The sequence below is a fragment of the Ictidomys tridecemlineatus genome, chromosome 14, assembly GCF_052094955.1.
Source record: "Ictidomys tridecemlineatus isolate mIctTri1 chromosome 14, mIctTri1.hap1, whole genome shotgun sequence".
Classification (NCBI taxonomy): Eukaryota; Metazoa; Chordata; class Mammalia; order Rodentia; family Sciuridae; genus Ictidomys; species Ictidomys tridecemlineatus.
The window spans coordinates 58,279,671-58,351,759 of record NC_135490.1 but is presented as its reverse complement, the minus strand read 5'-3'; the positions used below and the strand labels follow the sequence as shown (position 1 = coordinate 58,351,759).

Below are 72,089 nucleotides of genomic sequence, written 5' to 3'. Positions count from 1 at the left end.
AGATATATAGCCTAACAGTCTTTGGAAGAGTATATTTTAATATTATGTCCAATAGGCTTACTAGGCATTACACAATTTCTTAAATATCACATGAAATACCAAAATTATCTTAGGTAATGTATAAATGAGTGAGTTTTGAAATATGAATAGAAAAATGTATAGGAGTCTTAACTGATGGATAGATATCAGTTCAGTGTTCATCTCTCAATAGAATATCCTGTCTGTTTCGGTCAGCTTTTTCACTGCTGTGAACCAAATACCTGACGATAACAATTGTAGAGGAAGAGAAGCTTATTTGGGGCTCACATGTTTCGGAGGACTAATTCATAGACAGTCAACTCCATAGCTCTGGTCCCCAGATGAGGCAGAAATACATCATGGCAGAAGGATGTGGAGGAGGAAAGCAGTCGAGGACATGAAATATATACCTGAAGGCACGCTCCCAGCAACCCACCTCCTGCAGCCACTGCTTGCCTGCCTACCGTTATTACCCAGTTAATCCATTCAAGTACTGCACTGATCAGGTTAAAGCGCTCATGACCCAATCGTTTCACCTCTAAACTTTCTTGCATTGTCTCTCACACGAGCCTTTGGGGGACAGCTGATATCGAAACCATCACACTCTCCCTCACTCCCTGAGTTTCTCTGGATGCTTCTGCCATTCAACTCAGTAGGTTCTCCTTTCCCCTCTATACACTTGGATCTGGGTGCACAGTACTGAATGGCCCAATCAGCATTCTTGGTATCTCTGGCTATGAGAATTGGTTCGTGGTAGGACAGTTTTTTGGGTTTTATGTCTCTGCCAAGAATGACTTTGAACTCTGGGTAAATTTTGAGGTTAGGCTTTACTCAATGAGGGAGGGTGAACCATACAAAAAAGCATCCAGGCCAAGAGCTGCTGGAGTGGTACCTCTTCCCTCCTAAAGATCTATTTCTAGAAACCACTTCCCATTCCATAGAGTGCTTCACTGGGTCCATCTGTATGTGGAAGATTCTGGGCACACCTGCAGCCTTGTGCTTCCTATCCTTTTCCCTTTCCACCCTAATTCTGGGAATTCTGAATAAGTGAGCCATAGAAAAAGTAGAAGGAAAAAAAAACCTCTCTTTTTGGATAATACTCAGATTCCAACCATTTTATGCTCTAATAGATGGAATTAAATGTGGACACAACTGGGTCCCGGAGGAGATAGTTTATTAACCCTCAGGCACTTCGAGTTCATCAGATGGCACCACAGGTATCATCCCTTCTGGAAATCCCATTTCACTAAGAAACATGTGCTCTGTCTTGAATGAGATAATCAGCCTTGTATTCACTTGAAAGATAAAAGAACAAAACCACGACTTTTCCTGGAAAAGAAAAAAAAAAAGACTAAATGAGAAGAGTTATTTATACTTCTGGCTGTCACCTCCAGCAGGCAGTTAAGATTGCCCTATTGAGTGGCCTCTGCTTATTAATAGAAGGAGTGAAGGCAGAAAAATGGAGTTAATGTTGCACTGAGACATGACAGAGCCTCTGGTTTCCAGGATTGGCCTGAAATGAATTAAAGCCAAATTATACCAACAAATCTGTCATGCTGCCCTAAAAACAGGAAGTCTAGGCTGGGCCAGCATTCGTCACGGCACACACTGGCAAACCCTACCAGATCAGGGAATGAAAAATGTGCTTCATCTGCAAAAATTAACTTTTGGAATTTGTACAGTGTTTTCCATTACCCATTTTCTTCTCTCCAAAGGCCAGTCATCAAATATGCTTGGCTCACTCTGGCTTCTGCTGCACCATTAAGTGTATGAATTTGTATGAGAAATGGAATCCCAACTAGCTGTGTGCCCTTGGATGAATGACCTCATCTTTCTAGGCCTGAGTTCCTCCTGGAAAGTGAGGAGCTTGGCATCTCACGATCCTGGAACTTTAGCTTTGTTGGGGATTAGGAAACAGTATATCAGGCATTCATTGCACACCCGCAAAATGCTCAGTACTGAACTAAGAAATGGAGATAGAAAATGAAGAAGATATATTCCTTTAAAGAGTTTCCAGCATCTGCAAGGAGACACATACTTAGAGATCTATATTATAAAAACAATGATAAAGCCAACAGGAATCTCTATGTCTATAATCTAAGGCACTTTACAGTGTGTTTTCCCCTCATCTATAATTGCTAAAACCCAGAGGTGAAGAACAAAGGCCCAACATACTCCATATTCTAACAAAGCTCTTCAGCAGATGATTCCAGTATCACTGCCTGGGGTTTATTGGGGATCCGGATCATGACAGATTTGCTGCTATCACATGGCTCTTTGCTAGCCCTACTTCCACCACTACTCTGCCACCCTCCTGTCTTTCAGGACAGGGAAACACTTGGCTGAGCGAGCAGTGCCATGCTACCCAAACACAGAGAGTTCAAAGAGACTTTCTTATGAAGACTGGAGGCTACTTCAGGACTTTTCCCTTGACTATTTGCTGAGCTGAGAGCAAACTCCCAGAGTTGTTCTGATGCTCGGAGTAGTGAGTGTTTTAAGGCCATTGGAGGAACATGCTGGAATGAATCCTAGGGCAGTGCCTACATGGCTCTCTTTCGCTTCACAGTCTTATATGTGTTCTCTGAGGAGATATACTTAAACCCAAAGAGCTAAGATCGAAAGACTTATGAGGATAAAGGCCCGCTGGCATGGGCTTGAAATAGATTGTAGCCTAAAGTGTTTGGGAAAAGATGTATCTCATCCCAGTCCTGCAGAGGCCATAGGTAGAAGGCACAAGAGAGTTCCCACAATACCAGCAGTTCCCTGTGAAGAGCCCCGGGTTTACCAGAGAAGCAGCAGCTCTGGGTCTGCCTAATGCACTGCACTAAACAGTACACTGCTCAATCTGAAGGTAAATGTGGTGTGTGCACATGGTGCAGGCCTTTGGGAGAGGGTCTCAGTTATGGAGGGTGCTGGGTTAAAGCCAATCTTTCCCCAGACACTACATTGTTAATTGGAAGCCATCTGCATTTGATGGAACTAGATGAAACAGAGTGAATTCAAGAGAGCCTGCTATAGTTTGGATGTGGTTTGTCTCCCAAGTTTCATGTGTTGGAAGCTGGGTCCTCAGTGTGGGGGTACTGAAGCTTGGTCCTTAAGAGGTAGGGCCTAGTGAGAGGTAATTAGGTAATTGGAGGGTTGCCCTGGGAATGGATTAATGTAGTTCATGTTGTATCCTGGTTAGTTCCTGTGAAAGTAGGTGGCTATAAAAAGAGCAACACTGGCTTTTTCCTGTTCGCTGGCTTCCTCTCTCACCATGTGATCTCTTTTTCACGTACACTCTTTCCTTGATGCCATCTGCAAAATTGTGATGCAGCCAGTCTGGGCCCTAACCAGAGATGGAGTTGATGAAGGCTTGTGATCTTGGACTTTCCGAGTTCGTAACTGATAGTAAATAACCTCTTTTCTTTTAAAATTAACCTGTCTCATGTATTTTGTTTGAGCAATGGAAAACCATGCAAAGAAATCCTGCCTTCATTATCCTTTTCCTTCCTCTTCACATTTGAGGAAAGTTAAGTTGGAAAAGGAAGAAGGAGCAGGCGTCTGATACTTAGATCATGAGACGTTCTGGTATCTAATAGATACCATCAATTTGTTAGATCTGCTATGGTATTGTTAAGAGAATTACTGCTCAGTGGGAAGGAGGGAATTGACATAGCTCGTTTAATGGTAATTACTGGGTAAAAATAAGAGTTAAATAATAAACCCAGGGGCACCTAACCACTGAGACACATCCCCAGCTCTTTTTATTTTTTATTTAGAGACAGGGTCTTGCTAAGTTGCTCAGGCTGGCTTTGAATTTGCAATCCTCTTGTCTCAGCTTCCAGAACCACTGGAGGGGATTACAAGTGTGTGCTACCAAACTGGGCTATCCCCAACCATTTTAAAAATTTTATTTTGAGATAGGGTCTTACTAAGTTGTCCAGGCTGGCCTTGAACTTACAATTCTTCTGTCTCAGCCCCATCCAGTAGCCCAAGCCCCACTGTCCAAGCCCCACTCCAACATGCAGTAAGTGAGCCTGGAGTGAAACCTCCCACCACATGCAGCAGGGACAAGCTCACTGCTTACTTCAAGACACCTGACTTGCATATGCTCTACACTGCACAACACATCAGGGTTCCCTTTCTCTGCAGGTGTAGCACCAAGTGAAGGTTAATCAGCACATAATGTTGATGTGTGGAAGGCAGACTTTATTACACTTTGTGAGGGCTACCTGATATTGACTGAAGCATCGTGGAAGAAAAAAGCTTACTATGCCATGCATATTTGCAATGCAGTGTACTGTCATTACTGTGAAGAATGTATGGGAATTTTGGTTGAAAATGAAGCACTTTTCCAATCGAATTTTGCACAGGAATATTTTAATGGAATTTGCAGACATGAAGCACACTGTCCAAATCATCAAGACACATTTCAGATATTTTCTAGGATCAGCTGCTAAGTTATGATTCAGACACATGCCCTAATGCAAATTCAGTTCAATTTGTACCTGCCATGTTTAACTGTGTGTGTATGTGTGTGTGTCTGCTCTCCTGCAAGCAAGACAGCCAAAGAGATTGGACAGGGAAATGAAATGTCCCAAAATGTCATCAAGTTGACCTCACCCATTTGTAAAATTGGCATCCTGAGCACGATGATAAGCTTAGGTGGCAAATACTTAATTGTCGCTTAAAAAAAAAAAAGTCCCACATACGAGGTCTTACAAACAAGACTTCACCCAGAGCTTCCCCTCACCCAGCGTATCTGAGACAGCCAGTCTCGTAAATCTCACATCAACTCAGTTTGGCCTCCAAACCAAATCTACCTTAATGTTATTTGTGGATATAGATTGCTGTCTTTTTCATTACCATTATCAAATGATGCATTTGTGGCTCAGCTTGGAGCTCCTTGACCCATTAAGTGGATTAGATTGCTGGTTGCCTTTGTCCTTCCAGCTCTTGTTTTATCCTCAACGATCCTACCCTTTTATTCTATGTATGTAATTTACATGCATTATTATGTGTGGCATGCACATGCACGTGCCTGTAATGCCAATTAGCCCAACAACCCTAGTCCTTCTGTTTTATGAGGACTGTGTTCAAATCTCTTATCAGAGTCATCAATCCTTCCCTGTAGCAGCAGCAGTCTCTGAAATCCTCTGAGAAATGGCATGTCACAAACTCAGCTCAGGGCTCCTTGTAGAGCTATACTCAGCAAATTGAAGATCATGCTCCCTATTAAGCTCCTGGCTGGTGCATCATGGTAGATTCATTTTCAGGAGCAGCTTATGTCCCCTCCCCTTTTCTGTCTTATGCATGATAATCACTCTTTCAGCCCACAGGAGCTCATGCAGAAAAAATCAGTCCGGGATAAGACTTGATGATGTTATTAACAAAAAAAAAGTATTGCTGCTCTATGTTTGGGAAAAATAAATAAGAGGGATACAAAGTCCAAGGATGGAGACATGCCTTTGAAACTAAAGGATGCTCCAGCAAGGTTGGCAGCAGATATAATCAGTTTCCAGTTTTATTCCATTAAATATTAATTGAGGATCTATCATGTGCTGGGTACTATGCTAGGTATTGGAGATGCAGCAGATGCAGCAGTGAGCAAGACAGAGGCTCACAGCAGCACTTAGTCAAGTTAGACAAGTAGACAAAGTTAAACAAGTAATCTTAGTAATGAGAGTAGCCATTGTTCTGACATAAGTACTTATTATATGAATTAAAAGGGATATCTAAGCATTCTAGGGGAGTCAAGGAAAACTGCCTAAAGAGAAGTGACATTTCAGCTGCAATTTGGCGGAGATGAATTGTTTTCCTGGAAGAGCTCCATGTTCGTGGTAGGCAACAAGGAAAACTTAGTAATTTTTCTGCAAGATGGCTAACATGAATCCCTTTCCTCATCATACCAAGAAGTGGCTCTATTTCCTTCCCTTGCATCTGGGCTGTTTTTGGTGACCTGGCTTAATAAATGGCAGAAGTGATATTCTGGAACTTTCATTTTTGGACAAAGCCAGTGACCAAATAAGAGATTCAGGTATTCTGAGGCCACCCTGCTGTGAGACGCTGATGCAATGGAGGAAAGGAAAATGAGAGGAGAGAGTGAGCACCGGAGAGTGAGCGCAGCTTCAGATGTGAAAGGGAGGGAGCCTCTCTACCCATCACAGCTGCTCCTGCTGGTGCCCTGAAATGAGCTGTGTCTTCTCTGAATGCCTGATCTACAAAATATAATGCCGATTAGAAGCCACTCAACTCTAAGTGACTCGATAGGTACTCATAATTAATTAGAAGAGAATTGGTACCATTTGAACAAGTGCACCCGAGGGACTATATCTGAGGAGCCTCCTTACTGTCTAAACCTGGTTGAGACGATGAGACCCTACACTTTCAAAAACCCAAACCTAACACCATAACGGGAGGAGACTTGGAGCTATTAGGAGAAGTGAATGTATTTCGTATGTTGGAGACATATAAATCACTAGTGGCTAGAAGGTGGACTGCGGTAGCAACTCTCTAAAGATGGATTTCCAAAGAACCAAGCATCCCTATATTTGTGCCTTTATATAACCCTCTCCCTTTGAATCTGAACTGCCAGCAAGATACATCAGAAACAATAGTTTCTGAGGCCTGAAATCTACTACCTTTTGCTTGATTCTCTTATAATGTTTGTTTTTCTGATTTTTACCTGTTAAAACTGAGCTGCCATGAAGTCCAGCTACAAGGAGCCCAAACCTTATAGAGATCATGGGTAAGTACTTTTGTTTAAATCCCCACTTGATTCCTAATATTTAGTCAGCATCAACTCTCACCAATGAATGAGCCATCTTGGATGTTCAGCCCTGTCAAACTTTGGAGAGCTATGGTTCTGTCTGATATATGAGATACCAAGAGAGAAACATATATCTCGGTTCAATTACTGAGAGCTATGAAAGGTAATAATTCTTGATTTAAACCACTAAGTTTTGGGGTGATTTATTGTACAGCAATAGATAGCAAAGAGAGAAACCACAACAAGTATCTAATTAGGAAGTATTCATTAGACAACCAACTGAGCTAGAAAAACTTTGATGAGATCAACCAAAAAAGTTTTGCAAAATTAAAATGTAGCATTCTAGGTGCTGAAAGGCAAATGAACTCTTTTAGGGTAGTTGTAAATCATTTGCAAATTATCTCACTATCATTGATCATAATTTAATTTTGTTCTACTTTAACATTTGATTGTGTTCTTCCCTAATTCATTTTGAGAAGTGAAAAATGGAAAAAAAAATGTTTTTCAGGTATTCCTCTTCTGTATTTGTTAGCAAGTAAAGTATTAGTCAATCGACTAGCAAATGAAAGTTTAATGATCTCATATACTTGGAATAGTCTTTATTCTTAGGTACCTTAAGTGTTTGCCAGTATAGTAGTGCTAGTCAGTGATTGGGAAAACACAAAGCTCTGAGCAGGAGGAGGTAAAATCTATCATAATGACTGGCACATGGTAGATTCATGGTCATTTTCTATTGAATGAATCATGGGGGATGTCAGTGTCAAGTGGTGATCAAGTTCAGGTGCAGTTGTACTTTCTTCAGATCTTGATTATATATGCCTTAGGAGCTGGCCTGCAAATATGAAAACTCTTTAGTCAGTGTCAGGATCAGGGAAGTCAGGACTAATTATGTTTCGTGTGTGTGTGTGTGTGTGTGTGTGTGTGTGTGTGTGTGTATGTACAAAATCTTGCCTTCCTCTCATCCATCTTCCTTTTTTGTGTGCAAGGAAATGTATGGGAAATTGTAGAGTTTATATAAGTGTCTGTTCCAAGCTTGAGCTCTTAAGGATGTCTCAGATTCTGGATTACTCAATTCTTCCTCTTTAAAAGGCTGAGAGAAACAGTACACCGAGGAGCAGTTTAAACATTAGCAGGGGAGGTTCTCAATAAATACAAAAGAGGATGCAGTAAAATACGCCTAAGCACTTCATTGAATGGAATTCTTATGTGGCCAGAGACCTAGAGGCTGGTTCAAACATAAATAACAGGTTATTTATGCCTCTAATATCTAAAGATCCAACTCCCCAACTTCTGTAACACTTTGCCTGCAATTCCATAATTAAGGGCATTTCTTGGGAATTGGCATATTATTCCTGAGATGTTAGTTTGCAAACATATTACACGAAAGGTTTAATTAACCCTGGAGAAATCAATAGAGAACAAGATCATGAGAATATGGACCAATCGGAGGTGAGGACCAGGAATGGAGGAGTGAGGCTGGAATCGCCTGGGCCTCTGTTGGACAAATGAAGACTGGAAAAGAACTCGAATCTGGAACTCCATGTGCCGAGGGCAAGCAAGGGAGCAGGCAGCGGACGTGGAGCCCCTACTTCTCACCTTTGCTCCAAACTTGCCCTAAGATGAAGAATCAGAAGAGTTTTAATGAATCTGTCAAGATAGGAACATGGGACAATGGGAAGGAAATGGTGAAAATACGGGGAGAAGACAGGCACCACTTTGTGTCACTCTTCAGCATATTCACAAGCATGACTAAATTTTGTCTCTAAGAACTGTTTTCAAGACCCCCTGGGCCTTTCTGATTTTATTTTCACTTACTGACCTTAGCTCTGACCTCAGTAGTAGCCGTATCTCTCTGTGCTTGCCAAGGTTGGTTCAGAAGATAGAAACTGGTCTTGCACAGGGAATCCTAGGTCACTGTCTTGACCCCATGAGTCTCACCAGCACCATAGGAGGAGGAAGGCAGTTTTTAAAGCCTCCTTAATTGGATAACCACTCATATTCCTTTTATCTTCCTGATGACCCATATCCTGTAATAAAAAAAAAGACAGGAGATGCAGGACAAATAAGCCTGCCCTCCTCAGATCACTTCCCCGTTAGCCCTGGCTGTGCTTCCAGGTGGATAACAGGTGTGCTCGACATTTGGCAGCAATGATCATCTACCTCCCCACAACTAGACAGTATTGGAAAAATGCTAAGATTGCAGAAATCCCAGGCACTTCGTCTTTATCTAATTATAACATAAACGTGAGGAAAACATAGACATGACTCTCAAAGAAAAACAGAAGATGTCCTTGGATTTAAATGATCCACCCTAAAGACGGTATCAAAGGAAGGAAGGAATCAAGGAAACATATTAGTTATGAAAAACTTTTTTCAGTGACAGGCTCCTATTAGCTTAAAGTAAAAAGGGGAACTTGTTATTCAAATGCCAGGGAGTCTCATGAAATCCCAGCAGATGTGTTCCGGGGACAGCAGGAACAAGGGACAAAGCTCATCCCAATGACCTCTGTCTTCATTTTTCCTTTGCTACAACCAGTTTCTCTCTCACTTTTTTTCCCTCTGGATTGGTGTATTCTGTGTCCTGAAGACACGATAGGAAACAGTCATGGAGGGTTCTGAGCTTTCCAGAATGTGCAACAGAAAGATGCTGGAGGAAACTGGCCTGGGGTCTGAAAATTGTAGGAAGAGGCTCTGTGGGCTTACCCAGATCAGGGGTCAACTGCGACCTGGGGCACAGCCATGTGGCGTGAAACAGCTGTGCTGATGTAACCATGTGAATGGTGGCAGTGGGGGTGTGAGGGCAAGAAAGGGGTTACTGCTTCCAGGAAAGCCAAAGAGCTGGGCAGCCCAACAATGGAGCCAAATAGAAAGGCAAACCAACATGGTGGGCATCGTAGGACCACAGTGCAACCATTACATCAAGAACTGGGTGCTCCCCATGTGCTGAACAAGTATCCCTCTATTTAAAGCTTCTCAATGAAGATGTTTGTTTAATCGTAACTGAGACCAAACCTAAATTCTCACAGACACTGAAGCGTGTTCCCACCAGTCCTGACTTTCAAACATGCCACTTTGCTATTTCACTTGCTCTCCAAATGACATTGGGAAGGGAGCAGGAGCTTGGTCCCCCACCCACAGCCCTATTCTTCCACCTGTCGTGGTTCTCTCTACTTCTCTCAGTGTTTCCTGGGATGGAGGGGAGGAGTATTTAGGAGCAATGTCACAAGGAACCACTTTTACTATCAGCAGGTGCTAAAGATTCACTCTGATGTTTAATCATCCATGAAAAACCATTTGTTTAAGCAATTAAGAATTTGGGTATAGGGCATTTCTAGGGATTAATGAACAGGTGGTAAAAACTGACTGCTTATGGCCTTGTCAAGGGCTGTTTATCAGCAGAAAATGAGCTGCTTCAAGGTGGAGGATGATATTTATCTGGAATATTAGATGAACAAGGGCATACATACATTTTGAAGTGATTCAAGGATGACAATATAGTGAAAGCATATCTCAGTTTGCTGTTGGAAGGATTTTGTTCTTGTTTTAAACACAGGGAGCTCTCTATAAAGACATTTTTCTTTAAGTTTACCATCAGAAAGAAAATCATGCAATCATAAAGAAGTTTTAGTTACACAGATTCAGCACTGTTGTGCAGATATCTAAGGTTCAGCAGGAATATGGGGCGGTGTGAGGCAGTGGAAAGAATAAGAGAAATTGGGACTAGGGTTCTACATCTGACTATTATTCCTTACCTTTGTGCTCAAGGATAAGCTTCTTTTTTCTGTTTATTCATGTACAACATAAAGTACGTGCAAGGAGTGATCCAGAGGTACTTTTAATTCTGCTACTTTACAAGTAGAACCCCAGTCTATTATCATTGAGGTACCAAGTAAAAATTGATTCAATCAGAAATAAGATACTATATGTACATAATGTGATTTTTTTTCTAAGGAAGTCAAAGAGTTCTGCACATACAGGTCATACAGTGTACTTAGCAATTTACTTTGATGACTTGATTGAATTGCTTTGAAATGCTATGCTTCTACCCTTGCTGATCCTGCCTTAGTGCCTAATATGCTCATCTTGCTGTGTTTTAATTTATCCTGTCCAAGGCAAGTTTTTACTATTAGAAAATCAGAAAGGGTAACCTCTCTGATTCTCACTGGGATATTATCAATGGGAAAATTTTATGTTATGGTTATGCCACATTTTGAACCATATTTAGAAGACAGTTCTGAATAACGGATGTGCTCTTGGCAAAGGGAGTTGACCTGGGTCAGAATAGCCTTGGGAAACTTGTTGGGCTGGAAGGGAAGACACAGAAGGACGGGGCATTGAGGACACATTGGCTACCTGCCCAGGTTACAGTGTAACTTGGTCTGCTGGAACAGAAGTGGCTCCCCATTACAAAAGGTAAGTCAGGAGCTCAGGTCTCTTTCTGGAATTCCAATCTGACTAAATTCCATTCTTCAGGGAGCAGTCTTCCCCCTTCAAGGATGTATATTGCATTTTGAGAAACCAGAAGCCATATATTGAATGTGCACGTTCGATACAAACACTTAACACACCTAGTTCTCTGAAGCACACGTTATTATCACTCTTTAGCAAATGAGGAAGTTGAGGCGTAAGGATTAATCTCTTTTCCAAGATCATGCAGCTGAGCTTGGATCTATCTATTCCTTGTCCGTCTGACGTTGGAACCTGTGTATCACACAGTTTCTCCTGGAGAAAACACAACACAACAGATTATCTGTCTCCAACTATTTGGGAATAAACTATGAGTTTAAGTACTTAGTTTTAACCCTGAGTGGAAGGTAACACTTAACATGGTGTTCACTATATGCCAGTTATGGTCCCAAGTACTTTACACATGTGAACTCATTTAATGGATGTGCCCTGACAGTAGCTACTATCATTAAGTCCATTTTATGGAGGGAAAACAGAGTCACTGAGGGGCTGAATGATATGCCCAAGATTCTACAGGTAGTTGTTGGTTGATTTAAACCCTCAAGACAGCTGTAATATATGGTCTTAGTGTGTTTTTTTGCGGAGTGGGGGAGGTACCAGGGATTGAACTCAGGGGCACATCTGAGCCAAATCTCAAGCTGCATTTTGCATTTTATTTAGAGACAGTCTCACTGAGTTGCTTAGTGCCTCGCCTTGCTGAGACTGGCTTTTAACTCTGGAACCTCTTGCCTCAGCCTCCCGAGCTGCTGGGATTACAGTCATGTGCCACCCAGACTTAGTGCCTTTTTGATTATTTTTCCTTTCTGATTTTGGAAGGTAATCAATTGAAAAAAAAAAGAAAAATTTGGATATAAGAGCAGTTTAACCTCTACACCACCTGGTCTAATTGTCTTTGGGGCTGGGCAGTGAGAAGAGAATGTGAATTTTCTTCAGGATCTCATTCTCAACTGGAGAGGCTACAGGGCAGGCACACAGCCTGTTCTCACTCAGAAACAGTGGGAGTCACCTCTGGCAAGGGAAGCAAAGGACAGAAACATGAGCTGCCATCAATTGATTTCTTTTTAAACATTAGAAGGGAAAAAATAGGCAGATGATAACTCAGCACTTTAAAGCATTGCAGATTGGGATGGTGTCTAATCAAATCTCTAGAATAAAGCAGGCAGAGTTATAGGGGACAGAAAAAGGATACCTAGAGGTCATTGCACACTGAGTGTCCTGACTGCCTTAACTCCTTTAATTTTTTCCTAAAGCTAATAAAATGAGGAGGGAGGAGACTCTATGGAGTGGAAAGAGCCTGGGGATTGCAAAGTTAGGAGACATAAAAATTTCTTAGCCATCTAACTGACTCTGGGGTCTATGAGTCAGCAACATGGTACAAAAAAGAAAGAAAGGAAAAAGGAAAAGTGGGCCTGATCATATTTGTACCATAAGAAATAAAGTATGCAGAATAAAGAGTATCAGAGGTGATAGTTTCCTTCTACTCTGTATTGGTCAGAGTCCATTGGAATAGTGAGGGAGTTTATCAGTTCTGTGCTCCAACTTAGAGAGAGCACAACTGGAATGGAGTCACCAGAATACTTCCAACCATGAGCCCAAAAACCGAAGGGAGGATTATGATGGGGGAGGGGAGAGGAGGGAGGGCTAGGAAAGAAGCTTCCTCCAAGAGATGGGACAGAAGGTAAAGAGCATGGGCACCAAGGGATGGCTCTGCCTAGAAAATCAAGAGGAAATACTTACCGCCATTCAAGGTAATAGAACTTTTGCAACCAAGTACTGTTGGTGGTTGAATTTTGCTATAGTAACTAGAAGTTGATTTACCCCGACTACCCTTCTAAACTTGCACTCCCTACTGAACCTCCATCTTTATATTTAATTTTCCTCTATAGTCTTTGGCAACAATTGGTTTGCTTCATTTATTTATGGCCATAAGAGAATAGAAAGTACACTCCTTAAGGGTATTCATTATCCATTTTCATTTTGTTGTATTCCCACTGCTTGGAACTGGACCTGACACAGAGCACATGCTCAGAAGGGATGAATGAATGAGTAAATGAGACGTCGGCAGCAGAAGCAGTGATATCCGAGGAGATGGTGCGGTATGTGCGCCTCGTGTCTCTGACCACAGGAGATTGGGAATATCTGTCAGGAGGAGGTTGAATTACATGACAATTACTAGACCAGTAGTTTTCTTCAGGGGGATGAAGAGAAAGGAGGGAAATAGCTTTCTGAGGATTTAAGTTATGGCTCTGAGCTATTGCTGCAAACTGGACAGAATGAAAACACGAAGGGTTTTAACTGTGGAGGAACTAACAATTTGGTGCACAAGAAACTCTTTAGATGATTATAAACTTAGTTTTCATGGTCTTTGGTGACAGGAGAGATTTTAAAAACACTTTATTTGGTGAAGCTTATTTTATCTTTGAATGCACTAGAGCAGAATCCTTTCTTTGCCTCTTCCTAGAGCCAGGTGATTGCTGGCACTCCTAGACATGCCTTGGTTTGTAGACGCATCACTCCAACCTCTGGCTCTGTGGTCACATGGCATTCTCCGTGTGTGTGTGTGTGTGTGTGTGTGTGTGTGTGTGTGTGTATGGTGTATGTGTGTGTTTTCTATCTCTGTGTCCAAATTTTTCTTTTCTTATAAGGAAACCAGTCATTGAATGAGGGCTTGCCCTAATTCATTAGACCTCATCTTAACCTGATTTCATATGTAAGAACGATGTTTTCAAATAAGGTCAATTCATTGTTATTGGGAGTTAGGACTTGAACATCTTTCTTTTCTGGTGGTTTTGGGGCAACATAATTATACCCACTGCAAGAAGATATCAAAACACAAGACAAGGCATCTGAGGCCTGAAACAGTCTTCCTGGAAATCAAATCATGTCCCACACTAGTTTAAGGAGATTTCATGTTTAGCAGGAATAGGGCTCCTCCTACTGATTCCAAACCATGGTCAGAAATTATAGAAGAGTGCACTCTTTCATTCTTTAACATAGTGGGTAAATTAAACATATAGAAAGTAAAGCAATTTAATTTCAAAGTTCCTGCTTGGATTTTTGGTGTAGCTGTTAGGTAAGACTCTTGAGGCAAATTTTCTGCAATGGGATTCTTCTTGATATGATGGTTGTTTCTCTTTGAATAAGAATGAGAATGGTAAAACTTGTTCCTTTTCTCTTGTCTATGACTGTTCAGGTTCAAGCTGATTTAAAGTACTATAATTTATTTATTCTTTCATTCACTCAACAAAGACTTACTGAGATTCTATTACATGCCAGATACTCAAATGTTTGGCTAAAAGTTCTTTACACCAAAGATTGTGACCACTGTCAATTATTAATTTTTAAAGCCTATCAATGTTAAAAAATATAAAAGGACATAGAAAATTTGAAATCTGTACTGAAAATGGGAATATGCAGATACTGTGAGCTGGAATGAAGGAGGTCTTCGTGACGTCTCTGAAGGTGCTGCGACATAGCAGCAAATACAGCAGAAAGGAGAATAGATTTCCTTAAGGTGTATAGAAAAAAAAAAGCCAATGCTTTTCTTTTTTCCCTCTGTATATGAATGTGGGTATATTGTTGTCCCAATCACTGACCATGAGGATATGAGTCCCAAGAGGAAGTCAATGCTTTGTTCAGCAGAAAGAAGAAAAGAGCTGAGTCTCCGATGACATTGTTGAATAACAGAACTAACCCAACCTCGCATTAGGACATTCTGTATTATGAGAAAATAAACTTTCAAAGTGAACACTGAATTGGGTTAGAACTGGATATTGATTTCTTATTAACTAAAGGATCTAAGCGACACTGGCTTCACTTTTCTTGTATTATCATCTCCTCCTCTCCCAATCAGCAGTTGTACTTTAAGTATGGTCAACTTTGGTCTGAAAATTATTAAATGGAAAATTCCAGAACTGGACAATTTATAAGTCTTAAACAATTTTTATTGCAGTATATTACTATAATTGTCCCATTTTATTATTAGTGATTGTTGTTAATCTCTTACGGTGCCTCATCTATAAATTTAACTTTATCATAGGGATGTATAAATAGGAAAAAAACCATATAGAGAGGAAGGGACTTTCTGAGGTTTCAGGCATCCATGGATCATCTTGGAATGGATCTCCACCCCTTTCCATATGAAAACCACAAGTAAATAAAGGGGAGTGGTACCACTCTCCTCCTTGACAAGTTCTGTCTTATTTTTCTTCTCCTTTTTTTTTTTTTTTTTTAAATAGTACTATGGATCAAAACAGACTCACCCTTGGTAAACAAGTGCTCTACTACTAAGCTGCATTCCCAGCCCGGTATCTGTCTTTGCTGTGGCTTATTGTGGGAAATTTTTATTGTTGTACTTTGAGAAAAGAGACATTTGGTGAGAGATCGTCTTTGGACAAGGATGCAAGGTTGGGAATTGCTTTGTGCATTGAAAAGAACTGCTGTCAATAGCTTAGCTTTTTTTTTTTTCCCCTTCGTTTGAGCTTTTTCTGTAATTCACACGGTTTAAAAACTTCTCTCTTCCTTTTTAGTAATCCTCCTCAGTTGCCTTCATTTTAGTACCATCTCAATAGCCTTGAGCAATGTGGCGAAATCCTGGAAAACAGATGAGGGACATAGGGAGAATTCTATGATTCTGTCAAAGGTGGAGCTCAGATCAAGTCTCAAGCCTGGATGAGAGATCCACATGGAAATTGTGCTTCTCAAGTGGTCAAATAATTGTATGTTTGTGATGAAATTCCTCCCATCCTTTCTATTTTGAATTTATTCAGGCATAGAGAATAAATGAATGATAGGAGCAAAATTCATATAGAGAATGGGGATTGACAATGAAGTAGGTGACTTGGGTCTTGAAGATTTCCTTCACTAGTAAGAATTTTTTGTGAGCAACCAGAGCAACCATGGTGATGTAAAGTGTTAGGGTCCCTAAACAAGTCAAGATGGCCTGGCATTTTGCCAGAGGGAATGGTTTGTGAAGTAACGCCATCGAGCCATTAACTGTGGAGATTCCTTAATAATTGGCTGCTGTGTCTAGATTATGTCAACTAAGTTAAGCTGTGTGTAATCATTAAGATGATGAGGATTCCTTGTTGGTTGACTGCTGTATCTAGTTTATGTTAATTAAGATAAGCTGTGTGTAATTAGTTAAGTATATATACCTCTGCTGTCCTGCAATAAAGCGGCTCTCGCTCCCGCTGTATCAACCTTCACAAGTTCCTTGTCACTCGCCCCCCTCCCCTTTATTTCACCCAGCCAGACTGCGGCAGTCTGGGCTGGGGTTGTGCCAGACTGGGCTGGGGTTGTGGTTCAGCGGTAGAGTGCTCACCTAGCATGTGCAAGGCTCTGGGATCGATCCTCAGCACCACATAAAAATAAACAAATAAAATAAAGGTATTGTGCCCAAATATAACTAAAAAAATATTTAAAAAAAGAAAACCAATGAATTTTCCCTGCCACATAGTTGGTTGGTTTCATTCATTTTCTTTCGTCAGGGCTTGACTAAACATTTTTATTTAAAATCACCAAAAAGTTAATATCAGTTCAGAACTTATCAGAGTTTGTGAGATGGATTTTAATTTATTTTTACTGAGTATTGATGAAGGGCATGGGAACAACTGAGGATGACATTTAGAAGTTCAAATTGAAATGTCAGTACTGATAAGGCCAGAGGATTCACTTAATCACCTTATATCGTAGACAAGGAGTCAGAAATCAAGAGTCTCATTGTCACTGGGTTTCTGCTGGTCAGAAGAAGATAGGATGTGAGTTCAGGTCTCATCAAGAGACCTTGAGTGATCTTCTCTAATCGCTAAAATCTCAGATGACATTCTGGAAAAGAGATCAGAAGCTACAGAATATTAGAGCTCAGTGAAGGCTTGCATATCATCTAGTAACTAAGCTAGACTCTATTCCAAACACTCATTTTTTAAATTTTTTTTATTGGTTGTTCACAACATTACAAAGCTCTTGACATATCATATTTCATACATTAGATTGAATTGGGTTATGAACTCCCAATTTTACCCCAAATGCAGATTGCAGAATCTCGTCGGTTACACATCCACATTTTTACATAATGCTCTATTAGTAATTGTTGTATTCTGCTACCTTTCCTATCCTCTACTATCCCCCCTCCCCTCCCCTCCCATCTTCTCTCTCTACCCCATCTACTGTAATTCATTTCTCTCCTTCTTTATTTTCCCATTCCAAACACCCAATTTATAGGGAGAAAAACTGGGGTCCAAAGAGATATCGTGATTAGATTCCTACCATCATCCAGAGATAGAGCTGGAACTGGAACTTGGATCTCCTGGCAGAGCTCAATGCTGTCTTTTACTGTTTTCTTTTAGATGAAATAATTTTTGTCATTCCATCTTAGTCTCTTTTTTTTTCTTATAAGCTATAACTCTTGTTTTGTTAGTCAGTGGTTTGTATTCATACACCTTTGACTTCCCACAGTCTATGCTCAAGTGATATTATACTATCACTTCACACATAGCAAAAGATCATTACTTCTCTCCGTTCCCAGCCTTAATGCTCTTGCTGTCATACATTTTAGGCCTATGCTATAAGCCCATAATACATTGTTATTATTTATGTTTGAACAATTCTATTTTACAGGGGTTAAATAATAAGAAAAGACTTACATATTTACACATGTAGTTACTTTTTCCTGTGGAATTTATTCCTTTGTGTTTATCCATATTTTCTTTTTTAAAAAAATATGTGGTACTGGGGATTGAACCCAGGGCCTTATGCATGTAAGGCAAGCACTCTACCAACTGAGCTATATCACCAGCCCTATATCCATATTTTCATGTGGTATTCTTATTCTTATTTATTTATTTATTTTTGGCAACACTTTTAAAAAATAGTTCTGGAGAAGTCTTTTTCCTCTTTCATTTTTGAAGGATATTTTTGCTGGATATAAAATTCTATGTTGACAAACTCTTGATCTCTCTAAGCTTTCAAGTTTGTCTCTTCAATACAAGTCCGCTGGGCTCTGCTTGTGTTCTCCTTCTTTGAGCTGCATCTTGAAAACTCTCTCAAGGAGAGAAGCTGGAGCAACCACAGGGCTCATCTCCTTTGTTTCCCATTTCCAGGGACAGTTGTCTTTCTTTATCTGGTAACCAGTGTCTTAAAAAACTACTATTTTATGTAATTTGTTTTGCTTTTTCAGGTAGGAGGATAAATTTAGTCCTTGTTGCAGTATCTTGACTCAATGCAGAACTACGGGACATGGAAACTTGGTGAATTTTGAGGATTTCCCAATGCCCTCAGATTTTTGTTGAAATATCTGAGGGTGCCACATGTAGTGCTGACATGTGGACTGGCAGGAGCCCATCTGGTTCTTGGCTCGTCTGAGCAGGTGGTGGATAAGGTGTTCTTTGTCTACATGGCCCTTCATTTCTTTTTTTTTCATTATTTAGAGAGTATTAGTTTTTGTGATCAAACCCACATAGATAAGACCTTCCATATTTAATACATGCATTACCCCTATAAAAATGGGAAAAAAATAAGTTTAACATTTCTAGATTAACATGGCTGTTAATTTCTGTACAATGCCAACTCAACACAGTGAACTGGGATACTTTTTCCAAAGTTGACAGCACAGCTAAAGTTTCCAAAAATTATATATATTTATATTTATATAAAAAGACTAATAATAGCAATATGTTATGCATCAATAGCAGCAACAGATTTTCCAGGTTCTGCAGTCATCTGAACAAAATTATAGAGTCATCCAGCACATTCCATTAGAAAAAGGGTGGTGGGGCGGCGGGGGGGGGAGTTAAAAAACAAAACCAAAACAAAACCCGAGAAAACAGCAAAGTTCTGTTACTGTTTTGATACCTGGAACCATCTTTTTTTTTTTTTTAAGCTTCTCAATAACTATCTGAAAAGAAACCATTCTAGAGTAACATCTTTAGAACAGCTCTGATAAAGCACAGTCACTACTATGTATCATAAAGCAGGTACAAGAGGTTTTACACTCAGGGAGTATGACACAGTACTGTTCTACATCTATAACACTAGAGGACACAGTTACAAAAGCATTATTTAAGACTCGATTATACTTTTCCAGGAGAGGATGGCCCTTCCCTCTGGAAGCTGTCTTTTCTGCTTCTGAGCTGTGCTAGAAGGAGTCTTTGCCAGTCTGTTGAGCTCATTACCACCTAGAATTAGCACCATGTCACCATTTTCTCTTTTTCTGGGATTGTCATCCTCCCAGTTCTTTGCTGGAGAGATGTGCAGGCTCCTCCACCAGGAATGTACTGGTTTCTTATTATCTCTCTTCTGTCTCCCCCATCTGCCTCTCCTTTTCCAATGCCCTCACTCTCCTTTCCTTTTTCAGACCTTTTTTAACCTAGGAGAAATTCCTTTCTAATATGGGGTGGGGTGAGTATTAGGTTCTTAAATTCTGTAAATTCCTCTAAGGGCTTGGGCTTTGGTAACACAGAACAGAGAGTCTCTTAGGCTATTTCTTTTTTAAAATTCTGGATATTGAATCTGGGATTTTCTTCATGTTAAGCATGTGTTCTACCACGGAGCTACAACCCCGGCAAGATATTTGCCTATTATGTCCTTCCCTGGAGGCAACATAAAGAAAGCTATTTGACAGAAAAGAAGAGGTAGGAGAAGATAAAATGCCATAATTAAAAAAAAGGTGTTCAAGCAAAAAGTTGTCCAAAATAATTATATCTAAGTAATAAAAATTAATCCTCATTTTGCTAGGAAATTTACCTTTTGAAGTCATCAAGTAATGGTTATTTTTAAAGTAGCAAAGTATTTTTTTTTACATAAGGTGTGCTAAACAGATGGTTCACTTCTTTAATGTTTAAAAAATATTGCTGTATTTGAATGAAAAGTGGTGTAAGCTAGATTTTAGAATATATAATTAGTTGGCATTCAACAGTAGTATTTAATATGGCATGCAAAGCTATTATTTTTAGCATCCTGGATAAAAACATTTTCCTCCTTCTTAGACTCTAGTCTTCCCTGCTTATACACCCAAATTAACTTTAATACATCATTGATATATCCTCAATACTCAGTTTCTATATGTAATTTTTATCCAGGAAAGATTTTGCAATATTTAGGATTGTTCATTGTGTAATTATGGGGCTCAGGTATTGCATAGCTTGGACCATAGCTTCTACAATCCTTTCTTCCTATAGCGAGGACCAAGTCTGACTTTAAAATAGGTCAAACTTATAACTCTTGGGCCCACACTAGGAGAGGAATTTCCAAGTGACTCCTAAGGTGCCCTGATGTTGTGCTCCAAGTTCATGAACTGGGCTCATTTTTATTTCTGAGATTGACCCACTTTATGTCCCAATTTTAGTGCTAAGTCACTCTTTTCACAACAAATGTAGCATTACTCTCCTCTCTGTCCCCTAAAATCCATATGTTGAAATCTAATCACCAATGTGATGGTATTAGGAAGTGGGGGGTCCAACCCATATTCCAGTGTGTCTAGAAGGTGGAATATCAAGTCAAAGATTATTCTGGAACCCTAAGATTTGATGTTGTTTCCTCTGTTTGATTCAGATTTTTCTCAACACCAGTTATTCTTTCCTATTTTTTCCTTTTTGGAATGGGAATTGCTATTCTATGGCTGTTCCATGTTGTATTTTGGAAGTGTATAACTTACTTAGATTTCATATAGCTAGAGAGCAATTTGTCTCAGGAGGAACTCAACTCTGAATTTTAATCGTAACTGATTTAGATGTTTTTCAGATGACATTTGGGAATTAGCATTTAAATTTGATGTGGAGGGACTGAGGATGTGGCTAACTGGTAGAGCACCTGCCTAGCATGCATGGGGCCCTGGGTTTTATCCCTAAGACTGGAAAAATAATTTTTTTCTTGATGCTGGAATGAGTTAAGACTTTTTGGCTACTGGGTTTGTTAGAATATATTTTGTATGTGGGAAAGATATGAGTTTTGGGAAGCCAGGGGTGGAATGCTGTGATCTGAATATTTGTCTTCTCCGATAATTCCTATGTTGAAACTTGGTCACCGATATGATGGTGTTAGGAGGTGGGACTTTGGGAGGTGATTAGGTCATAAGAATCCTCATAAAAGGGATCAACGCCCTTAAAGATGCCCGAGAAGTCTTTCCCCTTCCACTATGTGAGAACACATTGAGAAGTTGCCATCTACAAACCATGGAAATAGACCCTCCACAGACTCCAAGTCTGGCAACTTGATCTTGAGTTTCCAAGTGTCTAGAATTATGAGAAATAACATTTCATTGTTTATAAATACCCAGTCTATGGTATTTTGTTTTGTCAAGCATGATAGACTAAGACAGTATGTATATAAATATACACATGTATGTACACACATGAGTATGATATGCTGTAATTTGTTGTATATGTGATCTCTGGCACTTCTGTGAAGTCCATTGTTGTTTGGGCAGTAGTCAACCCTTCACTCCAACCCTTCCTACTTAACCTTTCTACACTTGATCCTGTCTGAAGTTCATCGAATGCCTCTTTCACTCCCACCTCCTTGCTGGCAGTTGGAACAGCGACCACTGTCCTTTGTCAGGGAAGATAATGTCGTGTTGGTGGAGGTGAGTCTAGGGCCACTTTCTTTCATTTAGAAATTAATTTAGTCTTTCCACAAATATCCATTGAGCATGCAGGATGTGTCCTGGTCCTCTCTAGGCGTTCTCTATATAGAAGTGAACAGCATGATCAAAATCCTGTGTTTTCATGGACTTCACTTTCTAGCAGAGGGAATAGACAAAAAAAAAAAAAAAAAGCAAATGAAGGATCAGTATAATGCAATATGATAAAGGAAAATAAAGCAGGACAAAATTATAAGTAAGGGGAGTGTGTGTTTTTATGTATGTGTTAGACATAATATTAGATACAGTGCTCAGAGGCAGTCTATCTAAGAAGATTTGGTTTAAACAGTAACCCGAGTAAAAGGAGATAGAAGCATGTCCTGTGGATGTCTGGGGGAATAACACTCCTGGCAAGGGACCAAAATTGCCAATCAGCAGAGAGAACCAGGCTCAAGTGCAGTGAACAAGGGCATTCATTATGATAATCAATAAATCAGAGAGGTATCCAGGGCCAGATAATGTCTATGTCTCTGAATGAGATGAGAAACTGTTGGAGAGGTTTAAGCAGAGGAGTCTACTATTCAGCATTTAGATGATCCCTCTGGATGCCCTGTAGATAACAGTCTGTAAGGGGGCAAGTATGGAATCTGGGAGACCCCCTTAGAAAGTTATTACAACAATCCAGGTGAAAGATGATGGTAATTTGGTCTAGGGTAGTAGTGATAGACGTGGTGATAAGTATAGTGATTCAGAATATGTTTTCAGAGTAGATAGAGCAGGCTTTGCTAGCCTCTGTATGAGAAAGAGAAGATTCAAGAGTGGTTTCAAATGGCCTGAACAGTTGGAAGGAGAAAGTTACCATTCACTGATGGAGGGATGGGGGAGTTGGGATTTGGGTGGTTAGGGGGTTGGAGGATGCTGAGGGAAGAGCAAGTAGGAGTAGATGAGGTTGAGAGGAATTAAGGATTTGTTTTTAAATATATTAAATTTTAAATGCCGATAGGCATATGGAGAACTTCAGTGGAGAGCTGAAGAATTCAAGGACAGGGCTATATATTTGTATTAGAGATACAAAGGTCATCAGCTTGGAGATTGTGGGAAAGTTAAAGGTGCTATTGTTTGGTTAAGTGTTCCTGAAAGGCTCATGTGTTAAAGGCTTAGTCTACAACTTGGTGCTGTTGGGAAGTGTTGATAACTTTAAGAGGTGGGCTTCCTGGGTGGTCTTCTGGTGGTGGTGGGGTATTCCTTTGAAGGGGATATTGAGACTTCAGCCCCTTTCTTTTCCTGTCTCTTTTGCATCCTGGCCATGAGGTGAGAAATTTTGCCATGGTTCCTGCCTTGATGTACTACTGCTTCACCACAGACCCATAAATGACGGGGCCAACCATGGACTCAAATCTCTCAAACAGTGAGTCAAAATAAATTATATTTTTAAGTTGATAATGTGAGGTAATTTGTTACAGCAGCAGAAAAGTAAGTAACACTGTGGGCCTGGATAAGATCACCTAGGGAGTGAGTATAGATAGTGAAGACAAGAGACTTAAAGAGTGGATCCTGGAGCACTTAGAAGTTTAGATGTCCCAAGATGAGGATGGTCTAGACCATGATATTCAAAGTGAGTGGCCAAGACTGAGATGGAATGACCATTTTGGATGGAATCATTTAGTTCTGCAGGAACTATAGCATTGGTCTTATAAAAAAAGAGGGAGGAAGGAAGGAAAGATGGAAGGAAGAAAAGGGTGGAAGGGTGTGTTCTAGAATAAATTCTTATCTATAAGGTTCCAGTCTACAAAGACCCAACCTCTGATCCTTTATCTGGTAGCACCCTGGGGAGAAAAAAATGGCCAAAGGTCCTTGGATGACTGTGCAAGAGTGGAAAAAATGGGAAGGCCTGGTGTGGTCAGTAGGAGTTAATGGGACAGCAACAATGCTGTGACAGCACTGACTTAGAAATATTCCTGTTTTAACTCCATTTCATGTGTAGGATATAAGTAGGTCTCTTATTGATTTTAGACACAGTAGATGGATTATTATGATTGTATTCAGACCCTGAGGTGGGGGGCAGGGGGTTTGAGGTGGCAGTGTAGGCTTTAAATAGAAACCTCTCAAGTGGTCATAAGGCCAAGTATGATCTACCACCCTGATTAGGAGCTATGCTACTATTATTTGAGGCACCATTTGTTGCTCTTGCCTAAGCCTGGTTTCCATAGCAACTGTCACCATGCTTAGGGAAAGGTCTTTTCAACCTCATGCTTTCTTGCCTGGTCCATCCTGAAGTTTTCCCCTGTCTATATTTTTAATCAAGATGCTGCCGATTGCCTATCATTATGCTATCTTGCTACTGTTTACCATTTTGATAAAATTAAATGTCCAAATGTGGATGCTTGGTGCCATCTTCAGTTTTAAAGATCACCATTCTTCCTTCGTGAGAAAGGGGAACTGTTCTTTAAGGGGTCTTGCATCACAGATTTGAAGAAAGTCTGAGGTTAGATGTAGGGAAAAGCAACCCTCAAATCATGTGTTAATTATTTTCAGTGTCACTTATTGTTCAACTCTGGGGGTTGCCCCTTTGGAAAGGTAAGTTTCCTTATCTTACTTGTAAAAAGACAGAGTGAATCTTTCTGGGAAAACCAGAAACGATAAAGAGCCAAAATCCCTTGCTAAGAAATCTTAGAGTTAGATGGTTGAAAAGAGCATGAACTTTAGAGCTAGAACATTCTGGGTTTAGTTCTGGGTTTTCATCTTAGCAAACCTTTCTTGGCCTCAAGTTTTGACTGTGTATGAGGACAATGATTGGCTAAATAAGATGCCCTACTACAGACTCTATTGCAGTGCCAGGTACATATGAGTTCCCTTAGCAATGATCTTGCCATATCCTACTATTCAGACAAATCGTTATAAGTGCTTATTCTTTTTTTTTAATTGGTTGTTCACAACATTACAAAGCTCTTGGCATATCATATTTCATACATTAGATTGAAGAGGGTTATGAACTCCCAATTTTTACCCCAAATAATATCTACAATTTAAGAATAAGTGCTTATTCTTAAATTGTAGATATTATTGACATTTCTGATGAAAAACATTATATTCAAAACAGATGGACCTGTAAGTGTCTGATTTCTACTAACCATGAAATTAAAAATATATATTCTAAACAGAGTAAAATTAGTAAACTGATATAATTTCTTGGTTTCTTTGAGGCTATATAAGTTATACTGTTTGAAATGTGATCATTAATAAATTTTGCTCATTTACCTCCTTTGAGGCACTGGACTATAACCACCTTAATTTTGTGGATACTGGAGATGCTGTTAGGAAGTTTTCTCCGGACATTGGGTTCTGAAACAACACTCATATAAAGCATCTCTCTTTCAGAAAACTGATAATATTGGGGAAAACATATCAAATTATATCATAGGGTTACAGAGAACATGAGCCTCAACTGTCTCATCTTCACATTAAATTGCATAAGTATTCTCTTCAGGTCTATAGACACTTGTATTAAAGTGTGTTTTTTTTTAAATAGGGAAATAAACTTTTCCCCCTAAATTATTGATATGTTTCTCTATTTTTGGTAAGATTGGGTACTGTGGGGGAAGAGTGACAGAGTCTGAACAGATAGAAACTTTCTCCTCTCACTAAAACCTAAAATAGAAAAGGATAATGATTTGAATAAGAGTGATAGGTTTAGAGTATTTAGTACTTTATTGGTTTGAAGAAACTATGTTGATGGCTACCCATGAAATTATTTAGAGATGCCATGGTCCCAATGTTGAAAAGACAGAGGAGATAGAGACAATCTGCAAACCTGTTTAGGTGACTACTGTGAATACTGCTGTGGTTCGAAATAGACCTGAACCATAAAAATAAAAATATATATTTATACACCTCTGTGATTACATAATTAAATATTGACAAACCACTAAAAACTAATAAGAGTAGTAATCTCTAGGGAAATAAAGTGAAGGAGGACAGGAGTTGAAATGAGACATATGAATGTTAACCTTTTCATAATTTTGATTTTGGAGCCATGTGAATATATTGCCCACTCAAAAGATGCCGAGGAAATAAAAATTGATCCATGTGGTACAGCTGCAGTTGGCCCCAACTTCCATCTGGGACATTCTCAGGATGTAGATTTGGAGTCTTTCCCTTACTCTGCTGTGCCAAGACCTCTTTGGAGAAAAGACTCCCTTGTTGTGGACTCTCTTCTTTCAGTTGATTAGAGAACCACAGAGACCCTGTTTCTCATGGTTGTTACACAGGAAGAAGGATGGCTATAAAAAATATTCTTCAAAATATTAACAGTTGCTTCTGAAGAGTGGAATTGTATGTATGGACAGGGAGATCACTTTCAATCGTATTCTTCTTTTTACTTGACTTTGAGAATATCAATTTCAATAAGAAAATGTTAATCATCATCATCATCATCATCATCATCATCACCATCATCATCACAAAATAGGGAAAAACAAGACGAACAGAATTGTTCAGGCCAGAGGTCATTATTTTTTGGCTCCCATGACTTGGTCAATTTTAAGGGTTCTTTGGTGCTTTGTTGTTGTGGAACTGATTTTTGCTTGTTGGTCACATCTGTGTCACTCTGTTTTCCATCATTGTGACCAAAGTACCTGAGGACAATCAATTTAAAGGAGAAAACTTTATTTTGGCTCATGTTTTCCAAGATTTCAGTCCATGGTCACTTGGCTCTATAGTTCCTGGGTCTGTGGTGAGGCAGAGCACCATGGTGGAGAGCATGCGGCAGAGTGAAGCTGGTCACTGCATGGCAGCCGGAAAATAGACCCTTCAAGGTCATGCCCCAGTGACCTACTTTTTCTAAGTAGGCCCCGACTCCTAAGTTTCCACCACTTCCCAATAGCTTCGTTAGCTAGGACTCAATCATCGGATCAGTCCACTGATGAGGTGAGAAACCTCATGATCCCACCACCTCTCCAAGACCCCACCTCTGAACACTGCTGCACTGGGGATCAAGTTTTTTGGGGGGCATTTCAGACCCAAACCATAACTCATACCAACTGCCCAGTAGCTTTTGTGTGGAGGTGTCACTAGGTTGGGACATTCTAAAAAGGGCTCCAGAGTTTGAGTAGCAAAACATGAGTCAGAATTGCTGGACTGAGTTACCTAAAATAACAGATTAGACCTTTGATCAGAGGTCCCTCTGGTAGCCATCAACTGCCCTTCCCCAGCATCTCATACTTCTGCTGCTCCCATTCATGCTACTCTCAGGTGGAAATGCTCTCCTGTTCTGGGGAGGGACCAGTACATGTCTTCAATGTCTATTGTGTACCATCCAAGTAGTTATATCACTGCTATCGAAGTCAGCATGAATCTTGTGTCAGAGGAGAATATTTCACTGTCTATATTTGTATCAGTCCATTTTTATTATATAATGAAATGCTTGAGACAGGATAATTTTATAAACAGTAGAAGTTCACTTAGCTTACAGTTCTGGAGAATCAACATCCAAGATCAGGTGGTCCCATTTATTCAGCCTCTGGAGAAGGCCTAATGGGCATCATGGCAGAAGCATATATAAATGTGAGAAATCAAATTACCAGAAAAGAAGCCACAGAGTTACTGGGGACCTTTCCAAGGGCATGCTCCTGAGTGACCTAAGGACCTCTTGCTAGGTCCCACCTCTTAAAGATTTTGTCCCCTCTCACTGAGTCTCCAACACACAAAGCTTTGGGGGATAAATCCACTCCAAATCATAGCAGTATTAAAGCTGTATCTTCCACCGGTCATTACATACTTCAGGATATGTGACTAAAGGCACAAGCCATCAGCACTGAAATTATCAGACTTGCATTCCAGTGTTAACCTTGTAACTTAACAGTTGAATATTTGGCAAATAGACCCATCTGTAAATCTCTTTTCTTCATGTTTAAAATTGAAATAATTCTAGTACTGGCTAGGGTTGTTAAGAGCATCCAGCAAGATTGTGCATGAAAAAGGTTTAGCAGAATGACTGACATATTGTAAATGCTCTTGAAAAATCAGTTGTTGTCATTTTTATGTCCTTAAGAGACAAACCATTTGGTGAGAGAACACAGGGTGGTAATATTCCTGATCTTCATGATTTCCCTGTTAGAAGACTCCTGTGATACCTATTCCAGGGTTCCAGTGATTTCTCATTGAAGCAGATTCCCTGTTATCCCCAAAGACTCGATTTTCTCAGGACAGTGCATGAGGTCTTCAAGGTGCCCTGTTTTGAGGACTGAATCCTGCCACTGGAAGTTTTCTCCACAGTTAGTGAAACATCACACCAGAGTTAGACTCTGCTGTGCTGAGGCAGCACTCTGGCCGGAGGTGTTCCTGCAGCAGTGCTTCTCCCAGGCAAATAGGATACCCAAGCACCATCCCTTTGGTGTATGCTCCGCATTTTCAGAATGGTTCAGGGTGACAGCACAAGGAAACAACAAGGTAAGTTCGTCTAGAGAAGCAATTTTTATGTCAGGCATCCCTTTCACATACCCAGCTCCTGAGGTTGAGCATCTAAAACAGAGCCGATACTGTACTGGGTGCTGGGTGCACAGAGAGGAACGAAGTAGACACAGTGGTCGCCCTCCATGGGGAATTTACTATCAAGTGTGGGTGAGGAGTGGAAGGTCATAGGCTTATAACTACCTAAACAAATCCATAAATAAATAATTACAAAACGAGAGCATCCTTCCAAGGAAGTTGTTATGAAGAATAATGGCGGGGGGGGGGGTAGGCATCAAGGAGGCCTGTCTCCATTAGTGATGTTTAAGTTGCAGCTTCAAGGAGGAGGAAGTAGTCGTGAAGAGCATTCTGAGAACAGACAAAGGCAAAGCCAGGGCTCTGGGACAGCAAGAATCTCAGCTAGTCTGAGGAACTATAAAAGGGGCATGTTCCTCCTTATCCTTAAAGACCATGAGAGGCAGTTTGGCTAGAAAGTAGTGAAAGGGGAGGAGTGAGTCAAAATAGGGCAGACGACCTACACAGGAAGGAAAACCAAGCACGGGTGTTCTGGCTGTGCTGTTGAGTTCAAGCATTAGTACAGGGAAATGCAGAATTAATTAGAGGGACGACAAAGGGTAAGCCTCCCGTCTGTCCCTCCCTCCATTTCTCCTTTGCTTTCATTTCCTTCCTCCTTTCCCCAGTATTTAATGAATGTTTACTAGATCCAGTGTTATTTTAGCACTTGAACAAGGGAGAACAAGAAATTTAGCCCTGGACCCTAGCTTTCCAATCAGGACACTGCCATCATCCCTTGTAGAGGGACAGTGACCTGATCAAGCAATGACAATGAAGGGGAGAAAAAAATCAATGGCTCTAGCCCCCTCTCTTCACCCTCTCCTATCCACACGGTTCTCAACACTTCCACTGCTGGCATTGCATCTAGCTTCTAATCTTCAAATTTGTTCCTTTAGCTCTCCTTCCTGATCCCTCCCTCACCGTCAGATGCCATCTGATTCCATATCTCATCGACGGAAAATGAGGATGATGAAAAAAGCAAGAGAGGCTGTGAGCACAAATCAATACATGAATCAGAACATGAATCAAAGGAAAGGCAGGAACGATAGGGAAGAATGGAGGATGGCAGGAAGCCAGCGTCAACGTGCTTTCTGAGAAAGAATGAATGAGGTCTCGGGAAAGGATGGATGAACCTGGTTTCCACTTGGAGAGATTAGGTTTGGGTCTTTGTAAACTTGAGTTCCCCATTAATTCTCAGATGCTTACACTGATGGTGGGTTGAAGCTTTGGACTTCCACCTTAGCTTTAATCAAAAGGGCATGTATAACTGGAATGAAGGACAAAAGGGGCACTTCCCCATGGGTTTCCTCGCTGATAGCCACTAGCTGAGTGTGACTCTTGAACACTTAGTAGTCTGTCTAATTTGGATTCTAATATACTACAAGCATAAGCTTTACAATGGATTTTGATGATTTTGTATTAAAAAGAAGAATAAAAAACATCCCGTTAATGATTTTTGTATTGATTCTCTGCTAAAATGCTATTTTGGGTATTGAGGTAAATAATAAAAATAACTTCACCTATTCCCATTTACTGTTTCTAGATGTGGCTATTAAAATTTTAAATGATACATGTAGCTCTCATTATATTTCTATTAAATAGATAGCATTATGGTAGATAAAAATAGGAACCAACACATATTGAGCACCTAATGTGTTCCAGACATTGCTCTAAGCATGCTGCATATAACTTCTAATTTGAATGCATACAACAAATTTAAATGCATGCACTAATATAGTTTCATTAAAAATAATAAACCAAGGTATAGAGGGATTGAGTAACTTGTTTAAGCTCATACTATTGGACAGTGGTAGAGCTGGGATTCCAGTCTAGTCAGGTTGACTCCAGAGTTCACATTCATCACCTCATTGTTCCATCTGGCTATTAAGTTGAGAGTTGCTAAGCAGATTTAAGGATTTGATGAGTTTATGTATTAACTAGTAGTTTTAAGTTGTAAGAAATGAAGACCCACTCAGGTTGCTCAAGCTGACTGCTATTTATTATTAGACTAAAGAATAAGCAGCAAGTTCTAGCAATGTTAATATCAGGTTTTTATGGAGAACTGGAATATATTCAGGATAATAAATTCAGGATACCATAGTGATCCCAATATTGTCATACTCCACCTAATGGTGTCTTGGCCAATGAACGACTGTATATACCATGGTGGCACCATAAGGTTATAATGGATCTGAAACAATTCCTATTGACTAGTAATATTATTACACAATGTGTTCATGTTTGGTCAGTTTCTGAACTGCCAGTCCTATACAAGCATATCACACACAGTTATGTATAGTATATAATACTTGATATTAAAAAGCCACTGGTTTATGTATTTACTATAATTTAGATCAGTATTTTAGACTATGCTCTATTTATAAAAATAAGTTTTCTGTAAAACAATACACTGGGTCACAATGGCAGCAGCTTTATACGTCTCCTGTTTACTCTTTACTTGATTGTATCCTTTTTTCTTATGCTTGATTTAATATGAATTTGTTTGTTTTTCTCTCAAGGATCCTAAACATAAAAAATTCACTGCTAATGTGGCCAGAAAGAAGTCACATCAAAGGGTTGATCTGAAAACAAAACTAAAAGTGATTAAGGACTGTGAAGGTAAAAAAAAACAGTGACTTTCAGACACGTCCCATCCGACCATAGCTATGGTCCTGAACAACCAGAGCACAGTGACAGAAGCCATTAAAGGGTCTGCTTCATTGAAGGCAGCAAGACTCACAAAAATTTGAGAAGGGCCTATGTTAGATAGAGTGGAACTTTTTATGACCTGGATCGAAGACCAGACAAGAGAAGTGTATCCCTCTCAGCACCATGGCAATTCGCAGCCAAACAAAGACGAAAAGGCTGGAACCAACCACGATGTTAAATTTACTGCTGGCTCTGGGTAGTTTAAATAATTCAAGAACCATTAATCATTACCTAATGTGAAAGTGAGTGATGAGTCTGTGAGAACTTAAGTGAAGTTGGCTGGAATATTATTATAAACCCGACCTAAGCTGATGGTGGAGGAAAATTATTTGCCAGAGCAATTGATGAGCAATCCAGCAGAGCAAATCAGAGTATTGTGACAGAGCAATAGGCTCTACCATATAGCTTAGGTGTGTATTCCATCTAGGTATGTGTAAGTACACACTGATGCTCGCACAAATGATGAAATAGACTAATAACACATTTCTCAGAACCCATGACACCATTAAGTGATACATTGCTGTGTAAGATACAACTTCCAAGTGATTGCCCTGGGGTCTTAAATTCTTTTTGCCTCATTCTTAGTTTATGATCAACTTATTGCCTCATGGTTTCTACTAACTTAAGACTTTCACTAATTGACTTCTCTCAGCATATTTCTTATTTGATTTCTATTCATCTTTGTTGTTTGCAAAGTTTGTATTTTGAGTTACAATCTATAAACTACTGGGTCGGTGGGACCAGACACTCTCCAGTACAGATTTGTTCTAGCAGGCTGAATTTTCTGCTAGCCTCCCTCATAAGTCACAGGCCTTCCTTGTGTTCAGCTATATTTGGCATAGCATCCATCACTGATTGACAGTTATGAATAATCTTATAAGATCATATGACCCACATCATGATACAATAGCAAGATTTGTTATGTCACTAAGTGCATTTAGTCATGTTCATTCATTTACTAACTATTTACTGAGTGTCTACTCTGTGACAGGCACTGTTTTTGGCACGTGGAATTTATTCATGAAAAAAGAACAAAGATCCCTTCTCTCATGGACCTTACATTCTAGCCAAAGGAGGTAGACAATAACAGGAAGCCTAAAAAGTAAAGTATAAAGTTTGTTAGAAGGTGATGAAGGCTATGGAGAAGAAATGAGAAAAGAATAAAGAATTTAGGAGGGTTGTTAGAGTGAAAAAATAACTTGAGGTTTTGCATATCATTATTAGGGAAGGCCTCATTGAGAGGTAAGATTTGTGCAAAGATGTAAAGAAGAGAAAGTCAAATTAAAAATTTACAACAGACACTAGTATGGCAGTATGTATAAACGTGGCTGTATAACCAATGTGATCCTACAATCTGTACATGTGTTAAAAAATAAGAATTCATACCCCATTTGAATCAAATGTATGATATATGATATGTCAAGATCATTGTAATGTTTTGAGTAACCAATAAAAAAAATACACCAGCACATTTTATTCATATGATCAACCAAATTGATCAATAATACTGATATTTACTAATAAAGATATCTTAAGAACTACCATATTTTAGAGATATTGAATTAATTCTTATAACTTCATATTAAAATAGGCAAATGCTAAAAAATAATGAGGTAGAGGAAGAACATTTGGGTTAATGAAAATATTTGAGGAACAAGGCAGTTGCGACTCCTGGAGCAGAATGAGGAGAGGTTGAGAAGAGAGAGGATGAGGAAAAAGAGGTCCGGTCAGGAAGTAGTTTTGTAGGCTTTCGAAAGGCTTTTACTACAATGAAATGGGGGTAAAGATAAAGTTTTTAGCAGAGAAGCAGCATTATCTGACTTACCTTCTAAAAATACAGATTGTTAGGGGATGAGCATGGAGGTAAGCTGTTAGCAGGCTGTTGTAATGCTTCAAACCAGAGATGAAGTTTATTTGTGCCTGGATGTTAGGAATGAGGGAGTGAGAAGTGTCTAATTCTGGACATGTTTGAAGGTTAAAATGAAAGGATTTTCTCAAATATGGAATTGGTGAGGTGGAGGAAAGATTATGTGAAGTCAAAGATAATTCCAAAGTCTTTGGCATGAGCTGTTTATCAGTAGGATGCAGTTACCATGACAGACAAGAAAGGCTATAGGTGCCTTCCTTGGGATGTAGGGAAGATCAAGTTCAGTTTTGGATACAGTGGAAATGTTGAGGGGGCAGTGCATATATGAGTTTGGTGTTTGCAAGGGAGTTCTGGTTAAAAATAGACATCTGAGAGCTGTAAGATTACAGATAATGCAATGAGAGTCAATGATATCATCAAAATAGTGAAGAAAAGAGGACCAAGGACTGAACCCGGGGGTATTCAAACATTAAAGTTTCATATAGAATAAAGAGAAGTCACTGGTAGTGTGTAGAGCAGAACAAAACAAAACAAAAACAAACAAACAAACAAACAATCAAACAAAAAACCCAGAATATGTTAACCCCCCCCACCCCGAAAGCTGGGTGAAGAAAGTATATCTGGAAAGAAACAGTGAACAAGTAGATGAATTCTCCTAGTTGGTTACGTAAGAATAGGACTTAACTACTGTATTTTACAATGTGTAAGTCATTGGTGACTTGATTAGAGAAGTTTTAGTGGAATAAGGTTATAGTGGATGCTGATTGGTATGAATTGAAGAGACAAGGATGTGTTGAATGGATTGAATGTGTCCCCTAAAGGTTATGTGTTAGAAACTTAATCCCATCAATACTAGGAGGTGTGTCCTAGTAAGAGCTGAATAGGTCGTGAGGGAAGAGCCTTCATGGATTAGCATCATTATTACAGAAATGTGCTAGCTATCACAAGAATGGGCTTGTTATAAAGGTGGGCTTGGTCCCCTTTTACTTGTTTGTATTTTCTCGAACATTCTCTTGTCTTTCTGCCTCCCACCATGGGATGAAGCGGCATGAGACTCTGACCAGATGTGAATCCATACTCTTGGAAATTCCAACTTCCTGAAACACAAACCAAATAAATCTCTATTCCTTATAAATTACCTACTCTTAGGTATTCTGTTATAGCAGCAGAAAAAGGGCTAAGACAAATGAGAAGAGTAAAAAATAAGAGAGAGTACAGATAACTCAATGAGATTTGCTATGAAGGGGAACAAAAAAAATTAGGTCTCAGTGGGTGGGAGAGAGCAGAATCAAGAGAAGGTTTTATTCATTTTTTTATTTTCTAAGATAAAACAAGATCTTACCTATGAGCATTCTGAATGAAATGATCCAGTAGAGAGTGAAAAGTGAATAATGTAGGCAAGAAAGAAAAATTCAGGAGTAAAGACCTGGAGCAGATAGAGAGGGTGGGATCTGATAAGCATGTGGAAGATGTGGATTTTATACAGCAACATAAGAAGTTCATCCATCAATGGGCGAGAGAATGGGAGATGTGTGGAAGTTTGTGGAAGGTCACTTTTCTGAGTGAAATGGGAAATAACATCATCAGTTGAGAGTAAGGATGGTGGAAAGGGTGTACATTTTAGTAGATAAGAGAAATCTTGAAATAGTCTGTCCCAAAATGGCAGCGTGCATAGATGGCATGCTAGACAGTGATAGAATTTCATATGAAGAAAAGTCAGAACTCTCTAAGGACAAATGAGTGTTTTCTTTCTTTCTTTTTAAAAAAAATAGCATAAAGTTCACCAGCTACTTGTTTGAAACATGTCAGATGCTGGCCAGGTGGGGCTGTTGGCCAAGGACGAGGTGAGAGAGAGCGTTTCAAAGGCTGAGCCAGAGATGGGCATCAATAATTAAAACAGGCAGGTCATCCATCTCCTTTGTGATACTTCTAGTAAATGCTTAATTAGGAGAAGGGGGTGGGGAGCAAGGCCACTGCAGAATTTAAAGACCTGGAACAATGTCATTCTGCAGAACTTAGTGTCCTGGCTGTGGCCTGGTCCATGATAGAAATAGATGAGCAGGCCTCTCACTGATCACAGCGTGAAATGAAGAAGCACTCCAAATGTTCCGCCTGCAGGGCTGTTGTATTAAACTTTATTTCCAAGGCTGGACCTTCTATGGCCTCTAAATATGAGAGAAAAATTTATAAAAAGATCTAGGGTGGAAATAATGAAGCTAGGTTGTTTGCTCATGGTTTACCTCTCCTGATGGTAAATCCGATAAACCAGAACGTCTCCATTATGATTTCCAGAGGGCTTGACTTTCAATATAAGAAGTAAAGTCATATCAGAGGACTGGGTATTATGAGAAAAACCTACTCCAATTCCCTCCAGAGAAAATGGGAGTGATTCTCAAGTTCTATTTTATTTTGGGACATAGTAAAATTACACTAGCAGACTGCTGCAATAGAATGTCTTTAGCATATTTCTGGGGCTGAATGTATAATTGCATATCTCACACCTCAGCCTTCTAAAAATCTTAACCCCATTTAAGAAGTAAATGAACATGGATTCTGTGGCCAATGATGTTTTAGTTTCTCTGGTCTTTTCAACCTTGCTCTTACTGTCTGGTGGTTAGATTAAGATCTGAGGAGGAGACCCTTCTGGGCTATAAGATTCTTCACCCAGATCTGAGACTGGCTCAAAAACTGTGGAGCGGTCAGTTGTGCCCCTTGCTCTGTTCTGTCTGAGAAAGCATGTGTTTTCTTTCCTCCAAGAGCAAAAGTATAAGTCAACCTCTCTAATGCTGGAATTTCATCTGTTACCTATCTGTTTTGAATCAAAAGTATGGAAACCATCAGTCAATCACCAGCAAGATTATCTATCATTCAGGAATGAGTTAGTGACCCCCAGATTTGAACTGCCCATCACATTGAGCCTTTCAAAGGTTCAGGGAAACAAAGCATAAACCAGAAGGACATTCAATTCTTTAGGCATTCATTAAAATGCTGGAATTTATCAAGAGCTCAAATTCAAAAGGAGATCTAAGGATACTGTAGTTCTTGGACTACATTTTTGCCAAGACTCCACCTTTTAATTCAACTGGTATTTGTTGAGTATCCACTAGTTATCAAGTATTATTTTAAATAATAATAGTTAGTTCATTAGCTTTGGCTGATGGTAAGGGTTAGTGAGAGGATCATCCATTTGATGGAGTTAGGTTTTACTTGGGTATGTGGCTTGCCTTGCAGAACTGGAAAGAGATTGACATTCCTGTATTGCTTAGGGTCATCCCTTTCCCATAAATGGAATAGATGCTCACCATTTGTTAACAAAACCCTCACAAGCCTTCAAAAATGACTCATCCAGTGGCTAAAATTCCTACCATTAAGAAAAGAAAATTACACTTGCTTGAGCTAGTGTACTGACTCTTAATGAATTTTTTTTTAAAAGTATAAATATCTCTGGGAGAATAGCTGACTCTATTTTCACTATTCAGACTTTTGTGGTGGATGTCTTTTTCTTGGATAATTAGATATTCTTCTGGAAAGCAAACAGAAGGGAGAGGGGAGAGGGGAGAGTGTGAAGGAGTAAGGTATCACTCCTGGAAGTCCTTTGGAAGGGTATAGTGCCTTGATCAAGGAGCAGTATCACCACAGAGGGCACTGAGAAGATGCCTAACTGTGCTGAGCAGTTAAGATAAGAAAATAGCAATGAGAAATCACTGAGGTAGTGGTGCAAAGGGAATGGGGATTTATATGAAGCTTTATATAGATATGGACTGATATGAAGATTGTGTTTGATTATTCAACAGTTTGTCCTTGGGCTACTCCTTGACCTGAATCAGCTAAGTCCTTCCTAACAATAGACTTTTGGGAGTGACAGTAAATATTAGGATTGGAGAATTTAGGAATAGGTCAATTTCAAGCCCTAACTTCAGTATCTCCTGTCCATCCTTAGGCAAGTCACAGAGCCTCTTGCAGCCTTAGTCAGAATCTATGACAAGGGATGGTACACTAAAATATTGATATTGGAGAGGGACATACCATGAGGCCTGCATGAATCCTCACATTTAGAGATAGTATTCTGGCATGTCATTTACCTCTTGAGTTTCAATAAATCATAACAGTAAAATTTTAATAAGCATATTTTTTAGTATTTATTTGGCACACAATTTGAGAAGTTTGGGCATCGTTACCATAATAAAGATAATGACTATAAACATTATTTTCAAAGTATCCTCATATCTACCTTTCTAATCCCTTCTTTCTGACCTTCCAAGTCTTCCACCCTTTACCCCATCCACATATTAAATTTTAAGTTACCCTTTAGATCCATAATGAGAATAATCCATATTGGCGTCAAGTGAACCAGTTGTATTAGGATGTGAGTATTGAGCGATTGGCTAAGTTCATTCAATTTTTAAAGCCTCTTTGCCAAATTATATTGTCATAGTACAAATAACTCAAATATATAATTCAACAAACTTCAGAATTCACCTGTCTTGTACCTTGCATACTGCTTGTGACTAGTTGTACCTTATGGCTTAATCTAGAAATGCCTGGTCTATTGTTCACCTCATGGGTTGTTTCAGGACAAATGCAATAATGTATGAAAGTCCCTCATCTCTAATTGATTTACAAACAAAAAGTGTAATTTTTACTGCGTAAGTCACTACTTTTCCCATGAAGCTCTAGTACTGCCATGCATACAAATCATTTGGCAGCACACACAGCTTCTTTGTGTTACGTATTAATCACTCAAATTGTTAATTAAACAACCTTGCAGGGGCTCCATGGTGCTAATGACGGAACTGCTTTGCATTGACACTGGGAAAAAAATTAAAATGACCACTGGGGAATCTTTTAGGGATTTTTTTCAGGGGGACAGAATGTTGTATATTCAATTCACAATTTAAACATTATTTAGAACAATAATAGCAGACTAGGCTATATGGTGTTATGGTTTAGATGTCGTGTCCCCCAAAAACTCACATGTGAGACAATGCAAGAAGGTCTGAAGGAGAAATGATTGGCTTAGAGCCTCAACCTACTCAGTGACTTGATTCCTGGTGGGATTAGCTGGGTAGTAACTAGAGGCAGGTGGTGGGTGGCTAGAGGAAGTGGTTCATTGGGGGTGCGGCTATGGGGTATATTTTGTATCTGGAGAGTAGAGTCTCTCTCTGCTTTCTGATCATCATGTGAGCTGCTTTCCTCTGCCACACTTTTCCACTATGATGTTGTGCCTCACCTGGAGCCCCAGGGAATGGAGCCCGCCTTCTGTGAACCAAGACCTCTGAAACTGTGGGCCCTCAAATAAACTTCCTCCTCTACATTTGTACTGGTTGGTCATTTAGTCACGGCAGCAGCGAAAAAGCTGACTGAAACAGATGGTAAACAAAATCAACTCTGAACACTTTGCTATATTATAATCTCTGCTAATCCTCAGGTAGTATATTAAAAATTTGAAAGTTTCCTTTCCCTATGCTACTGGCATGATGGGCCAAGGGCAATAAAATGAAGTGCATACCGTGAAGACAGCAGGGGTGAAAACTTGGTTAAACCTAATCTGGGTTGCTCCCCAAGTCTGCAGTGTCATAGAGTGAATTTTTTTTATCTCAAAAGGTAAGATGAAGCCCATTTTCACCAATAATTGTGCTTCAATCATTTCTTCTTGGTCTAAGAAAATAATACATATAAATTACAGAAATCCTTCCTCAATCATCATAGTTTGGATTCAATTCCATAGTTTGGAATTTGTAGAAAAAAAATATGGGGCTTAAAACTCACCTGAGGATACACTTATTTTCCAAAATTCTTATTAACAGATACTTAAACATATAGATAAATGAAATGGAAAGGCTATGTAGGAGAATGTCAAAGAACTTAAAATAGCAATAACATATCTCTTAAAATAGTAATAATGAATACTGTGCAGCACATTTCAATTTAGCTTTCATGCTGAGATGACTTCCTGAGAAGATGTATCGGGGGGAGAAGGGAAAGGAGGCAAATTATAATTGAGAAAGGAATCATTGGCACCCTCCACCCATCTCTTGGATGTGCACATCTCGAAGTCTGATCTGGAAGGGGAATCCTGTAGTTTTGCTTGTAGCAACAGCAGGAATAATATTGCATGAAGGATTCCAGGCTCTTGAGGGAGGTTTATCTTCCTTTGTGAAGAAAATGCATTGTTCAGAATGAGTAGTCTATTGAAAAGATGGCTTTGCTCTTCTTTATAGGTTGTGGTCAGTCCTTCACATAGGATTCTTTTTGAGTTTTGCTTTTACATGTGTTCAAAGTGGAGTCCTCGAGTGCTAAGTTTTAACAATGGATTTTTTTGAAAGGTTTTTGAGGCTGCTGTGAACTCGCCATCCTCCTGCCTCAGCCTCCTGAGCCGCTGGGATTACAGGTGTGTGTCACTGCACTGGTCTAAGAGCAGTTTTTTATTTGTTTTGCTGTTGGCTTCAGGTAGATGCTGTCTTAGGACATTTAGGTCAGGCAAATGCTGTGTGTGTGTGTGTTGTGTGTGTGTCTGTGTGTGTATGTGTGTGTGTGTGTACTGAGGATTGAACTCAGGAACGTTCTACTGAGCCTTACCCCCCAGCTCTTTAAAGTTTTTTAATTTATTTTTGAGACAAGCTTGGCTAAATTGCTGAGGCTGGCCTTGAACTTGTGATCCTTCTGCCTCACCCTGCAGAGTCGCTGGGATTACAGGTGTGTGCCACCCGTCAGCATGAGACGGAGCAGCAGGTGTCTCCAAGGAAAGTCTTATCCTTGGCCTCCCCCCTGCCCCGCTCCTGTCTCAGGTTTCCTAGGAAACTTGGTGAGTACTTCTATCCCACCAGGCCTCCTTTCCCTGACTATGAGGGTGCTCCTGGTGCAGAGGAGCTAGCTGACTTATCAGTGCTTCAGGACAAGGTCCCTGCATGCCCACCCCCTGGCCCTGGCATGCACTCACACCCATCCACAAAGGCCACAGAGTGACCTGGCTTTGTCCCAGCCTTGGGCCGAGGCTCGTATCTGCAGCCTGTCCCCAGGTCTAGAGTTCAGCCCTGGGGAGCCCGGGGCAGGGCGGGGAGCCCCAGTCCCAGGGTCCCAGCTGCGACTGCTTTTATTCTTTTCCAGTATCCTCCATGAAAAGTAATCTGCCTCTAGGAAGGGCTAGGTGATGGGCAAATGGCTCTCTAACATGAGGGTCTCCATCTGCACAGTGTCTGCATTGTTACCAAAAGTCATCAGGTTGAGATGACCAGGAAAGCAATTTAAAGCCCTTTTGTCAGAAAGAGTACTTGTGAAATAATAATGGAGCTTTCTTTCCAGCATTCTCTATCTACCAAGCCATTTCTAAAAGCCTTCCTGCATTATCTCATTTAATACCCTGTTTGCTGAATGTGGCAGTGCTTGCTAGTTCCTCAATTTTACATTTGAGGAAGGGAATAGCAATAGAGCCACATGCTAAGTGGCAGAATGGGAGTCTGTATGTAGCATTTTGATTCCAAGCCTGTCCCCCTTAACCCACGTATCAGGCTGCTTCCTGGTGTATCATTAGTCAACACCTTATGTTTTCCTGGGATCATAAACCCCAACCCCTGGTCTTACTCCCCCAGTCACTGCCAATAACGACATTTCTAAAGCATTATAATTCAATTACTTCACCAATGACCAAAGCACCATAGAGTATGACACAGATTTATCTGTATTCATGAGAAGGCAAAAAAATAATCTATGGCCCACAGAGAAAAGCACAGAAGAAGGTGACTACCCCAGAGATCTGCCTGGTTCCACAAGATTTGCTTACAAGACAACTTTACATTGACATAGAATAACTTTTACGCAATGATCCACAATTCAATTGGTTGTAGAAAATGTGTACAGAAGTAAATCTAAAAACATAACAAAAACAACAAAAAAGACGTCTTAAGGCCTGTTCCCATGAATAACTGATGATTATTTAAAGAGAAAGAACACCAGTTAAATGACCTCAGTCTTCCACATTTTATAGTTGCTTTTGGACTTACTTGGTCCTGTCTTGATAGTAGAGGAATAATGATAATGGTAACTTCATTTCTGGTTTCCCATAAGCTCTGTTTTTGTGTTACTTCATCTCTGGTCTCACTTTTCTTACAACCATGCTATACTTCATATACCACAATAAGCCTCTGGGATCCATTTTAACAAAGTAAGTGAATAAATAAACTCCATTTCCTAGCTCTTTTAGAGAATAAATGAGATAACATTCAAATGCTTTCAAAACAATAAAATGCCATACAAAGCACTCTAGCTGCCATTTATCCCTCTTTCCTAGAATGTGCTTTCCTCTAATCTGTGCTTAACAAGTTTTGTTTCTTTTTCTCAAATATTCTGTATTTGTTCGGGTTCTACTTACCTCCAATTTTCTGGGCATAAATGTTTATTGTTTGATGATTTAAACAAACGAGTCTGTGTGTGCTCATGTATGTTTTCTTGACCTCTTCCATTATCATAATAATTTTTTTTTTCCTAGAGATTCTTCCTTCTTTAAGCTCATATCTTAGCCTTACTTTCTGGCAAGATTTAAATCATCCTCTGATCTTTCTCATTTGCTTTCATAGAATGAGGAAGACCAGAGGTGTTTGATTACACTTTAATCATTTTATCTCCATTCACTTATAGAAAAGGAACCATTACTTATTTTCTGTGATCAGAATATAATCAGGTTTTCACCCTTTGGCGATTCAATATTGTTGGGAAATCATTCTGTTTATGAGTCTGTCACAGAAAAATGCATCTCAGTCTGTGCAATTCTCTGGAAAAGAACCCAACAGGGCAATATAACTTGAGAAAGTACTCTAATCGGCACTCTTTTCTCTTTATCATTCATGATTTTCCCTGGTAAAGTAACATATTGTGTCATTAAGTTGCAAAGGAAATGAGAGGAAGGGCAATTTCTCATGCAGGTGAGGAAATTGAGATTATTATATTCTTTGTGGTCAAATGTATAAAAATGATGAATGCTTTTACTTTGTATCTGCTTAATAAACCTAAGGATACTTCTTAGTATTATAAGAACTGTAATATGAATAAATACAGATACAATTAAATCATAATAATATACAGTGTGTCTGAAATCATATGCACTTAAAATTGGTAACAAAGTTGGAGAGTTTTTCAAAATGAGATCTGTTAAATCATGAATTTGTCCCCTACCAGGACTCAAAAGTAATTGGACAGGTGAGCAGAAAAAGAGTGCTGGAAAATATTCAAAATTTCAACTGTGAATGCTCCCCACATGTAACTGAGCTGCTGTATTAGTTGGCAATTTGGGGACCATGTGCCTTTCCCCCTCATCCCACAAAGCTACAGTCAATACTGACATTAATTCTCATTTTAATGCCATGATGGGTAGCTGGTTCTCAAGGGTTTTAGCCACCTGTGTTAATTGGTGTTTGGACAAAGCTAATCTCTTAAAGAGAATTGTTTGACACTTTGTAAAATGAGGACACTGCAGAACTGGGAAGCTGGGTGCTTTGGAGTGTGAACAGTCCCTGGTTACTCTGGAATGCCTCTGATTTCAGGAGTGTTTCTTACCGGGAGCTGTCCATGCTGCTCATGCACCTCTCTCTCCCTGAAGGTGAAGGAGTGAGGGCACGTTCACCAGCCATGCTAATAGAAGTGTTGGAGGCACAGTCAGAGCTGGGCCACCTCTGCTCATCCTTCCAGGAGACCAGTGAATCAATACCCACAAAGGAGATGTCAGGGCACCTGGCTGACCTTGTGCTGCACTGACCTCCATGCTGAGGAGGAAGGGAGGCATAGTTCTCAAAACACAGAGTGAAATAAAAAGCCCCTCCTACCAGCTCAAGTGAGACAGCAAGTACCTGGATCCTTATACCTCCATTTCCTCTTCTACAGAATGCAGATATTAACAGAACCAACTCTTAGGGTTGAAGCAAGGATTAAATGAAAGAATTAACAAGAGCATTAGCGGAATGTCTGTGTTTGATAATAATTTGCAAATAGAAAATATTATTGTGTAAGTAGAGCATTCTGGGATTTTGTTGGTTTGTGTGTTTGTTTTTGCCTCTTTTGGTGTGAGGGCCTAGGCAGTCACTAATATGATCCTGTACTATGGATTTTAAGATAGATAAAGATAGATCTTCTCTTGGCAATAATAGAGTTCATAACATCAGAATTTGTGGATCTCTTTTTTTTTTAATGCATATTCTCTCTTCCTCTCCTCTCTCTCTCCCTCTCTCTCTCCCCCTTCCTTCCCCTCCCCTTCTCTCTCTCCTTCTCTCCCTCTCCTCCTCTCCCTCTCCCTCTCTTCCTCCCCTCTCCTCATATAGTTTTTATATCAGTCTCTGCCCACCTACCACCTGCCTATAGATAACTGTGTCTAGCTATCTATGTATCTAATTTTTTCCTACTGGTAGTATGGTTGGATCTGCTCTCTAACTGTAACCTTGGCAAGATGGTAACTTGGAACAACAGTGAACCACTGGGGCAGGGCTCAGTTATAGGCTCGTAAGAGCCCCTCCCAATCTAACTGGTTTCAGTATCGTCATTCCTGATAAATGTATCCTCTCTTTGTCCTTGAGACGAGTGAAGCTAGAGGAAGAGAGCCAGTTCTGGTGTTCATCTAGGGTGAGAAATGTGAGTAGGAGACAAACTGAGTTAGGACCCAAGATAGAATACTGTCTGGGGTCAGTGGCCCAGAGTGGGGATGCCGTACTTCCATGCCAAGAGGAGATTGGTTTGGGCTAACAATGACAGATTCACCAAGAGTGAGCTGGGCCTAATCCAGAGTCCTAAGAGTATGAGATAGAGTCCTAAGAGTATGGCTGTGGCTGCTAGGGTGTGCAAGTCTGAGGGTATAAGGGGGATCTGAAGAGTCATAGGTTAGAGATGAATGAAATTGACACAAAAAACTCTTAGGAGTGGGGCACAAAGAATCTTGCTGTTCCACAGGGGCTCCAGGGCCTTGGCAGTCAGTCAGGGAAACTGCTCTGTGACCTTGGATGGGCCTTGGGAATAACTCACAGGGTGTGGGTCTTTCTTCTTAGCCATATGAGCCTCTAGTGGGCGTCTCAGCAAGGGCACAGTCCCCATTTCTCCTTTCCTACTCCTCTTACTAAAAACTCTTCATTGTATTATATGCAATAAACATTATAATCATATTATGCATTTTACTTGTGGGACTATGTTATTGTACATATTATAATAATAATAATAAATCTGGCTTAGCATTTATTATGCCCACAGGGCAACTAATGCCTTGGTAAACCTTTCCTCTTCTATTACGCTTTCTGTTTTGTCCTTTCCTAATTTTTGAAGCAAGGTGGCTGTATCAAGGACTCCAGAATTAGTTAGAAATTTAGTTTTCTTTAAGCACTTAGCTGATGACATTTAATGGATTTTTTTTTTTTGGAATATAAATATCTGACTGAATTGAGCAAGAGATAAGTCCTGAGACATTCATGATAAGTGCAATAGGGCATGGCCTAGTTAAATCAATGATTGCTCCTTCTCTGCTCACTGCCCCCCACAAAAGGAGAGGTTGATTTCTGTGTCAGTCAACTTTCCATTACTGTGGCAAAATACCCAAGATAATCAACTGAAAATTTTTACATTTTGGCTCTCAGTTTCAGAGGTTTCAGTCCATGGTCACCTGGCTCCAATGTTTTGGAGATTGTAGTGAGACCAGATATCAGGGCAGGGACCACCTGGTGGAGCAAATCTGCTCATCTCAGAACAGTCAGGAAGCCAGGAAAAAGAAGAAGGAGCTGGGGTCCCCAATTCCCCTGGAAGGGCAAGCCCCTAATGACCTAACTTCCTCCACTAGGCGCTAGCTGCTACAGGTTCCCCCATCCCACGATAGTGCCATCAGCTGGGTGCATGCCTTCAACACCTGGGGAACACTTAAGATCCAAACCACAACAGGTTCCCTATTTTATAAAACATGAACCTGAGTCCTAAGCAACCGACTGAAGTAGGAGTCTGCCAGGCTTATTCACATTAAGTCAAGAGAAGGGGTGGGACAGAAAAAGGGGAGAGGGAAAGGCTAGTGCATATCTAGACATAAAAATTAGAGCAGAGATGTGGGAAAATTTATATCAGAATTCTCCTAGTTCCTAGTTCTCATCCCAGCAGCATTCAAATCTGCCCTTAGATATACCACTGAGTTCTTGAATTGTTAATTTTATTTTTGCCAAAGCAGACAATTAATTAAATACATAATCCAGGTGAAAAAAAAATCCCAGGACCACTGGTGTCTGCTTTGGTGGGGGGAGTAAGGGTAGTGTGGGGGAGTGGGTCTCTGCTGTGCATCCTAGCAATTACCTTACCGCTTGTGCTTCAAAAGTGTGTTTCCCTGGAAGACACTCCTGAGAAAATACTTTGACCTTGAGTTGGCCCTAAGGAGTTGGCCTTGAGATCTATAAAAACCTAAGAAAAACAACCAGCTTTCTTTTCAAAATGTCCGTGTTTCCTGGCATTGTTAGAACTGGAAACTTGATTACACCTTTGGGGGCCAACAGCTCTTTTGTTTTGGAAAAACACCCTCTAGGTTTTGCAAAGTTAAAGCCCAGATCCTATGTTGGATAGGAGACAGTGAGAAGCCAAACTGTGCTATGTGGCTGTGTGGAAGGCTGTCTTCCTCCTGGGTAAAATAGCATCCCTAAGATTATGTGTGAGGAGAAGCTGGCTTGTGTTGTCAAGTGGAAGAAAAAAATCACTTTGCTTTCTGTTTGTGTTTTTCCCTCCCTGCGGTGATGGCTAAGGAATGAACTCCAAAGGCATCCTGGAGCAGTCCCAGCTCTGCCATTGTGCCATTCCGAGCCTAGATTGGAGAGAGAACCACGCCAGTCACTTCAACAGAGAGAAGTGCAATAATAAGAATTATCAATTAGGCCTAGGGTTAACTTGTGACCAAAAGGGTTTCTTAGAGGTGGCAAATAAAAGAAGCAACTATTGCCTCTAGGGCTGTGGAACCAAAAGAAAGAGGTTGCAATAATTGAAATTCAGATTCCTGGAAAAGTAGCCTCATGGAGACCCCTTTGAGGAGGGGTCACTGCTGGGCTGATACTGGGTCCTCTGATTTGGAAGGAGGGGCCTAGGGAACCCAGATCTCCAAAGGAGGGGTTTTGTTGTATAGTGCTGGTATCTCAAGAGGAGGGGCAAAAGAAGAAGGCCGTTCTGCAAACCATGTGTTTGCACGTGCCTGTATGCATGCACATGTGCACACATGTAACACCTCCTGCTGTAGTTTGCAAATCTCCACCAACGGCCCATGTATTAAATCAAGGTTTGGTCCCTAGCTTGGTGTTATTAAGACACTGTGGGAACTTTAAGAGGTGGGGCCTAGCAGGATGTCTTTAGTTCATTGAGTAGTATGACCTCGGAATGCATTGTGGGGCCTAGCTATTTCCTCTTCTCTGTTTTCACTGCCCGGCCATAAGGTGAGTGGTTTTGCTCTCCATGTCTTGATGTGCTGCCACAGATCCAAAGCCATGGGATGAAACAATTATGTACTGAAAACTCTGAAACGGAATGAAAATAAACCTTTTCTCTTTGTAAGCTGATTGCCTTAGGTGTTTATTACAGCAATGGAAGGCCAAATAACATACCTCCCTTATGTCTTTGTAAGGGAGGAAATGATTATTTTCTTCACCTATTGCTAGGTCTTAGGAGGTCCCTGTGACAAAGGGAGATTAATAACAGGAGAAAAATATTGTTGAACAAAATTTATGAGAGCCCATTGTTTTGGACTAAGCTCCTGCTTAATGGACCAATCCATAATGGAGTCACTTGCACTAGAAGTCATGTCATTAGACTGAACTTTGAAACAAGCCAGTTATCTAAAATCCAGGATATTCACAGAAACCAATCAGTATGTACCTGAACCACCATGATAAGGAAATTCCCTCTGCTTTTATCCTATAAAGAAAGTATCGATCTTTGATTTGCTTTCTTTAGCCCTTTTCTACTATAAAGCCAAACCTTTCTGCTCAGCTCATCAGGATATCCATCCTATTTTATAGAATGAGATGTTGCCCAATTTTAGAATACAAATAAAGTCAATTAGTCTTTGAACCAAATTTATTGCAATTTTATCTCTTGATAGCACACAAAATTATTGAATACAAGTTTTATATGACGCAAGAAACTTCAGAAATGAAGACTCAAGGAATCAGGGAAACCTATATATTTTGTTGTTGTTGTTGTTTCAGTTTTTTATGGTTTTGAATGTGAGATTTGATGAAAAATAGTCAGTTATGGAAAAACACCTGGACCAAGAGGGTATAATCAGCTGGGAGGAATTCAATAAGTTGTTTGTCCACATTCTTTTGGGCACTTAATGCATCATTTCTTTTCTTCTAGGTATAAGAACAGCACCCCTTGAACAAGTCTCTTATGCCTGCTTCAGGGGAAGACCAGAAGATTTTTCCTGGGTTTTATGACCTACTTCAAGGGAGACGGGCAGGGGAAGGCTCTACTGATCATTTTCTTTCTACTGTTTTCTCAAAATGCCAAGGTGCCGTATTTTGGGGTAGCATGTACTGAACCCCATCAACTTCTCCAAGTTTTTAGACAACATTGATTGAACAGTATGTTACACCTTGGTCTCAGCTCTGCTTTTGGAGTTAATGGCTAGGTTCATGCCCATGCTTGGGGCAACACATGATGGAAAGATCAAATGTCATCAGGAGGATTGATTCTGAGATGTCCAGAGGGGAACTACACGAGAGTGAGGCCAGTTGAGAACCAGATCCAAATGTAGGCCATGAAGTTAGGGGACAATAGGATCCATTTGTGAAAATAAGAGCATACCATATGGACTCCCTGAAATTCAGGGGGAAAAGAATTGGGTCAAATAGAACTGGGCGGGAAGGACTTAGATTTTAATTATTGTTAGATAACCAAGTTGGTTAGGGAGCTAGTAAAGTATAATTACTACTTTCAAAACATTTAGGAAACTAAGTAACTTACGTACAATTTAATAAGAAAATATTAGAATAAGATTACTGGGTTAAATATAAATTCATTTGATGTCCAAAAAGCCATAAATATGGTATTAACTCTTCCACTCTACAGAAATTATTTGCATTTCAAGTAAATAAAAAGCTACAAATTAGCAAGTAATTTCACTAGGTCTGTAAATATTAATCTGTAGGAAAAAAATGAGCTAGATATATTCCCCTAAACGATCCTTTCTTTTTCTTTTTTTTTTTTTACATCATATTATATAGAAATTCTGCCCATCTTTTAGCCACCCATCTTTCAGCCTTAATTTCAAGTTGTGGATAAATATCCTGATAATTTCCTGGTAGTACTTAGGCACAAAAAGAGGTATGACTTCGTAGGTTTCTTTAGCAATCGCACACAAGTCTGCATAGCAACTAGGTTAGAAGCCACCGAAGGGTGTTGTCTTGGGGTTGAAGCCACTGTCTGCCTGCCCACCCAGTTACCCTTCAAGTTCTCCAGTTGATTGTCTTGCATCAAGTCCACCAGTACTGGGTCCCTGCTTTATGTCTAGACATAAAAGTATGTCTAGATATTTGAGAATTCATTTTTTTAGATAGTGAAATAAGATGTACAATGTTATAACAGAAAATGTCAATATGTGACCCATTCCAGCACCTTTTCCCTTGCTGCCCCCAAGTATTAGCATACTGAGGCCAACTACTCAGTTCTCAAGTGCATTTCTCTAGCTCTCAGAGAGTTTCTAAAACCTCCCTTTATACATTCAGTTAGTAAATACTCTTTAGTAATTTTTCTGCCAAATGAGATAGAGTGAGTTTTTTTTTTCAATGAAGAAAGCTGGTTGCTATAAAAGTTAAGAGAAAGACTTAAGCTTGTGACTGACTCATGTGGTTACCCATGGTGATCTTTGGGGGAATTGAAAAGCAGGAGATGTGCCAGAAGAGTAAAGATAAATAAAAAGAAGAAGAAGAAGAAGAAGGAAGGAAGGATGGAAAAGAAGGAAGTAAGGAAGGAAAATGTTAGAGGTCAAACAAAAGAGAGAGAAATTCTACAACAAGATGTTAAATGCATGCTCTGTAACACCTAGAAAAATTAGTGACATCTTGACATTTAGAAACCATGTCAAAGGAGGCCTTTTTTGAATTATTTATATATTTTTGACAGTGATTACTTATTGGGAAGATTGTTTATTATTTATTTAAATAAAAACCCAGGTATAGAAGTCTGTTTTATGTTGCTATAGCAAAATGCCTGAAACTGGATACTTTATAGCTCACAATTTAGAGGCTGAAATTTCAAAATCAGTGGCCGCTTCTATTTAGCCCCTGATGAGGTCCCCCTTGGCTGTCACAACAGGGTAGGAGCCTGTGTGAGAGCGAGAGTTCACATGATGAGATGGGAAGAAGGAGAATTTCAGGGTCCAGGTTTTTCTTTTGTAGTAACTCATTTTCATAGGACAAGCGTTAGTTCCTTCTAAGGGCAAGATGTCCAGTGGCCCGGCAACTTTCCACTAGGTCCCTCTCTTCAAGTCCCAGGTTTTCAACTATATATTTCAATGAAACTGACAAAGATGCATTGAAAGAAGATGGAAATCAATCTAGAGTTTATAGACATTATTGCGATATGTTGCATAATTTTATTATATGTTATATTCTACATTTAAGTTTTTGTACATGTTCCACATCTGGGATCATTGTATAACTGGGTTAATACTGCCTCAGTAGGGACCACACCTTGAGCACATGAACCCTGGGGACAAACCACACCTGAGCTACGCATGTGGACTCAAAGTACTTAACAAACTGATCCTAATGGAAATAAAACAATTTTAATGTTTTCCCTCACAATCCCTTTCTTGAATATGGTAGAACAAACAAAATTTGACAATAGTTGTAATGATAAATTTCAAAGGTTACTTTAGTGAAGAATTTGAAGTTGCTTATGACAAAAAAATATCTGCAGACAGGACTGTAGAGATTAAGACATGTTCTATACCTGAATGTTATTCACAAGAGACCAAACTGGAAACACTTGCCCTTCAATGATTAATGTAGAGAAATTATGGTGTACAGACAGGACTGTAGAAAGGAGAATGCTATTGCTAGATGCTAATATAACTGTTTTGGATGTATATTAATTTGGATATTCTATTAATAATGACAAATTTGAAGCAATTTTCTAATTGCATAAGAAAATTCCAGTATAAAAAATTATACTGTGAATAGAGTGATGTTAATGGGGGGTGAAAAAAGGAAGCTACTCAGAATAAAACTTGAGGGACATACATCAACATTTCTAAATGGTTAACTTTGGGTTATGGAATTATATGTATAATAAACGTAAGCTATTTTGGTAATTAGAACTAATGTTAAAAAAAATGAAAGAGGGAGCTTTGAGAATTTTGGTAGCAGGGAAAATATAAAATGTATTAAAATGTAATTTTTATAAATTTGAGGAAGAGGAGGAGGTTTTCTGGGATTAAATTCTAAGAGTTTTTTTTTTATTACATGGAATTCCATAATAAGAATTTAAATGCCATATTCAGTGCCTCCTTCAGCAGATATATATGATTCAATGATTCATCTTATTGTTTCTTTTTATGTCTTGGTCTTCTACATAAACCAAGGCATACCAGTAAAAGTGAAGTCAGTGAAAGGTAACCCTAAAAGGAATCACACATAATCAGAGGGAGATTCTGAGTGGCTAACCTTGTCTAAGAATACATCTTAGAGAGTAATTGACTTCTTCAATGTCACAGAATACATTAATGGCAGAGCCAGAATTAGACCTTACATCTCTATTTCTCAGCCTGACAATGCTACCCTCCTCCAGACTTGACCCCAAAGAAGATATTTGGAGACCATTTCAGTTTTCTATGATCATTGCCCATCCCTGACTTAAAAACCCCACACATTCTGCAGATGTATATCACCCACATTCCCTTCTTACTAAAACTACTTTTTTTTTTTTAATATGAAACCCTGTCTTTCTTTGGGAGAAAGACACACACACACACACACACACACACACACACACACACACACAGTATGTAGCTTAGATTGACAAAAGCTTGAGGAGATTAAGACATGTTCTATACCTGAATGTTATTCACAAGAGACCAAACTGGAAACAACTTGCCCTTCAATGATTAATGTAGAGAAATTATGGTGTAGCTGATGGGAAATTTGCAAGATGCTTTTAATATAATTAAAAATAATGTCTCTATTGGCTCTTAACTCTTTTCCAAGCCTAGTATTGGCTTCTTTCCAGGACTAACACATTTCATCCAGTAACAGGAGAACATATTTAAAGAAAAAGAACAATTCTTTCAACCTCTGAATTCACATTTTTTGAACAGAGAGTAGTTTGTGCAATTTAAGATGAGTTTACTATGCTTTTAAAGAATCACTGGATTATTCCAATAATGTTTTCATAAACGCATGACATGTTTTAGAGCACTAAGAAAAACACAGATCCATCAAACCTCTGTCTCATTTTATAGATTAGGAAACTGAGTGCCCAGAGGTTACACCATAGCTCACCACTAATCCTGTGATTTTCTTTTCTTTCATTTGAAAAATAATTTTGAGCATCTGCTGTGTCAGATCATGTTGTAGCTCCTAAAGAGATAAAAGTCAAAACCCTTAATTTATAGCCTTAAGAAATTACAAACTAGGGGAAGTGCAGCATATATTAACAAGTATTCATGTATTGTGGCGTATCCTACCTTCTAGTATCATTATGTTCCCAGAGTGACAGTAGATGAGGAAACGGTGAAACTTGCCTGACTGGTCAGGAAGCTTTTCTAAAACGGATAATGTTTCACCTGGGCCTTAAAAGATGAACAGGAAGACACCAGCATCAGAAACAAGGGAGGAATATTCTAGGCATAGGGAAATGAGTGGTGTAAGATAGAGACATTCACTTTGGTGTCTGTTTGATGTATACCCAGGGCTGGGTTAATATTTAAGGAGTAATTAAAGGTAAGATTAAGTATAACTAAGTTCTGATATAGTTGGAAAAGGCTTTATAGAGTCAGCAAATTGTATAAGCTTTTTTTTTTTTTTTTCTACAGATAATGGGAAGTCAGTGCATAACTTTAATCAGGGAACTATGTTTTCACCTTGGCCTGTATTTGAGAAAAGTAACACTGGGTCAGGTGGATGAAGGAAATGAAAGACCAGTTCCGAGGCTAAGGCAAGTCCAGATTTAAATGATGAGGTCATGAACTAGGCCTTACAAAGTGTGCCTTACAGAGGTGCAGATATCTATAAGGCTAGAATTGGCAAGGTCTTATGATCATTGTGAGAGATAAGAGGCAGCAGCCAGGGAGGAAAATCAAGTTTCTGGTTTTGAAGACCAAAGTCATGGTGAAGCCACAAAACTGAGCTACGGCACATAGAAGAGAGTCCTAGGGGCAAGGTTCACTGGTAGGTTCAGACATTCAGCTTATCCATGAAGGACTTCTTAATGGGAATAGAAAATAGAAAAATCTGTGTCTTAAGCTCAGAATAAAAGTAAGAGAAAATAGAAAGAAGTCTAAGACAGAACCCTGAGGCCCCTCATATTTAAAGAATGGATGGAAAAAAGGAGCAAGTATCTGTCATACATAGAATTATTGGTGTAGGGGAAAAAAATGGAAAGGACAGGGTCATGGCAATCATGTTCCTGATGGTGTCTTTCTGCTGCAAAATGACTAAATGATAAATTAGATCCATCTGCTCATGGAACAAAATACCCCAGAGCTAAGCAGAGCTGAGGGAAGTCGTCTTAGTCACAGGTCCAGCTCTGTCTCTTCCCGATTCTCTCAGAATCAGAACACCTGTGGGTGTTGAGTCTCTCCCTAGACCATGGAAAAAATGGTTATAGCAGTTAAAGACTTTCCATCCATGGAAACCAAGGCCTTCCTTCCCTTGGTTCCCACTCACGTTTGAGGAACCCGTCTCTTCTAATTCCAATCGATCTTGTTTTTCCATTTTGTTGACTCGGCACACCTCTATGCTGCTTGTGTTAGGCCTGGATTTCTGAACCCAGCAGAGCAAGTATAGATTCAGTTTACTCCTGTGAGGAGGGTACACACTGACCCCTCTTCTGTCTCACAAAGTACAAGACTGCTAACCCAGGGGGCTGACTCGGGTGTCATTTGTGCCAGATTGGGAGGTGTCTATTATTAAAGTCAAGGAAAAGGAGATTTCAGAATGAAGGGATAGTCATTCTCACCAAAAAACTATAGCTGAGATCAGGTAGGATAGGTAATACACAGGGACCATGAAACCAGGTTTGGCAGTACATTCCTATATTCCCTGTGCCTGAGGAGGCTGAGGCAGGAGGATCACAAGTTTGAGGCCAGCCTCAGCCATTTAGAAAGAGTCTGTCTCAAAATAAAAAATAAAAAAAGAACCGAGGATGTGGCTCAGTACTTAAGTGCCCATGGGTTCAATCCCTGGTTCCACAAAACAAAACATAAATGAACCATCAAATCTATCATTTACCAAATCATACAAGCAGAATATAACTTGCTATCAACATATTTGGTGAATTGTGAAGTTAGATATTGGAAAGTATTCTACGTTCTCTGCAAAGATACTATAACATTTGAAAAATTTCAATAGTATGGGTAAACTTGGATGAGACCTTTCAGAGAGATGCTTGAGTAGTTCTTGCAGAATACTCTTGGAAGGCACCTGGCAATGAAGAGGAGAAAAATAAGAACTTTCCAATCAGACACAATTCAAGGATATACATAATTTTGAAAATATTACTTTATTTTACTAATAAGTTTGTATCAGCTTACTCATTCCTGAGTTGAAAGGAATAGAATTAATCTTGCATGTACAGAGTGTGACAAGTTTGTGAGCAAAAAGAAAAGGACATAAGCAAAGAGAGAGTGACAAATGAATATGGTCTGGGGAACGTGACCACTGAAACCCAGAGAGATGGAATTTTTGACTCTCTGGAATCAGAATCATGCAACTTGGGGGAAATACTTTGTTTGGTTTCTTGACTGTGCTGAAAAATTGAGGTTTAATTCATGAGGTTAACCTTAGGAATATTATATGCACTTTGTAATTGCACTGTAATTACATTAAAAAGGCAGAAGCACTTTTATTTTGAGTGTGACCAACCACTCAGAAGATTGGTACATAGAAAGCGACAGGGCGAATTTAGTTAATGTCAGGCTCGATTTCCAATGTTCAAACCCTAAAATAAATTTTCTTTAAATCCTAAGGCCAACAGGAATTTTTAATGTTATTAATTGTGTGATAACAACAACCTGATTATTAAGCTATCTTCATGCAGCTCATAGGTATCTTTCAGTTTTTCAGGAAAGCAAGTCTAGAAATGGCTCTCATTTCATTTTTACATATATGACATTTTTCATAAGATATTCAATTTTTTTTTCTTCTCAAGTCTTAATGATCCAGTGAATTAAGAATCGGTTAAATTCTTTTTATTTCTCACATGGGAAAGCAGAGTCCTGGAAGAGTTGTTAAATGATTAACTGAAAGTTACCACTTATCCAAAGAATGACTGGTTGGGTCAGAGGCAAAATCTTATCCACTAGTGCCCAGTGAATCCTAAGCCCAGTATTCTCTCTGCCACCCCAAGTCGCTACTTGGAGTCATCGAGAGAAACAAGTACAGTAAGGCAGGTGGTGTGGTTCAGAGGTTCACCTCCTCCTCAAAATTCAGAGGAAGGAGGAAGATTTATTTCCCAAGTGCCCGGGGAAGAATTGAACAGGTCAGGTTACCGGGTGCAAGGTACTAAAGTACTTTCAGAACTAGAAAGAGAACATTTCAAAATATAACTTGCTTTAAACATGTTTAATGAATTATGAAGTTAGTTATTGGAATCTATCTACATTCTTTGCAAAGATGCTGAAATATTTGAAAAATTCCTGGAGTATTGATGCAATTTGTCTTGACTTTTTTGATAAACAGTCAAAAGTCTTGAATGTAGATATGTTCCAATAACATAGATAGCTCCCCTTTGGGGAGCTGTGGGGTGTAGAAGGGAATGCAACTAACTTCTGGATGATTTATTTCCCCCAGAGCAAGAAGCAAATAGCCTTGTTTATTATTAGTCATAGTTATTACACTATTCATAATCTGTTTTCCCATAAGAATGGTATTGCGATGATGAATGACAACTTATATATAGAACAGAATGAATTTATTGTAGGAAGCATTTTCAGTGACATGAACAAGAAATTAGGTCTACAATATGTTCACGCTGTGCTGGGCAACTCCAGTTCTGTTCAAGAGCTCACCTTGGAAGAATAAAAATGAGAAGATATATTTCTAACTTATGTTAGATTACAAGTTCCTCTCTGTGAATAAGACAGGGTTGTGTCTTATTTATTTTTTGACTTGCAGAGCCGTATTCATGTTACCTGATGAGATCAATGTAGAGTAGTATATGTTGAATGAAAGTGACTTTTCATTGTGATGGCCTCATTACAATAATTAGCACATATTGAGTGATTACTGTGGATTAGAAACTGCTCTATACTTTCTGCATATTAACTCACCCAAGACTTTGAACTACCGTGTAAGGTAAATACCTTCATCACCACTTATGTATTTATAAAGAAAAATAGGCAAAAAGCCTGCATAATTTGCAAAATTAAATGACACATCTAAATAAATTGCAGAGCAGTATTTAATAACAAGCATCATGCTAGTTGTAGATACTATTGCTTTAATCACTACACTCTCCTACATCTTCTGTGTGTGTGTGTGTGTGTGTGTGTGCGTGCGCACGCACAAGTACACATATGTAGCATAGGTTGTGGGTAAGGTTTTTTTTTTCCTCTGAATAGCTAGTAATTTATCCTACCATAATTTATTGTAATATCTTCTATTTCCTCATTGAATTATGTAGCGAATATTAAATTGTTACCATTAAATTTTATTCCATTGATTTCTATCTGTTCTTGAGTTGGTATCATGCCATGCATCCATAAAATCCTTTAATATCTATTTATCTTGTCTCTTCTTATTTCTATTATTTTTTTCAAAAAGTTTTGCTATTTCTCCACATTATTCTACTTTTGTTTTTATTGTTTTTTTTTTTTTTTCGTTGCTTTTAATGTGTTATCCTGAACACAGATAAAACTCTTCTTCCAGGGCATGGAGACCTCAGGTCAGGTGCATTCCTTTGAAAAACGATGCAGGAAATCCACAGGTCAAGATGGACTTACAGGCACAACAAAGTATCCTTGGGGCGAGGGTGGAGGCACCAGGTAGGTAGGGTCTTATCACTGTCGTCTTGCCCTGGGCAGTTCAGGGTGTGGTGTGTGTGCATACACATGTGCATACACAAACATGAATCATTTTTTCAGTGCTGAAGTGGCACCTTCTCTGGATTGAGGAAGCATAGGGAATTTGGGAAAGTAGTCATTTTTAGCTTCTCCACTAGTTGCTCTGAAGAGAGGGGACTTGATTGTTCTCTAGGCCAATGTGTTTTTGAAAAGAAGTTACCTAATGAGGAGGCTTGTGGAATGATAGAAAAATGATTCGTGGTGCTCCAATTTCTTTCTTATGGGGTAAGACTTGTTGATACTCCTCAAGGAATCTGCAGTTTTGGGGACCATGAGGTGAAAAGTCTGGTTTGGGGAGAAGGCCAGTGGAAGTTTCCTATCCCTTGTTTTGGCAATAATAACTAGTTTACTGTACGTTTGCAGTGTGCTACGTGATGCAGCTGGCCCTCCTCATCCATTAGTATAACCAACCGCAAAGCAAAAATATTTGGAAAGAGAATTCCAAGAGTTCCAAAAACAAAACTTGAATTTTCCCAAGTTTAGAATTACCCTGAATCCACTGGAAAAAAAGTGACATGTGGGTTCACCGTGATGTAGCTGGCCTCCTGCCATTTCGCACATCCTCAGTCTCCTCGGTATGTGTTTGAGCATCGTGTACCTGGCGTCTCATCTATGTAGTCAGGCAAATGATGATTGTGTCTGTACTGAACACCTGCAGGCTTTTTCCTTGTCATTCTTTCCTAAACAATACAGTATAACAAGTATTTATATAGCATTTACATTGCATTAGTTATTATATGTAATTTAGAGGCGATTTAAAGTGCAGAGGAGGTTTTGAATAGGTTATACACAAACACTACACCATTTTATAGAAAGGAATTGGGTACCTAAGGATTTGGGTATCCATGGAGAATCCTGAAACAAATCCCCCAAGGAAACCTAAAGAGATTACTCTATTTCTTTCATTTGATTTTGTAGAGCTGGGGATGGAACTTAGGGCCTCACATATGCTGAGCACACACTACCAGTAAGCTATATCCTTGACATGAGACAGTATTGAAAAGCTCCACATACTGAATCTTTGTGTCTCCACAAATCTATGAAGGAGGCAGCACCAACTTCTTTTCAGAGGCACAGAATCAGAGAAGCAGATGAGCTGGGTTACATAGCTCATCAGAGTTATGGCAATTCAGACCAGGGTTCAAATCTCAATTTTTTGATAAGGTTTAGAAGGTTCTTTGCAATCTAACCTTTGCCTGTCTCTCAGCTTCATCTTGTAACATCTAAATTCAACCACGCAGTATGTTCCCCTGATTTTAAAAATATGTCTTGTTTGCTGTGACATCGATGCAGCTATGGATTCTCCAAATCATTTCCTTTTCTTCCCAATTGTATAGAAGACTTCCTTTTTCAGCTTACCCTGGGATTTTGGTGGGACCATATAATTCTTGGAAAGGGAGTGAAAAGGACATGTATCACTCCTAGGTCCCTAAAGCATTTCATATTTGCAGCTCTGTTTTCTCTTTGCCCTTATATATCTGGATGTACAGGACTCTCAGATAGCAAATAACACAAGCACAAGAAAGCACCTCTGCTTTCAGCAGACCTACTCAGACTCACCACTCAGTAGTTATAATATGAGAGAAAAACTTTATTGGCAAGTATCTGAGATTTAGAGGTGGTTTGTTATAGCATTTACTATTACTAACCATGACCAAGTCAGAGGAAACCATGGGTTGACAAACTGTAGAAGGCAAGATAAGTAAATATTTTAGAACTTGCAGGCCAACATATGGTCTTAGCTGTATGTCAGCAAACACACATGATTGGGTTCAATAAAACATTTTTTTTTTTCACAAAAGAGACACTGGCCAGGTTTAGTTTGTTAATCTCTGCTGTTCTCTCTATTGGGGTGTTTTTGTCTTTCTCTGCACTCTAGACTCAGTCTACCCTTTGCCTGGTTAGATTGTGACTTGCATGCTGTAGTTTGGGTATAGTTTGTGTCTCCCAAAGGTCCAAGTTTTGGTCCCCAGGATGATGCTCTTGGGAAGTGGGGTCTAGGTAGTAGGTTCTTGGGTCATTGGGAGCAGGCTCTCAGAGGGTAGTTCTCATGAGTGTTGTTATAAAAGTCTTGAGTTTGGCTCCTTCTCATTTTCTCTGCTTCCTGGGTTGTGATTAAGACCCCTTGCTCTGACGCATATTCCCACCATTGCCACCTGCCATTCTCCTCCATGAGGGTCTTGAGTCCAACTAAGCTGATACAAAAGTGCCATGCCTTCCAATCTCCAAAATGGTAGGCAAAATAAATCTTCTTTTCTTCTTAAGTACCCTTTCTCAGTTATTTCACTGTAGTGATGGAAACTGACTAGTATACCTTGGCTGCAACCACACTTCCATAAGGAAGATGTTCCCCGTGTTTTCCTTTCCCAGATCTCTCTGCTTCCCCTTGTCAATTGGGTTAGGCTCCATTATAAGAAGTTTCCATAGAAGTTACCTGCCCTTCCTTTTTCACAATACACCTTCCATTAATAATACTTTGTTTGACATTTATTTTCCTTACTATGCTGATAGCTTCAGGAGAAAAGGAAGCCATCGCTATCTATTCATACTTTTATCTCAAAACCTACCACCGGACCTGGCATAGAGGAAGAGCTATAAAAATGATGTCAATGGATAATTATAATGCATGCTATTAACCACTGCCTTCAATCTATAGAGCTTGTAGAAACACATCCTTCCTTCCCCTTACCTCTCTTCCTCCTTGTCCTTCAGTTCTGGGGCTCAATATAGCCAATAGGAAACCAAACCCACAATTATGGTATAATAGTCACACTCTTGAATGAAGAAAATACCACAGAGATATTTACTCTCAGGGAGATATATATATATATATATATATATTGGTGTAAATACCTTGTCTCCACCTCAGTCAATATTTTTTCTTTAGGACCATAAATCTTGGGATATCATCTCATAGAAGCTGATATCTGTCATAGCTCTGGAAGTTAATTGTGTCTTGAGCCCTATAAATGGGAAGAGGCTATTTCTGAAGTTCTGTCATCACATTGCTCTAACACCTATAAATCTGAAAAGCTTTCCAATTTTCCTCAATATTGTAGAGAGGTTCACGGAGCACTGCAAGTGGTCAAATATAGCTTACCCATATACAAACAGAGAAGAGAGGGGAAAAGTGTTTTATTTTCAGGATAAAAGACAAAAGTAATAATGGCAGCTTAGAATAGCACGACATGTAAAAACTGTGGCAAGAAGCTGACATAGAAGGAAAGTCCATTGAGATGCAATTCTAATGAGTCTTTAGTTTGATCTGATAAAATGTGGAGGCTGGACACCACAAACCCTGTCCTGGGAAAACTCACAATGCAGCTACAGCTGAGGAACCGTGGTCAGTGCTTTTGAATCCCTGCTTTCCATGAGCTTTTGTTAAGACAACTAAAATTCCCTCCTCCCCAATGTTGAGACATTTCAATATCATAGTCTTTTCTTTCTTAGTCTGCAACGCAGGCAAGTTGTGTTTAATTTATTCCACGTACCCCAACCTCATAGGTTTTCAGGCTCAGGCAGGAAAGACAAGTTTACCCCTCTGGTAAGGCACTGTACTTAAAAGCAAAATCTCTTTTCTGATATCATGTGATCATGGAGAATTGAAAGGAATTCTTGTGGGACAATGAGAGAAGGGGTTGGAATGGGGGGTTCATTTCTAAGGAAGTCTTTTATTCTAAGAGATAGTCTGAGAAGTAACTTAAATATGATGTCCTTTGATAAGTAAAACTAAATCACTGATACAGTTTTTGTGTTGGAGAAAATTAGAGGGCCTAGGTTGGGAGTTCCTGAGAACTCTGCTCCAATTCATTTGCAGAAATGAAGTGTCTGACCAAAACTGGGTGGCTAAGGAGCAGCTGGACTCTTTACATTTAACAGAGAAGGTAATCCAGGTCTTGTAACTATATTGTCATCCTCCCGTTCCTAGGACCTAGCTCATCATAGTGTGCCATACATGTTTGTGGAAGATAGGAATGAATGAATGGTATGCTTGAATGAATGAAGGAGACCCGCTGAGAAAGCCCAGCTGAAATTTGGCCCAAGTCCTATGTTGATCTGTTTCCCGCCTCTACAATGATTATTTGTGAAGAGGCTTCTTGAGGGCTGGGGATGTGGCTCAAGCGGTAGCGTGCTCGCCTGGCATGCGTGCGGCCCGGGTTCGATCCTCAGCACCCCATTCAAACAAAGATGTTGTGTCCGCCGAGAACTAAAAATAAATAAATAAATAAATAAATAAATATTAAAAAAAAATTCTCTCTCTCCCTTCTCTTACTCTCTCTTAAAAAAAAAAAGAGGCTTCTTGAGACAAGAGATAACACACATGCAGCACTTTTACATATCTTATTTTAAAGTATTTAGCCTCACTTTTCTGGGTGCATTTCATTTGCGCTTATTGACCCAGATGGCAATGAACGATTGATTCCTACCTTCAATTTGGTGTGAGTAGGGCACCAGTGTGAGTGGCGGTCCACTCAGCACTCAGTAGGCAGAGAAAATTGTGAACACAGTTAACAACTAAGAGAACTGTCATTTGCCTTTAAAATGCAAGGTTTCAAATTGTGCCTTCTGATGGAATTCAGTGTGACCATTAGGATAAGTAAACACACCAGACATTCAGCATAGATGCTGAAACAAGTGTGATGAAGGGACAAAGAAACTTTTTTCTCTGCTGTCATTTCATTTGGCAACTATGAACACTGCTGCTTGCTATAACTCTCCTCAGTAACATTTTTCAGCTAAACTTCTGTATCAAACATATTTCAAACTATTTTTTGGCCTTATTAGATCATATTCCTCTCCCTAATAGCTTTGCAGGTTTTTTACCCTTAGAACATTAGTGATTCTAAAGATTTCTTTCAAAATGTAAAAGACAAATATTGATTATCTGGCTGGATTCCCTGGTCACATGGCTGTGTGAGGCTGCGGCTGTGGCTTGGGGGAATCATCTGTGTCACTCTGCTTAAATGCTGGGTTCTTCTAATTAAATTTTCCTCCCTCCCACCCCCCTTTTAACCTTTCTCCTCCTACTTTTCCTTCCTCCTACTCTCCTCTCTTTCTTTCTTCAAGGTTTACCTTTTCATTATGGCAAATTTAGAGAACAGAAAATAGTACCTATAAGAACTAAAAAGTCACTCTATTTGCCTTTTACCAACATTCATCCATAAATAATCATTCATTGGGAACTATAAAGTGTGAGAATACTGTTCTAGGCACTGATATTTTAGTGAAGGCCTAAATACCCATTCAAACGGACTTAACATCTCTGGGTAAATTGTAATTAGCCGAAGGGCATCTTTAGTCCTCTGTCCCTCATTCTCAGCCTTTCCTTTCCTGCTTTTCAGAAATTCTCTTCCCAGTACATTAGGACTTCAGAGTTCTGTGCACTTCTTCTACTGACTTAAAACTTATTTTCAAGAATGGTTCTAATTAGTCATCATGACAAGATACAAATGACACTTGGTGGTTTATAGCAGTCTGGGATTCTTAGACTTCTAAGGCCCGATAAAGCTAGTTTTAAAATAAAAAAGTAAGAAAATAGATGTTTACCTATGGTAATGCTGCATGAGCTACATATAGACAGAATGAGTTAGAATTTTTATTGGTATTTTATGCATAAAAAGAGGAAATATTATTACTCATATATGGTTTGATCAACAAAAAATCTTTGAAACCATGTAAAGAAGTATTAAAAATAAAGGCTCATGCTCCTCCTGAAATCTTGGGCATAGAACGGACGAGCTGCGAAAGAAATGTTTTGTGATGTGAGAGGAATCTGTTAGACAGGCACTTGGTGTGGTTATGGATCACGCTGCCCTTGCCTAAACATTTCTATAGTAGTGGAGAGGAGGTGGGGAGCAAGCTGAAGGTAGCAAGGAGATTAATAGTGACCTGGTTTCCAGGACACAGCGTCTGGTCTCCTGAAAACATGGAAATTGGTCCAACTTGCTTAATGGATGCCCTTCCATTCAGCAGAAATCTGAGCAGAAAGAGTGTCCATTAAATAGTTCTGGGAGTCGGAACCTTGAGACAGCCTTAGATATCAAAGAGAAGAGCCCTTCCTCCAGATTTTGAATATCAAGATTGTTCTCTAAAGGGATCTTTTCTTCTAGGCTTCTCTGACATGCTATATTAATTTGCAAACCAACTGAGTGGGATAAAAATGCCATTTGATCACACACCAACATGGGGTTCTCAGAACACTGGTGACATTCAACCACAAAAGAAAATCAGGGAGGGAGGGATTTCAAAATGACCTTGGTGACAAAAGGGACTTCCGCAGTGAAGCATAGCTCAGGCAATGGTATCACACAATGAGCAAACTGTGGCCAGCTGACATTTCATCTGTGAGTCGCTTCTCAAGCATTTGGAGAGCGTGCCTTGATCCTACTCTCATGGAAACCCCCAAGAACGCTCATAAAATGCCTGCTTTCATTTAGCTTTTGTTAAAACAACTAAAATTCCCTTCTCACAATGGTTGAGACATCTCCATAACATAGTCTTTTCTTTTCCAGCTTGCGACTCCAACAAATATTATTTCATTTATTTCTGGTGGCTCCCCCAGCCTCATACCAATGTTTGCATTTTTTTTTCCTTTGCCCACGTAGAAAGGCATTCCCTAGGATTCCCTGAGGGTGGCAGTATTGTTCACGAGTCGGACTATGATTAGTGCAAGAAATCAGGCACCTGCTGGGTGAAATGATTTAAGGAATATGGTTTACATTACTAAAACAAGCAAAGTATATGACGGGGGACTTCTTGGGTCCACAATAGAACTAATGACCCCAGAGACACACACTCCAATATGTGTATAAGTGGAAAAGTAAAAGAGGAAGCCTAAAATGCTCTTGTTAACAGAAATATATAGACAAAAGGGATGATGTTAATATTATTTCAAATAAGTTTTATTCCAGATAACTAATAAAATAATACCTTAAGTTTTACTTGAACATCAATAGACAGTTGGCCGGACAAATTTAGATAATGTCAATTTACGCACAGTTTTCCAGGGGGCAGGCTGCCGTTACTCTCATTTAACTTTATTCTCTAAGAACTTACTATTCTCGTGACTTACAAGAAGATTCCTTTTTGCTCTTTGAGGGGCATGTAGCAAGACTGCACTAACAAGATATTTCACGCTCATTTATGTGTAAAACAAACTCAGACTGATCTTAGGTGGAATCAAATCAAATACAGTGAAACTCACTATAATTTTAAATGAGAAAAAATATCATTACTCTCAATGTTGGTTGGAAAGGGGGCTTCTGTTTCTAGGCATAGTCAAAATGAATCAATTTTTGTCATCAAGGTGCTTGTGATGGTGCAGGGACTTACCAGGCAGTGACAACTTAGAGCCACCTAGGAACCTCGTAAGTGATGGATGCCAGTCCCTGAGTAACTGAAAGGGCAAAGCTGCAATTGAGCTTCTGCAAACAGGTCAGTGATGGGAGGAAAGTCCCTGGGCATGGGAAGCTGGGAATATCCAGGTCTTCCCAGAAGACCTAGACGGAGAGACTTCCCAGACTTCTAGCTGAGTCACGTATCTTTTAGGTGTATGGTCATTGGGGTTTTCCAGTTTTCTAGAACTCCAAGACAGTGAAGGCACAGAGACTTCTCTTTGGATTTAAGTGATTCAAATAAGACTGTCTAACTTTTCCACTTTGCATTGTTTGTTACGGCAACATGGTGTTATATGTCAGTGACAGATATTGACTGAATCATTCAAGAACTCTTCCTTCCTGGAGGTCATTGGTAATGGTTTAGGAGAAGTCTTCTAAAAAGAAGTGTTATGTACAGAAAAAGTCAAGTCCAGAAATCATACATTTGCTGACCTGATTTCTAAATGGCAGACATTGTTATAGGTGCTTTACAGGTTTTATCGAATCTGATTCTTACATCACTCAATGGGGTAGGTACTAGCACTATTTTTTTTTTAATATAGGGAGGTTGAAGCTCACAGTTTACCTTGCCCAAGTCCTTAACTAATAAGAGACAGAGCTGGGTTCCAAATTCACATATTCTTTTTGGAGGAAAGAGGAGATAAGTTTATGTAACCATTAAATGGGCTTGTGAATTTATTATATGTGCTTTCACTTATGATGTTAGGTTGGCAGAGGATGACGGGTCAGCTTGGATATATCATGGTGTTGATTTTTGCATAATCTCAGATAAAATACCTTACTCGACATCCTCCATTTTGAAAATACTTGCCATTGGCCGAAGGAATGAGCTAGTTAAGAGTGTGATGGGCCAGCACTAAATCCACATTTACAAAGGTGGATTTCCCTACAGGGAAAAGTATTAGCACCTTTTTTTAGTGGGGGGCTGCTGGGGATTGAACTCAGGGTCACTTGACCACTAACTCACATCCCAGCCCTATTTTGTAGTTTAGAGACAGGGTCTCACTGAGTTGCTTAGTGCTTAGCTTTTGCTGGGTTTGGTTTGAACTAGTGATCCTCCTGCCTTAGCCCGAGCTGCTGGGATTATTGGCATGAGCCACCATGCCCAGAGCCTTTGTTTTTTTTTTTTTTTAAATCAGACTTTGGAGAACAAATTAGGAAATCCTACATCTGGAGATGACCAATTAGGACAATGATTATCACTCAGGGGCTCAACTCTCCACCAGTGAACAAGGCTCACAGCCTTGCCTGCTTGGTACTGGAGCTGCTGTTTCTGCCATTACTAGAGCATCTGTCCTCTCTACAGAGTTTCAGACATTCCCTTTTCCCCCACAGTTGAGACCTGAAAGATGTGCATATTTTTTAGTAATGGTTGAAGGGGTAATGCTTTGACAGGGAGGGAGGAATGAAGAGATATGGATTTATAAACAAGAACAGACCCTGCTACTCTTAAAATATACCTCCTGGGTCAGTTGAAGCAAGTTTCCAGCACGGCTCTGTACACTGGACTCCCTAAGTGCTTTGTCATCTCTCTGGTGTCCAAGTGTCATTGACCTGTCATCTAACCGTCAAGGACCACTCCTTAAATCAAAGCTGGAATATGCAGAAGAGATTCCAAAGGGTTTTAAAGTTAGATGTGTTGTATAATACCTGTGGAATTGGGGAATTTTGGGGACTCTTACTTAAAATCAGTAAATGCCTTGATCAGCATAAACCTCTGTTATTATAACCATTTTTGGCATCAAAAGTATGTGCAAGCTACACCAGAATGTTAATACTATGAATATTATCAAAGAACAAAGGACAACAAATGGCATTTCTCAAAGTATCAGTTACACAGGATACTGAGTAATTTGTTAAAAATTTAAATCTCTGAGTGAAATTTTTTTTGTATCAGAGACCTAGAAGTTTCTTAAGATCCAGCTAAAAATTAGAAGAACTGGTTCATGTTTTTAAAAAAGCTATGATTTTTAAAATGTGGCCCTCAGATCAACAGTGTTATCAACTTGGGAATTCATTAGAAATACAAATTTTTGAGCTTCAGTCCTATAATGGCATAAGTTAGCTTTTGAATCTGAAATCTGTGAGAGGGTTCTAAAATCTGTACTATTATTAGCTTCAGTGCTGATGCTGTATGCTAGTTTGAGAACAATTGAAAGAGAAGAACAAAAGCTTCTTTTTTCCTTTTGTTTTTTGACCAAAACCCAAAGTGAAGTTCATTCCTTTAGTTTATTAAAAATCCACCAATTTGGGCAAAGGGCAAGATAGAAACATTATTCTGTATACGCTATAGGAGTTGGTTGTGGCTATTTGTGTGTGTGTGTGTGTGTGTGTGTGTTTGTACACATGCATGTATATGTAAACAAACATTCAAAACAGTTGTCAACCTGCCCCCAAATCTATTGTTTTACTGTTTTAATATTAAATACTTCCTCCTTCACTTTATTATCATGTGTGAAATTTTACCAAATTGAGATATATTTGGGTTAGTGAGCATCTTTACAAATTCAGTCATGAGAGTAAATCAATATTAATATTAAAAGAACGTTTAGTGGTCATCTGACCTTGTACTTTTCTTGTGATGGTGCATGTTTAGCATTTCAGCATTTTTTTTCTCCAAGACACATGGATACATTCAAGTAAATTACTCCCACATGCCAAGGTAGGCACTGCCCACCATCACTTGAACACTAAACATTGAACATTGAACACTAAAATGAAGCCAAAGATACTGTTGGAAGTCACCAGCACTTTTCTGTATCTCTGTTACTTGAGCAAACAGATATATATTGTGGGCCCAATTTTCTAAGAACCTAAGGGTACAGTTTTGCAAACTATCTAGCAGATCCAAACTTCTAGTCTCTCTGAGTAAGCTGGTGGCATGTCTGTTAGATATCACTTGGCTTATTTAAAAAAAGTTTTTATTAGTGCATTATCATTATACATAATAGCAGGGTTCATTTGACATAATATACATGCATGGAATATAATTTTCTCCATTTCAAAACCTAGTACTTTCTCTTTCTCTCTCCTCCTTTCTCCCCATTTCCCTTCCTCTACTCTGTTGGTCTTCTACTTTTATTTTTTTTAAATTGGTGCTTGTTATTGTTTGGGTAGAGGTATCCCTTCAGAGATCTTGTTAATTCAGGAATATTCAGAGATAAAATGGTTGGATTATGAGAGCTGTAACGGAACCAGTCCATCCTAGTTTGAATGTACTGACTGGTTGGAAACTGTAGGCAGGTGGGGTATGACTGGGGGAGGTGGGTCACTGGGGTGTGCCTTGGAAGGGTGTATCTTCCCTGTGCTGCTCCTGCATTTCCCCTACTGGCCCTTTCCCTCATGACATGCTTCCTCACCTTGGGCCCAGAGCAATGGAGTCCATCATCTGTCCTCTGAGACTCCTGAAACTGTAACCCCCCAAATAAACTTTTCCTTCTCTAAGTTATTCTTGTTGGGTATTTTGGTCACAGAAACCCAAAAGCTAAATAAAATGGTGCTTTATAGATATACCCAAGGGTGAAATTCACTGTGGTATTTTCATTTATGTACATAGCATAATTTGATCAAGTTCATTCCACAGTGCTTCTTCCTTCCCCCTCAATCCCCTTCCTCTACTGCACTGATCAGTTGGCACATTTTGACAAAGCAACACTGATGCACATTTTGCTCACGAGCACCTGAGATGCCAGGTGTAATCATTGCTAGAGCTCACCTGGATGGCCATGAAAGTTCATTCACATCCCAAGGCACCCTGTTCACCAGCTAGGAGATAGGAGGAGTGTTCTGCACCCCTGAGAATTGACATGGCCTGTTCACGTCAGCCTTGAAATCATGGAGTTTGTGACAAACCGAGGTGTGGCCCCATTTGCTTTCTTAATCCATTGTCATGCTTGGTGTGAGCCCTGTTTATACAGTAGACTCTACTGGGGGAGGCATCAGACCACTCCAGTGAACTGTGCACAGGGGACGTGTGAATGTCTGTGGTTGTTTTTCACATCCCATGTTTCCCTACTCTTTTTTCTCTTCTGACTGGAAACTAGGCTATCTCTCTTCCCTTGCTTTCCACTGAAATTCAGAATTCTACCACCAGTACTGCCTCTGTCCTGTTCAGCCTGCTTTGAGGAGACTCTCTCAACATCTCTTTCCTGGCAATCCAGATTGGCCATCTACTAGAAGATATTTTCTTATCAGGAAGCAGTAGAGGTACAGCTGTGTGAGACATTAACTGATGCATGTGCTCCTGCCAAGAGTATTAACTCACCCTCTGTGCTCTAAACAAAGTCCTCAGTAAATAAATAAATAAATAAGCAAATAAATCTTAACTAGTGAGACTCTATCTAGACTAGTAGCATAAAGAATGACTCTAAATAAAATTGTTGCTTACATAGAACTCATATAATTTAGGAAGAATGATGGGTAGAAAGCTTCTAGAAGTATAGGAATAATAATAATGATGCTCTTCAGCTTGTGTTTTTTTCTTTTACATCTTCCTGTGGTTATAAATCTGATCCTAGGGCTAGGGATGTGGCTCAAGCGGTAACACACTCGCCTGTCATGTGTGGGGCGCTAGGTTTGATCCTGAGCATCACATAAAAAAAAAATAAAATAAAGATGTTGTGTCCACAGAAAACTGAAAAAGAAATATTAAAAAATTCTCTTTCTCTTTTCTCTCTCTTTAAAAAAAATCTGATCCTATATCACTTCCTAGGGAGAAAGATTCTTATCTATTTGAATATCATGTTAAATCTCTTCTTGAACAAAAATTGAAGCATTCTTTCTGGAAAAATCCTAAAGGATATGAGTTTGGAAGCCATAAATATGACATATTGTGTCTAGGAAAGTCAACTTCTTGAGATCAGATAAGAGGTGAGAGATATTGCTCTCAGACTTACCCTCTAGAATAATCAAAGATGGTTATATATGATTGGGATATATACATTACTACTGGTAAATAGGCTTAATAACTAATTTTAAGAAGGAAAAGAAGAAACATATCTACTAGACAGAGATATTTCTGAGGCTAAAGGTCTTGGTCATTTATGACTAGACTTGCTCTGTAGACACCAGACCATATCCACACAAGTTACACTGTAAGAACCTTTTTCTAATGAGCAGAACTTATTGCAGTGACCTTGGATCCTCAGTAGAACACTTGTGGTGCCTCTTAGTCTAGGTTAATTCCACTCTGCCAGGAATAGGTGTTAGTCAGCAAATTTCTTTGTTAATTTTTGAGGACATTACATTAAGAAAGTCTTCTATTCCTTCACAGATGTGCTTAGACCCACTTAAAGCTGCTTGGATATATAGAAACATGAGAATGTATGTCCTTTTTAGATCATTTTGGCTTTTTTCCTTATGTTGTAGACTTTGCAATAATGTGTGCCAAGCAACTACAATTGTAGGGTTGATAACTCCTAGAAATTTGAGGTTTCGAAAGTGACTTTTTTCAGGAAAATTTCTACCCTGAGAATTTTGGTCCCTTCAAATACACATGGTATTTCCAGTCAATAAGGATGAAAATTACAAAAGAAAAGTCAACTTTGGGTATGGTACAGAAATTTATCATTCTTCTAAGCTTGGTTGTCTTCACTTTATCTGCTCAATGTCGCCCTGTCCTTTCTGCTCTTAGCCTCTCTGTCTTCTTCCCTATTTTGAATCTGAATTTTGTTTGTTTGTTTTGGTTTTTTTTTTGGCTACTTGAGTTTGGTTTTCTCTTTCTCTCTCATCAAAATATTCCAATTTTAGAAATGATTCCCTCTTGGGACAAGACATTAAAAACAGATGAACTTTATCACATGCTGAAACCATGGACATGAAGGTCCTTTCTCTTTTCTCACTTGAGTGTAGGGAGGTTGAGTTGATTGCTGCTTTTGTTTTTAACCCCTTAAAATGAGCAAGGCATACCAATTTGCATGACAGGAGCAGAGATCATAAGAAAAGTCATTGACACCAGGTAATTCTAAGACTCTAAAGTTTCTCTGTGTTATGTCATCCTCCTTCCCTGTCACTATTATTTGCTGTTTGTTCTACCTTGCTCATTGGCTTCATAGTTCCTTCGGATAATTTTGGCTTCATGTCATGGTTCCAGTATGACCTTCCTTTAAAAGAAATGGTAATTGTGGACTTTGCAAACTTATAAACAAATCTGTTCTAGCTCTATTGGTGATCATTCTTGAGATTATTCTACCTTGACTCTGTGCCTTCTCTCAGCACTGGTCTTTCCCAGCCCCATTAGTTACCTGCAAAATAGCCCTCATCAAAAGAAAATAGAGCTGATTCCTAAAACAAATTCAGTTTTCATGTATTAGAAGAAAATCGTCTCCTGCTAAATCATCCCAGTTCCTTCATCTATTCCTATGATGATGTAATTATCTTTCTCAACTAGATACACTCCAGTTTGTCCCTACCCCACGATATGTGAAACAAATCTGCATGGAATCTAGGGTAGTACATGCCCTTTGTTTCTTACTTTAATATATTTCTTTAACAGAGAGCAAATTCACATTTAGAATCTGGCCTTTTTTACAACATTAACATTAATATATAATATTTCATGAAAACCCAGAAACCTTTCCATGTTGCTCTTTAGTCATATTCTGTCTTTCCTATAATTTGATACTGTTGGTATAGGGCTTTATTTTCTTTAGAGAACCATTAAATATTCTTGTCCTTCAAAGTCTTTGATTTAAAATCTTGATTAAAAAAAATCTTGATACTAAGTGAAATACAATGCTTTTTAAAACTACACATACAGAATTAATGAAATCTTATCAATTCACAGAATAAATTGTTTGTAGAATTTTCTCAAGATTGAACTTATAATTTTTTCCTAACACATTTATATATGACACTACCTAGTAGTGTCCAACTGGCCCAGTAAAATAGGAAATTTGCTTTTCTCAAAGAGCCCCATGAATTCCAGTTACTCTCTCCTAAAAACAATTTAAATAATTTTCCATCTGATGCATTAAGTAGCCTCCCTCTTTTCATATGCTTCACACAGATGATCAAAATGGTATCATTTGTTATTGATTAAACAAAGGAAAGACCTCCCCAATGCAGACAAAATGCATTAATTTATAGTCTTCTGGCAAGATGCCAGCTGTAATCATCATTAAGAAGGGCTCTACCCTTGGTTTCTGTCTACATTTCCATTTCTTTTATAAGGATGTCATGAAAGACCTTGTCAAAAGCTTTCCTGCAATTCAGGTTTATCTGAAGCTTTTACTTAGCTAACTATGAGAGAGAGATGGCAGCGGGGAGAGAAAGATCAGTTGACGGTGATTTGTTCTTTATGAGTCCCGTGGTGTCTCCTAGCGCTCACCACTTCCCCTTGTATGTGCCCACAAATCATCCTATTAATATTCCATCCCAGAAACTTGCCTGGATTTGATGTCAGGCTCACTAGTCCATAAATGACAGGATCCATCTGCATCTTTTTTAGATAAGTGGGAACACATTTATCCAGTCTCTACAAGCCCACAAAGTACTGCACATTCTCGAAACACACTACTCCATGAATGTGTATTTATATAGTCGAGGAACCAAACCACTTCAGAGAGGCCAGGTGCTGCTTTATTAGACCTTACACATCTATCAATATTTATTCTCCTCTTTTCAGAATAAAAATCATGCTTGCTGACAAAGCAGACCAATGCGAAATCCAAATTGAGTTCCTTTCTATCTCACTGTCATCTGTTAACATTACATCAGTAGCTCAGGCAACTGAGAAATACATTTCTTGTTATTCTGTTTACTTTCAATATAACAAAAATGTGTTTGCTCTCTTAGCATGCTTGACATTTCTCAGCTATTTGAGCGTGTTAGGTATTTTGATATTATTCTTAGAGATTCATGTCAATTCCTCTTTCTCTCTTCTTTTTCTCTCAGTATACTATTTGCCCCACCCCTTTCTTTACTTTCTAAAATATGAATTTCTAGAGTTCACTATTCACTATTCAAGAACTATTCAAGGTCTTTTGCTGTTCTTCCTTTGTTTCTTACTGGGATAGCTTATAATACTATCGCCAGGATATAATTTTTAAAATGTTGGCCAGTTCTCATGAATCATTTTCATTTTTATCAGGTCAGACATGACTTAAGGTGAAGTGGGGGAGGGGTGAGAATTTAGAAATTTCTTTTTCACTCATCTTGTTTTTTCAGATGTATGAATTATGAGATTGATTAAAAAAACACATCTTTTTTTACAATAACAAAAAACTGAAAACTGAGTAGAAACATAGCTTTGTATTTCCCCTACAAATTTGTCAGTTGATTAAATATAACCAGTAACATTCATATTCAGTTTTAAAAAATCTTTTGATAAATATCAAACTTCAGAAACCACCTGGGTCCAGTCCTGTCTGCTCCAACCCTGTTTTTCTGACATCAGTAATAATCTGCTGTCTGTGGTTCAGTTCAGCCCAGATCCAAAAATTAAATGGTTGCCCTACTTCAGCGATTGCTTTGCCCGCTGGTGAGTGAGTGGCAATTATTTTTCTGCTTTCACTTGT

At 39.3% G+C, this 72,089-nt stretch overlaps 1 long non-coding RNA gene and 1 other non-coding gene across 3 annotated transcripts; one reads left to right on the top strand and one right to left on the bottom strand.

The window, feature by feature from the left end:
* Positions 1-17,957: 17,957 nt before the first annotated feature.
* Positions 17,958-18,030, bottom strand: Trnav-uac (transfer RNA valine (anticodon UAC)). Its single transcript has one exon. It is a non-coding gene; the product is annotated as a tRNA-Val (tRNA).
* Positions 18,031-19,030: 1,000 nt separating this feature from the next.
* Positions 19,031-49,690, top strand: LOC144370441 (uncharacterized). 2 transcript variants are annotated; one of them, XR_013430410.1, is made up of 2 exons: positions 19,031-23,220; positions 47,251-49,690. It is a non-coding gene; the product is annotated as an uncharacterized LOC144370441 (long non-coding RNA). The 2 variants fall into 2 exon arrangements; XR_013430409.1 differs by lacking the exon at positions 47,251-49,690 and adding an exon at positions 30,854-32,512.
* The last annotated feature ends 22,399 nt before the right edge of the window (positions 49,691-72,089 follow it).